Here is a 72,089-nt window from a genome sequence, read left to right on the forward strand (position 1 = left end):
TAGTACAGCTTTTGCTGCATCCCATAGATTTTGGTATGTCGTATTTTCATTTGCATTTGTCTCAGGATATTTTTTTAAATTTCTCCTTTGATTTCTTCATAGACGCATTGGCTTTCAGCAGCATATTATTTAATCTCCACACATTGGTGATTTTCTAGTTTTATTTTTGTGATTGATTTTTAGTTTTATACCAATGTGGTCTGAAAAGATGCTTAAGAAGATCTCAGTCTTTTCAAATTTATTGAGACTTGTTTTGTGGCTGAAAATATGACTGATCCTGCAGAATGTTCATGTGCACTTGAGAAGAATATGTATTCCACTGCTTTTGAATAGATGCTTCTGTTTATATCTGTTAAGTCCTTCTGGTTTAATGTGTTGTTGTTTAAGGCCAATATTTCCTTAATGAATTTTTGTCTGGATGATCCATCCAATGATATAAGTGTGGTATTAAAATCCCCTAATATTTATTGTATCACTGTCAATTTCTTTCTTTAGGTCTGTTAATATTTGCTTTATATATTTAGCTGCTTCTATTTTGAGTGCATAAATATTTATAACTGTTATATATTCTTGGGCTCCTGGGCAACTCAGTTGGTTAAGTGACTGCCTTCAGCTCAGGTCATGATCTTGGAGTCCCAGGATCGAGTCCCACATTGGGCTCCCTGCTTCTCCTGCTGACCTTTCCCCACTCATGTTCTCTCTCTCTCATTCACTCTTTCTCTCTCTTTCTCAAGTAAATAAGTAAATGTTACATATTCTTGTTGGATATCATTACATATTAAAAATCTTTGTCTCATTAAAGTCTTTATTTTAAAATCTATTTTTTCTGATATAAGTATAGTAGTTATATAAAGTAGCTATACTTATATCAGAAAAAAATAGAAACAGAAAAAGATAAAAGTGTCTTTTTCTTTTTTTTTCTTTTATTTCTTTTCAGTGTTCCAAAATTCATTGTTTATGCACATACCCAGTGCTGCATGCAATATGTGCCCTCCGTAATACCCACCACCATGTTCACCAACCCCACACCCCTCCCCACAAACCCTCAGTTTGTCTCTCAGAGTCCACAGTCTCTCATGGTTTGTCTCCCCCTCTGATTTCCCCCATCTCACTTCTCCTCTCCACCTCCCCATGTCCTCCGTGTATAACTTATGCTCCACAAGTAAGTGTTAACCATATGATAATTGACTCTCCCTGCTTGACTTATTTCACTCAGCATAATCTCTTCCAGTCTCATCCATGTTGATATAAAAGTTGGGTATTCATCCTTTCTGATGGAGGCATAATACTTCATTGTATATATGGACCATATCTTCTTTATCCATTCCTCCAATGAAGGACATCTTGGTTCTTTCCACAGTTTGACAACTGTGGCCACGTCTGCTATGAACACTGGGATACAGATGGCCCTTTTTTTCACTACATCTGTATCTTTGGGGTAAATTTGGGGTAAATACCCAGTAGTGCAATTGCAGGGTCATAGGGAAGCTCTACTTTTAATTTTTTGAGGAATCTCCACACTGTTTTCCAAAGTGGTTGCACCAACTTGCATTCCCACCAACAGTGTAAGAGGGATCCCCTTTCTCCACATCCTCTCCAACACATGTGTTTACAGTCTTGTTAATTTTGGCCATTCTAACTGGTATAAGGTGGTATCTCAATGTGGTTTTCATTTGAATCTTCCTGATGGCTAATGTTGATGAACATTTTTTCATGTGTCTGTTGGCCATTTGTATGTCTTATTTGGAGGAGTGTCTGTTCATGTCTTCTGCCCATTTTTTGACGTGATTATCTGTTCTGTGTGTGTTGCGTTTGAGGAGTTCTTTATAGATCTTTTGACATTTTTAATTATAATGTGTCTTGGCGTGGATCTTTTTGGATTAGTCTTCTTTGGAACTTTCTGAGCTTCCTGGATCTGGATGTCTGTTTCCTTCTGCAGGGTAAGGAAGTTTTTAGCCACTATTGCTTCAAATGTGTTTCTTGTCCATTTATCTCTCTTTTCATTCTGATACTTCCATTATGTGAATGTTGCTCCACTTGATGCTGTTCCATAGTTCCCTTGAATTATCTTCACTTACTAAAAAATGGTTTTCTTTTTTGCTGCTCTGTTTGGGTGAGTTCTACTGTTCTGTGTTCCAGGTTACTGATTCTTTTGTCTGTCATCTAGTCTCCTATTGAACCCCTGTATTGTATTTTTCTGTTCAGTTATTATGCTCCTTATCACTGTGATTTCTGTTTGGTACATATGTTTTCTCTTTATTAAAGTTCTTTCTCTGTTTACACTTCTTCTCTTGAGATTAGTGAGCATCTTTATGGCCATTAATTTGAACTTTTTATCAGGTAAATTACTTATCACCATTTAATTAAGGTTTTTTTCTAGGGTTTTATTTTGTGTTTTCATTTGGATATATTCCTGTTTCTTCATTTTGCTTAACTCTCTCTGTTTGTTTCTATGTATTAGGCAAAAACAGCTATCTTCCCCAGACTTAAAGAAGTAGTCATAAGACTGGGGGTGTGTTAATGTCTGTTTTCTGTGCATCAGGGCAATGGGAGCCTGCCAAGAATTGTCTGGCATGGGGAGCCTGCCAGAAATAGTCTTTCCAATTGTTTTAGTCCCATGGTACTCAGAAATGCAAGTCCTCTTGGACCTGCTGGCCACCAGAGCCAGGCATTCAAGGGGTGTATCATGTGTGGACTATGTACACCTGCTAGCTTTGGTAGGACTGCTGGGAAGTGCCAGGCCAGGGGAAGTTTGCCTGCTGAGTTTAGCAGGATGAGGCTGCAGGAGAGTTCAGAGTTGAGGCAAGCAGTGCTGTCAAGGTAGAGAGAGAGTGCAAAAATGGAGCCCAATAGTATTTGTCCCTGGAGAGAGTTCCAACAGATCTCTCTCCCTCTGACAGATGATTTAAGAATAGCTAATGTATCTCCTTCTTGTATGGTCTAGGCATTTTCCAATCTGCTGGTTTTGTGCTGCCTCCAGGGATGAGTGAGTCTGTATGTGAACTTTCTAAGAGTGGAGTCTCAGTTTCCTAGAGCCTTTGGTTCTCCTAGTCATAAGCCCCGTTGGTTTTCAAACCCAGACATTTTGGGGACTCAATTCTCGAGTGCAGGTTCCAAGGGTTGGTGTACCTGATATGGGCCTCAAATCTCTTACTCTTCAGGGATACCCTCCATATTTTTGAGGTTCCTCCTGCTTGTGGGCCATTGTGTAGGGGGCTGAGGAGGGAAATTTTTGACGAGACTGTGCCTCTTGCTTTCCTACCTGTTTTGATGTGGATTCTTTGTTCTTTGTTGTGAATGAATTGTTCAGCTTGTTTTCAGGTCTTTCCAGAGTGAACTGTTCTATATTTAGCTGTAGATTTGGTGTGCCTGTGGAAGAAGATGAATTCAGGGTCTTCCTGAACTACCATCTTGAACTGCTCCCAAAAAAACTTTAAAAAAAAGATTACAAAAGGAATACATGTCCATCAACAGAAATTGTAAAAATACCCCAAATCATAAATTGATAATAAAAATAATTTTTAAGATTTTTATTTAGTATGTTAGCTTATTAAACACTGTTCATATTTAGGAAATACTGTGAATTTACTACTAATTATACTTTGGTATATATTCTTCTGGTACTTTTTGTCAATTTGTCCAGAATATGTCCAATTTGCTCTTCATATATACCTCTGCATATTCTTAGATACACATACAAATTCATATACTCACAGAATTATGATCATAACAGTATATAGTATTTTATCTACTTTTTCTATTTCATTAACATTTTCCCATATTTTTCTTCAAAAACAGGAAATTTAGTAGCTGTGTTTTAAGCTAATTTCTAAAGTGAATCCAAATTATACTCCCTCTGGATCTTAAAGCAAAATTTTCATTTTTTTAGATGCGTAATTATTTAACAACTCAGTACAATAATTCATTAATATATATTTTCACTTCCTGTTAAGCTTTAGGCACCTGCTGTGTTCATTCATAGCTCCAACCTAGTCTTAACCTAGTTGGCCTTATCAAGCCTGGAGGTATATAAAGTGCCCCAACCCTAACCATAGATACAATACTTAATTTATATTGGAGCCATGACATTGTTCATGAGGTGGGTTCTTACATCTTTAGTTCATTGAGCTGCATCCTTTCTTTTCTTTCTGGCCTGCACAGAGCTAGCTCAGCTCATGTCACTGGGCAGCTAATCCTGATTAATACTAAAATTCCCCCTAACGTCCCTGGAGCCAGATTATAAAACTGTACTGAGCTTTTCTGGGGCCTTGACTGAATGCTTTCTTATCACCAGGTATTTATTAATTTATTTTGTTAGTCAGTCAAGTCAATGAAAATATATTGATTGCCTCCCCCATGCCAAGGTACTAGGTGAGGATACTACTGCCTGGGTTTTGATCTGCTGCTAAATGAATGATAAGATATCATTTCAAAACAGATAGACTACAGTTAACCTGATAAGTGCCTGATTCTGAAAATCACCACTGCCTGGACAGTCCTGTTTTGCTCCAAATTGGATCTCTTAGATATTTATCAATATTTATCAATATCTTAGATATTGCCCCAAAGTGAATCTCTTAGATATTTATCAATATCTTAGATATTGATACCATATGGAATTTACTATACTCTTTGGACACTATAACTTGAAAATCTGGTTGCCCATTTTAGGACTCTGTTCTGTAGCTAGGTTAGTCCCCCATAAATTCTGGCTTCTGCTCCTATCCTCGTCTTGCATTTGCAAAGGTCCTGGCAGACGTTTCATGTAAGTTTTCTTGGGGCTGAGCTTCATAACATTTAATTTATATTATGTTTTATAAACATAGTTTATAAAAATATATTCATATACTTTTCTCACTTTTCATATACTTTTTCTCACCCTTCATATACTTTTCTCACTTTTCATATACTTTTTCTCACCCTAGTTTTAAGTCTTCAAGTAACTATTAGAGGTAGGAGGGAAGGTTTGTTACATTCTGTTTCACTGTGAGGAAATTAACTTTAAGAAGTCAAATGACTTATTGATATTTACATAGTTAATAATTGGTCTCCTTAGGTCTTGAATGCTGACCTTTTTTCTCTTATTTCCATGGTTTTTCCATCTGGTGGGGGCCAGAGATGACTAACCTCCCCTTTGAATCAACCTTACAGTTCATCTCAGAAAACAGTCAACTTTTCAGAGTGAAAGATTAATGTATCAAACTTTCCAGGATAGTTTAACCTCCAAATAGTTACACAAAAGCTATCAATATCAGATACTGTATAGTTAGTAGGATAAAAACCAGTGGATATAAATGACATATCAGATAAAGGGCTAGTTTCCAAAACCTATACAGAACTTACCAACTCAACACCCAAAGAACAAATAATCCAATCAAGAAATGGGCAGAAGACATGAACACATATATCTCCAAAGAAGATACCCAAATGGCCAACAGACACATGAAAAAGTATTCAATATCACTCAGCATCAGGGAAATACACATCAAAACCACAATGAGATACCACCTCACACCAGTCAGGATGGCTAAAATTAACATGTCAGGAAACAACAGATGTTGAAGAGAATGTGGAGAAGGGGGAACCCTCCTACACTGTTGATGGGAATGCATGTTGGTGCACCTACTCTGGAAAACAGTATGAAGTTTCCTCAAAAAGTTGAAAATAGAGCTACATTATGACCCAGGAATTGTGCTACTGAGCAAAGATACAAATGTAGTGATCTGAAGGGGCACCAACACCCTAATGTTTATAGCATTGTCAACAATAGCCAACTGTAGAAAGAGCCAGATGACCACTGACAGATGAATGGATAAAGAAGATGTGGTGTATGTATACAATGGAATATTATGCAGCCATGAAAAATGAAATATTGCCATTTGCAACAACATGGGTGGAACTAGAGAGTATTATGCTAAGTGAAATATGTCAGTCAGAGAAAGACAATTATCATATAATTTCACTGATATGTGAAATTTAAGAAACAAGGCAGAAGATCATAGGGGAAGAGAGGAAAAAACAAGATGAAAACTAAAGAGGAACACAAACCATAAGAGACTCTTAATCTTAGGAAACAAACTGAGTGTTGCTGGAGGGGAGGATGTGGGGGGATGGGGTAACTGGGTGATGGACATTGGGGAAGGAATATGTTGTAATGAGCACTGGGTTTTATATAAGACTGATGACTCACAGACCTGTCCCCCTGAAACAAATAATATATTACACGTTAATTAATTGAATTTAAATTTTAAAAAAGATGAGAGAAATTTAAAAAAACAGTGGATATTAAGGACTTTTGATAAACATCCCTTAAATTTCTCCTGGTCTATTGAATACAGAGCTAGCTTCTATGTGAGAATACAGTTTTTATTGGCATAGACCTATTGGGGGAAAGTTCTGTACAGGATTCCTGGAGATCCATGCTGACTTGGCAATCTCCAGAACAGAGAAGTTACCCTCTTACATGTAGTGTATGGGCGGTGTGAGTTGCTAGCATCTTTGCCAGCCTTTCTAGACTCCCCTTTCTGGGCTGGGGCTAAAGGCCTGGAAATGACATTTCCCAGGCTATCTTGCTGGCAAGACTCTTGTATGGAGTGACCCTCTGAGAGGAACTCACTAGAAATTGAAAAACAAAAGAAACAATTATCCTGTGGTAATGAAGGTAGGTAGCAAATATAGGCAGAATGGAAATGCAGTTCTTGCATTTCCCTACTTTTTGAAAATCAACATTTTTTTTTTCTGAGCTTCTCTCTACCAATAATTCTGTTTTATTAGCATCATGTTTCTTATATTAAATCCCTTCCTGCTTAGGGGCGCCCAGGTGGCTCAGTCTGTTAAGTGGCTGCCTTCAGACCGAGTCATGGTCTCAGGGTCCTGAGCCCTGAGGCATGTTCCCTACCTAGCGGGGAGTCTCCTTCTTCCTCTCCTTCTGATCCTCTCCTGGCTCTCTCTCTCTCTCATAAGTAAAATCATAAATAAATAAATAAATAAATAAATCTCTTCCTGCTTAGAACTTCTAGAGTGGAATCTTTTATTTCTTTAACGAATTTTGACCAATTACAGAACTTTCCCTGTGGTATTGTAATTTTGGTATTCATATTTGTTTCTTTCTCTGGATGTTTTTTCCTCTGGTCCCTCAAAGAGGTGGATGTGTCTTTTTCATCTTTGTATCCCAATGTTTGCAATATAAAAGCACTTAATGAATTTCAAAAGAGTATACAAAGAATAAATTTGAATAAGGAGAGGGTGAAGTGTTTTGGAACAAGCCAAAAAATGTATAAATTGAGTAGGGAAACCAAAATCTTCAAAGCATCAATCTTTAAACCCAGAATTGATACCATTGGTCAACTAGTTGATTCAATCAGCACTATCTTGATTAAGAAATTCTATGCAAATAAAGCCTCTTTATAACCAAGTTGGACCTCTTAAGGAATCACAAAAATGATGTATTTGTACATCATGCTAATTAGCATTGATGTTCTTGTTAGGGTTAAATTCAATGGTGACATGTCTCCTCACTGAAGTTCTTTAGTGGATGATGATCACTATAAGAGAAACTACATATATTTTGTCCAGTTTGGGCCCATCGTTGGAAGTGGAGAGGGTTGACCCTGAGCAAAACATGAAATTCTGACCCCTGATAAACATATTATCTCAAATACTGTCTCAGCGTTTGCTTCCAGACAAAGTCTAAACTAAGCTGTATCAGACATTGGGTTAAGCATTTGCGGCACAGAATAAGTAAATTTTCCTATTTTAAGAAAATCACATTGATGATTAACTGGTTCACCAATAATTATAAAATAGTGATAGAAAGTGTACAATTTAATGGGAGTATGTAGGAAAAGCAGTTAACTCAGACTGAGTTTCTTAGATGAGGGGACTCTGCAGTTGAATTCTGGGGGCTATATAGAAGTTGGCTAATGAGTAAGAGTGGTGCTTCTTAGATGAGGGGACTCTGTAGTTGAATTCTGGGGGCTATATAGGGGCTGGGTAACGGATAGAAGTGGTGCGGAATAAAAGTGGGCATAGAAGAGGCAGGCTCTGGACTGTGGGCTCACGGCATGCCTGGATTCTACGTGGGTGTGCATATATGCAGAGAGACCCAGGTCCACATCACAAAGAGCCTTGTGGGCCATGCTTAGGGGCTTGGATTTAGCTGAAAGTCCATGAAGGGCCATTAAATATAGATACTGTATTTCAGTGAAATTCTGCTCAGTTCACAGACCCCCAGCTTTATTCAAGTCCTTGCCCCTAAAATCCTCCAGTTCTAGGGTGTCCCATTGGTCCATAAACCTGATTAGATGGATATTTTAGAAAGATCCCACGGGCTGCCCTACAGAAGACGGTTTGCTGGTATCATAACCGAGAGCCAGAGGACCAGTTAACAAGTTGGTATAGTGGTCCAGGTGAGAGGTAATCTGGTTGATGATATGGAAGCCTAAAAGAGCAGATCAGTAGATTCCAGATTTGACCCTTCTTCTCCTCCCCCCCAAAAAATTTTCTTGGGGTGCCTGGGTGGCTTAGTGGGTTAAGACTCTGCCTTCAGTTCAGGTCATGATCTCAGGGTCTTGGGATTGAGTCCGGCATCGGGCTTTCTGCTCAGCAGGAAGCCTGTTTCCCCTCCTCTCTCTCTGCCTGCCTCTCTGCCTACTTGTGATCTCTCTCTCTCTGTCAAACAAAGAAATAAAATCTTTGAAAAAAATTTTTCTTGTTCATTCTATTTCATTTTCATTTGTATTAAATAATATTTTATAATTACCACATGGTTTGGAACATATCCTTACTATGTTATTATGACATCTGTTAGAAAATACTCTGACAATAAGGTATGATCTTGAATGTGTGTTGGGGATAGGATAGACATGAGGGGATTTACTTGGACCTATAATACCAAGTTGTCCTTTCTTCAAAAATACAAAAGCCTACATAGACAACAAAAGAAGCATAAAGTCAGTTTAAGCAATATATTTCCAAACTCTGTGGTTAAAAATAATTGTGGTACATTTTTCACAGGCCCCAAAACTATTCTGCTGCCCCTAGGGTTCCTGTGTAGCTTGTGTTGGGCCAACAGGGCTGATCCTTCTGTGGATCCAGAAGTTTCTGTGGGAACAATTTCCTTTCCACTCTGTAAAATTATTCTGTTTTTTTTTTCCCCCTGTGAAAAAGACCATGCCTTTTTTAAACATTCATTTATTAGATACATTTTTTTTTTTTACCAGCAGTAATTTTGCATGTTTTGTCTTTAGTCTGTTTCAGCTATTAGAAAGCTGGAGGTCTCAGTTTCAGGTAAGAAAAAGTCAGTTGCCATTTTAGATATTCAAATGTTGAATATTTAAAATATTCTCTACTTTGAATACAGTGTTTTAAACAAAATGTAATTTTGGACATAAGTTAGAAAATATAATAGTGTGAAAACTGAGAAACAGCTAATAACATGACAAATACTTTTATTTTCAAGTGCCTGCTTTAAAACCTGCAAACCTGATGTGTTTAAATCCTGAGGAAAATATAAAACAACTACCAGACTTCTATCTAGTCATTTTACATTTTCTAAAATTTGAATTTAAGTCATTTTCTGTTCAAGTTTTCTAAAGATAAGCATGAAAATTATGAAGTGCTAGCTAGCTACTTCCTATTTTCTGACTCATTATTCTACTGGAAAATCTAACTACAAAACAGGAATTCACAGAGAAGCATTATAGATTTGTGAAACATGTTCAATAGTCAACCAATATGTTAGGAGATTTCACCTTTACAAATCCTATTGATAGAGGACACAGGACACTCCAGACCTGGAGGATCTGGGGAGCAAGGACTTGAATAAAGTCTAGGTCCCTAAGCTCTGAGCAGAATTGCACTGAATCACAGGACCGGAAAATAAATAGTTCAGTATCGTTTCATTTTTTAAATTTTTAAAAAGATTTATTTATTTATTTTTGAGAGAGAGAAAGAGAGGGTACAAGTCAGGAGGAGGGGCAGAGGGAGAAGCAGGCTTCCCATTGAGCAGGGAACCCGACGTGGTACTCAATCCCAGAGATCCCTGGGATCATGACATGGAACTGAGGGTAGATGTTTAACTGACTGAGCCACCCAGGTGCCCATCAGTATTGTTTTAAAGGCAGGGGTAAGTAGCTGAGGGGTGGGGGTGGGTGAGGACAGCAAGAGAGGGATCTATTCCACTTCTCTCCTTAGTCATTGCAGGACTCCCAAGTTTCTTAATATTAACAAATAAATGGGTGTGTTTGCTAGGATTCTTCATGCTGTAAATAATGTCTTCTCTTACTTTGATTCCTGTGTAGACTGACAGCTGGATGTCATTTTAAATATGATAAAATGTTATTATAGTAATATTATATTATATATACCATGTAATACATATTATATATAATATAATAATATATATGATATATAGTAATATAGTAAGTAGCATCTTATTCTAACAATCTCTAAGGATTTCCCAAATTACTACCTGTAACTCAAGATTCTTAGGTCTTAAATGGATGGGGGTATAGCTCGGAAATAAGCATTTCCTCTGTGAGTTAAATAACAAACCAGTTCAGAAGGGTACAAGGTCACTGGAAGAGACAGTGTGGCCGAACTGAAGGTGTTGACGTGATTAAAGGTAAGGGGCCAACCAGAAGTTGGGGTAGTGACACCAAGAACAGGGCAGAGTCTCAAAAGCAGACATGGTCCATCAAAGTACCATGGACAGGAGATGGCATCCGGGACTCCTGCTATGTAAGGAAAGAGGACTTGACCATTGAGACCTAGAGGTGGGCATATCCCAGTGCATAGAAGAGTGCATTTGTCCTGTGAACTCAGATACTAGCTCCCCCAATCTGATTCCAGGCTTGCGAGGAGTCCTAATAAGGATTCTCATAGGGTGAGCCTCTGAGGAGGGAGCATACTGACAAAAGGATGCAAGTGTTTGTACCTCTTTGGTAGTAAATGTTCTCACGTAAATTACCAATACACTAATATATCTCTGATCTTGGTTAATATGGCATTGCCCCTGGAAGATGGAGCTTTTACGGCAAAAAAGGCACATGGTGATCATCAATGCCACCTATGGGATTGCAGATGATAGAAGGCACCACCTGAAGGAAGACACCTTGCCTTCTTCAAATGCCCCACGTGCACCGTGTAATTGTGTTCTCTTTCTCTCTGCTGCATTTGTGAAAATAGTGCTTCTTTGGCTACTATTGATTCCAAATTCTGACTGCATATTAGATTCATCTGAACTTAAAAAAAAAAAAATCCAATTCCCAAGAGTGCCATCTCAGGCCAATTAAAGGTGAAAATCTCTGGACACTGGTTTGGTTTAAAAGCCGTCTGAGTGAGTTTAATAGGTCTTTAGCTCAGTTACTGATAGAGAAGAACATTTTCTGGTAGGATGAGCAAGGAGACATTCCCTAATATATTTTAAAAAAGATTTAAGGAGAATTTTACAGTTGAGGAAGCTGAACAGGTAACTGAGCCATGGTCTGAATCTGGAATTTCTTTTACAAAATATCAAGTTCTTTCTATGATATCTGGCAGAATGCAGAACATATGGAAAGAACTCTGCCAGATTCTAGTGAAGAGAGAAGGGAGACAGGAAAGGAAGGCAGAAAGGGCATCCAGAAAGACAGCCCAAGAAAAAGCAAAGAGGTAGAGAAATTTGCAGGATGATCTGTGGAGCTGTCTTCGAAGTGTGTGCATAGGACTCACTGGGGCATGGCTGGAAGATGGTAGAATTTTGTTTTGTTTTGTTTTTTTATCTCTCTTTTTTCTTTTCCTTTTTTTTTTTTTTGCATGTTTTACAAGGTGCAGGATCCATTGATATGGTAATATATGTATATAATTTATAATGAAATAAATACACATATAATGGAGTACATGCTCAAAAACTGTTTGCTGGTAGGGACAATTCGTCAGAAAAGCCCAGAGTCCATTGTGTAGAGAAGATCTTCTCCACTCCACTAGGGCTGTGTACAGGCCCCTGCCTGGCCACAGGCACCAAATTACTGGCCACAGGCAGGGCACAGGCACAAGACATTCTCAAAACTTTCTGCAGGTGTTACTGGTGTGGTGATGGCAACCTTAGATTAAGAATCATTATTCTAGAGCAGAGGTTCTTAAAGTATTTTCTGGAGATCTCCAGGGGTCCTTACGACTTTGTTAGGGACTCCACAAGGTTAAAAATTATGTTCATAACAATACTTAGGTGTTATTTGTCTTTCTTGTTCTCAGACTCTCCTAAGTGTGCTGTGGAGTTTTCCCTAGGCCCTGTGACATGTAATGATATCATCGGTTTGGAAGCTGATGGAATTTTTGTTTATATATTCTGTGCTTTGACATGTTTTAGTTTTAACTTCTAAATGCTAAGTATAAATAGATATAGCACACTTAAACAAAAGCTCTCTGGAGTCTTTAATAATTTTTAAGAGTGTAAAAGCGTCTCAAGACCAAAATATGTCTTTTCTAGAGGGAACAGAAGAGAGTATAGAAGGTCAGGAGATATCTATAGTAGTGGCAGATGGAAAAAATGAATACTTAAATTGGCTCAAATTGTCAACAGCACCACATAACATGTTGGAAATTCAATTCCAAGGGCTTTTAAAAAATTTTTTTTGAAGATTTTATTTATTTATCTGACACAGAAAGAGAGAGATCGCAAGTAGGCAGAAAGGCAGGCCAGTGGGGGAAGCAGGCCAATGCGGGGCTGGATCCCAGGACCCTGAGATCATGACCTGAGCCAAAGGCAGAGGTTTAACCCACTGAGCCACCCAGTCACCCCAATTCCAAGGGCTTTTGATCTCATCCCATGTGATGATTTAAATCTTTAAAAACATGTCTGAGAGTGCATTCACAATATATGTATTATTTTAAATCAATGAAAATATACTATTAAAGATAAAAAATGTGAGGATTTCAAAGCAGTGAGATAAAGATGAAGTAATACTCTAAAATAATTATTTTTATTAATGGTAAAAAGACCTTTTACTCTCAATAAGAAATAATGAAATCAATAAATATACTTCATTATTAAAAAAATAAAACATTATCTTTCACATTGTGATAAAGCTATTCCTAAGTCTCAGTTCACTTTGCTGTGATCCTTGATGTTAATGACCTCCAGACCTGGAAAGGACACTACAGAGGATAGAAAAGCAATAGAAAGCAGACCAGAGAGAAAAAAAGTTATCGTGCCTCCTTATTACATTTCATTCTAGCTACCAACTATGCAATGGTTTTTGCTGTAACGCAGTTAGCAAATTCCAATCTTGGATGTCAGTTAGGTGTGAAGATGGAGAGCTATGCTGGTATTTCCAATAAATGGGTACAAAACCCCTTGAAACTCTTCTTTAGGTAATTTTTAAACAGACTTTTTTAAAAACCGTTGCTTCCAAGCTTAGGTGTGCAGATAGGTAAGTTTATACGTGGCATGGCTCCATCAGTTTTGGCCATAAAATCACATAACATGGGATAATTCAAATGTGATTTTTTCAACATGCAGGAAGTAAATGAATGCAGGTGTCACTACTACCCCCTCTTAGCTGGGCAACTCATAGTTCCTTCAGGACTGCTCAGGGGACAGTGGCCTCTGATGTTGAGAAAGGCAGAGCAGTCATTCATGTATCAAATACTCACCAAACAAACTCCGAGGTTTCCTCCTTTCTTCCTGCACCCTCTGTTGCATGCAGCCAGCTTTGGGAAAGCCGTCAGGGAGTTTTAATTAGAGGAGACAGCTCACCAGGCCTCTGGTTTACAGGCACAGGTGAGCAGTCAAGTTATGCAAGAGAGCAGGCTAGAAAGGGGAGAGTGGAGGCAAAAAGGCAGAAGGAAGCTAGGGACCAAGCCAGAGGGGCAGAAGTCTAGAGACACTTTGGAAATAACACTTCATAAAGTTTGGAGATGGGAGGAGGGGGGGAAAAGTCTAGAGTGGCTAGGAAGATAATGCCCTTTTCTGAGCATGGGAGGAAGGGGACAGGGATAGAACATTAAGAGTTCAATTTTGGATGACAGGAAATTCCACCCTTGTGGTGTGGGGGTGACATTTGCAGTGCTGGAAGCAAAAATCAGTTCCTTCCAAGTCTTAATTCTCAGCTGTCTTTATGCTGAGGTTCTTGGCTTTTTTGGAAAATCATCCATTTCTTTGAGACTCTGAAGAAAGCCTCTGATTGGCTCCACTTCAGAAGAAAAATGAACACACCCGGACATAAAATTGTGTGTATGCCTTATAGGCATCCCCATCTGCAGAGATCCATCCCCACCGGGATCCCTTGCTGTCCTCCAAACCTGCCCCCTATTACCCTGTCTGTGGGTCATTCTTCTGAGTCAGAGATAATTTGCTAATTTTAAGTCACTTCCTATTTTTAGAAATCCTGATGACTTATGGTCAAATGCTTATGTTCATCATGCTGATTGAAGAATTGTAGCATTTAATGCTGGGTGAGAGGTGGGAGGAAGAATGGACAGAAAGAAAAGAGCTGAATTTGAGGCTTTATGATTCCTCTGGGCTGGCATTCATATAGCTCACACAGGATGGGACTTGATGGGACCCTGAGCGATTCTTGCCTCATTGAACCAGAATTAGATCCAAAGTACGTTATAGAATAAGTTAAGTGGCACCATAAGAAAGCAATCAGCGAAATCCAGAATGTGGGCCCTTCTACAGAAGAAAAGATCGAACTGCCCCAACAAATTAGTAGGATGACAAATTTAAAAAGAATGTTACAGAATAAAAGAGGCTTATGCTAACCCTAAAGCAATAGGACTATGTCTCCACAGTGGACAAGCTGAGAAGTTAGAATACATACTTAGTATTAGATGACACTAAAAATCACTTATCTAGGTGAAAAAATGATGGTTGTACTAAAAAAAACAAAACAAAACAAAAAAATGATCATCAATTAGAGATGCACACTGATGTATTTTTGGGTGTGAGGACACACATGGCTGGGGTTTGCTTTGAAATCATCCAGAAGAAAAAGAGGGAATGAAAGATGAAACAAATCTGGCAAAATGCTGATCATTGTCAAAACCAAGTAATGGACACATGAGGGTTCATTAAACTCTGCTTTCTTGTGTGTTAACATTTCCTGTAATAAGCTAACAAAAGATCATGAATGATTTGTCAAAGCATGGTTCTAAAATCTCGCTGATGATCAGAATCTCCTGGGGAGCTTTAAAAAAAAAAGATTCCGGAATCTGCAGTCCTCCTGAATCAAGCTTCTGGGGGTATGTTTGGATTGGGTGGAAGAATGTGTCATTTTATAATTTCCCAGGCCTTTGGTGCTGTCGATTCTTGCAGCCACCACGGCCATCTGTCACCTCTTTTAAGGTCTGACCCAGGAAATCTTACACCAGGCTTCCCACCTCCCTCCTATTTCTTTATTTCTAAGCCTCTCTCTGCTGCTCTCTCTTGCTTTCCTTTTCTGCACTGCAAGAAGGCCCAAGGCAGCAACCCTTGGAGGGGCTCAGGGACCTAGTGTCTCCTGAGAATGGGACAGGTTGACCCTTCCCACTCCTGCCTGGGCCTCAGTGTCCCTGCAGTTGAACAATGCCTTACCCTCATGCCGTTATAATGTTCGCAGAGTTCTTACTCCATGGGGGTGGGACGCATGTCCACTATTCCAGGTGTACCTCGATACGAGGCTGTTTGAGAAACATAGCCTTAGTATTTGGGTCTCTTTCTCTCACCATTTGTAAGCAGAAAACATCAAAATCTGTTCTTAAATAATTTATTTTTTTAATATTGACTTTTGTGAAAAGTTACACATATTTAGGAAAACTTGAAGGAATCCAACAGAATAAACAGCTCTCTATCAGGGACAACTAAATGTGCAAATTTCAAATGCTTTCTAAAATAAGTATAAATAATTCCATTTTTCACATTAAGAATGAAAATATTGATACACACAAAATATTAAAATATTGACTTTAGAAGAACTACATGAACACTGATGTTTATTTGAGATCTTTAGAAAAAATGATTAAAATTTATGTTGAGGAAATAGCACTCGAGGTGGCAAACATGTCAGGTAATACAAGTAAAGGCTGTGTAGAGTTATAGATTACTAAGATTTTCAGGTCATAAGTTCCAGACCACCCCCAAAAAATAAAATAAATGGCAGCCTTTACCTCTGGGGACAATGTGTCTCCCCCTTTTTTTTCTTATAACAAGTATGACAGCAACACAGAGCAAACAGAGAAACTGCAGGCCAAGGACAGAAAGAAATTTCCTTATGCTCATGTTCACAGGGTTTTGCTGTCCCAGCGCGAAGGTGCCACTGGTTGTGCGGTTGCTACCAGGACAGAGAGTTCAAACACAGCAAATAAAACTATCATTAAAGGTCACATCGTCCCAGTGACCTTCTCCAATCTCATCCCATTCCTTCCCAATTTTATCTCTAAAGAGGTAGGATATTCAAGGCATCTGTTTACTGCGGAAAGCAGTTACTTTTTTTATTTTTTTATTTTTTCATTTGGCTAGCAAGAGCCTCTAACCCAAGTTTCATCAAGAAAAGCACGAGCTTTTAATGAATATACCTTTGGTGCAATTCCTTCTTTCTTAGGGAAGACAACCACAGTACATCAAAGAGACCAAATCCCCAAGGCACTCAGGTACTCGCCCAAAAGAGGACTGACTATGAATACACTATTTCAAGAAGACACTACAGCAGACACTTTACCCAGAGCAGAAGAAACATCTTCATTTAAATAAACCTGAAGTTTGAAATAAAATAAATAAAGTGAATTATATAGACAATATACTTCACCACAATAAAAAAAATTCCCTCATACATAATATAAGGATACATTATATATGTACACATTTTCATGCACACCTCAAGCTAACTTCTTTAGAAGTGAAGACAGTGATAACCAAGAGAGGCACACATCTTCCCACTAGAATGTTCTGATTTCTTCCAAGGTGCATACTGTAAAGAGCAGCTGGTTTGCTCTTCAGCGTGAACTGATTCCGTCTCAGCAGCCTCAGAGCCACAGTCTGTGGACAGCTCGGTGTCTGCCGTGTCCGTGTCCGTGGGAAATGGACGAGGCGGGGAGGGAAAGACCACTCACCACGGACACTGAATTTGTCCGTTCTCCCTGAGCTTCCTGAACTTGAGGGCCTGTGGGCACGGCGGGTCAGCTCCGTGGCTCCAAGCCCGGCCCACGTGGGGCTGTGCTGGGGGGAACGGCTCCGGGATCCCCAACCCACCCGACTGAGCTTCTTCTCCCTTTTCTCCCGAGAAGATGATGTAGTCCCACCACACATTCCGAGTCCACGCAGTCCCTGCCCTTCCGCGTGGCCGGTGATGTGGCGGGGGAAGAGCAGCAGCCCATCTGCCGCCCGTCACTGGCCTTGCCCTCGTTCCAAGGCCACTTGCGCAGGCTGGCCGCGACCGCGACCCGACCTTCTCCCTGCTCCCCGGCTCGAAGCCGCCCGCAGCTCGCTGCGGCTAGCACCATTGCCTGCTGAGGCTCGAGGTCCCCGGGGCCCTCCGCACCCCTCAGCCATACAGCTGCTTGAACTGGAAGCACTCGTTGCAGTAGCCGCTACATTTGGCGTTGCCGAAGTGATCGCAGGCGGGCGCCCGGCAGCGCTGTTTGGGGGCCTCCTCCGGAACCGGCTCGCCCCGGCGGGCCCCCGCGCCCACGCGCTGGCCGAGGTGCTGGCACTCCATGCACAGCTCCTCGCTGCGGCACGCCAGGATGTTCTTGCAGGAGGCCCGGGCACACTTGGGCCTGGAGGCGCTCGCCGTGCTTCGAGTCGTGTCTCTGCGCTGGCTCGTTCTCTGAATGGGAAGAGCAGAGAGAACTGTTGGCCAGTTGCTCAGGGAGAGCACCATCTCGTCTGCCTGCGCGGGTGTTCCCAATAACTCGATGGGGTGGAGAGCCACCGCCTGACCCAGGGAGCCGGAGCTGCACGTGCTGTCTGCGACTGGGAGCTGCCAAAGACGCCTCCTCCCAGTCCCGTGAGAGCACGCTGAGTGCAACCAAGGAGCACCTGACCTGGAGGCCTGCGAAGGCTGGCCCAACTAGCCTCCGCTTGTATTAGTGAGAAGCTGGCCTTCCCCAGACAGATTCCCTACCATGCTGTAAACAACAGGAGAGGCAACCATCAGCCTAAGGTGGCTTTTTTCCTATGTCACTGTGTGCAGGCACGTGGGCTACTCTGCCTGCTCCTCCTGTCCCCTGATAAAGGACTACTTGCAAAAGTCTGCTGGCCACTCAGATCCCCGTGCTGCTACAAATCAAAAAGTCTCTGTTTGGCATCAGGCTTTTCAGAGACTTTAAGAGGTTTTATTCTATGGCTGATTTGATTTACTTTTTTGTTTTTTTTTCAATTTATTTATTTTCAGAAAAACAGTATTCATTATTTTTTCACCACACCCAGTGCTCCATGCAAGCCGTGCCCTCTATAATACCCACCACCTGGTACCCCAACCTCCCACCGCCCCCCGCCACTTCAAACCCCTCAGACTGTTTTTCAGAGTCCATAGTCTCTCATGGTTCACCTCCCCTTCCAATTTACCCAAATTCCCTACTCCTCTCTAACGCCCCTTGTCCTCCATGCCATGGATTTACTTTTTAAATGAATTCTAAAGTACAGTTAGGCCACGAAAATCAAGTGCAGTACCTACTGCACTTCCAACCCTGGGGGCTACAGGAACTTCTCCCCCCACCAAAACCCCCCTAAGGTTCTTCCCCGGAACTTGGCAGGGAGGAAAGTCCGCTGTCTCAGTGGGAAGAAGCAGCTCCAGTGAAGAGAGCTGGCCCAATGGGGGAGGGGAAGTACCTCAAAATGTCTCACCAGTTGCTCTTCGGTCCTTTTGGCTTCGTGAAATCTCTGACTCTGAGCTTCGATGAAACACTTTTGACAGTATCCTTCAAACACGGTGCTTCCCAGGGTGCCACATTCCCTTCCCAGGCAGGGGACAGCATTCTGGAACCTGGGGCCCGTGGGACTGGCTTTCGTGGAGGCAGGGACAAAATCTGAAAGAGAGTTGGAGCTCATCAGTGCTACAGGTGGTCTCCAAGCAGAGAGAGAGAGAGACTGCCAGGTTCTGGATATAGGTTAGGGCACCCTGGGCTGTGCATACATGAGCACGGCCTTTTCTAAATTCAGTCAAAGAAAAAAAAGGATAATAATGCCATAATTATGGAAACATCTTTGACTTTACAGACCACTCATTTTTGAACGTGCTGCACAGGTCAGGCATGGTAACAGAATAGAGACACTAACTGCCCATCAGTCCTTCTTCAAACGAGAGGTTTCTAAAACCAACCGCATTTTCTCAGGGTCAGCGGAGACTTCCCTCTCTTCAGCTACTGCCCATCAACTCTGGACTTCTATTACATCTACATGTCCAAAAAAGTCTTGTTTAAACTCTGCCTCACAAATGCCAGATGCTAAATGACCACGTGAAATAAAATTCTATGAACTCTATCTAGGAGGGGCTGTAGGACTTTGGAAAGTGGTTTTCTGTGTCTTTTGCCTCCAAGTGACCATCCCTCTGGGCCAGCTGCACTCTCCCCCGCTGCCCAGAGGGGCTGCTTTCTGGCAGCTCTGGAGCAAAACTGCTTCTAGCGCAGGGGTTTAGAAACGGGGCTTAGGAAATCCGTCAGTTGACTCACGTTTGTTTTCTCTGTACTCGATGAAACACAGCGTGCAGAAGCCTTTGTTTTCTGGAGTCCCGAAATACATGCAGCCGGCTTTTCTGCACTTGCTGGTCCCCATCCTGTCCCCTGGAGTCCGTGTGGCCTGAGAGAGGCAGCCGGAGGGAGCCTCGGTCCCGGCTCTATGGCAAGAATGTGTGGAGAGACTCTGGACGAGCTGTGAGGGGTCTGACTTGGACCTCTGGTGACAGGAAGGAGGGACGCTGGAGCTGAGGCCCGAGGAGGGCTCTGTCGTAGTCCTTTTGAAGCAAGTACTGCAGATCCCATTAAAAGTCCTGGTGACGTCCTGCAGGCAGGCTCGGCACTTACCGGGGTCCAAGTGCCTCGTGCTGTCTGAGGGGTGGCCCGCGCCCAGCTGCCGAGCGTTGTGGCAGCGCTCACAAAATCCATTGTGCTGCACGTTCAGCGTGAAAGGGCAGCCAGGGCTCCTGCACTTCATAGCGGTAGTCTCGCTGAACAGGAAGAGACTGGGCGCCGTCGGAGGGGCCGAATGAGGCCCCCCGGCTGGCTCCTCGGGGCTCCAGCCCATGGGCTCATAGGCCTCGCCCCGGGAGGGCCCGAGAGCCATGCCAGGGAGCACCTCGGGGCCTGGCTTGGAGTGCAGCTTTGAGGGTTTGCTTTGGGTCTTTTGCCGCCTCTCTGAGCACTCGTGGCACAGAGGCTGGGTGTTCACGGACATGAAGAAAGGACAGTTGGGTGTTTCACATTTTACGTCCATGAGCGAAAGCTGGGGAACGGAAGGTTCCAAAGGATTCTGAGCATGTATCTCTCTCCGCTCCTGCTCATTGTTCTCCTGCCATTTCTTGTACTCGTGCTGGACAAGTTCAAAGTAATCATCTACCAGATTTATTTCTTTGGGTAAGTTGGCTTCATCTAGTCTAAAGACCAAAAAAGAAAAATATGACACTACACACCAACATGGATACACACGCACACACACAATTCCATATCATGAGCTCAGAGGCCAAACTCCTACAATGTGGATTATGGCAATAACTTGATAACCACTCACTGAAATGTAGGCCAATGATCATGAGTCTATACTTCCAGCAGAGCGCAGTCCAATACTGCTAAGGAGATTTCATTTTTTTTCAAGAACCACAGTCTTATTTAATCAATCTTGGTCCACTCCAAATTACTGATAATTCTAAAGAAAGGGCTATTCTGGGGACGCTGCTACACTTGACTCTTTTAAAAACTCACTTTTACTTTTTAACTTCTCTGATGTCAAACATCTACTAAAACATCATATAGCATGTTCCTTTGGGACTAGTCTACGTTATAACTCAAACTACTTTGGGGCTTTGTTGCCTGTATTTTGGTGTTATTAATCTTAAACTGGCAGCTGGTGTCTATCAGCACGGACTGCCCCACACAGTGACCAAGCAGTGGACATACCCCCAGGTGCTGTCCACTCACTTCCAAGCCTCTATCATGTGTCTGCCTCCCCCTATGGTGTATTTCAAGTCCTAACAAATAGGCATCTCTCCAACATAAAGCCAGTGTTTAAGATCTGGACACCCGCACTGCACGTCATCTGGGTCTTGCCTCCACTTCGTATGGGGCAAAAATCATATGATGCCCACATAAAGATGATCCACAACCCCGACTGTGTCTGAGGAGTCTGTCCTTACCAAGAAGCCAAGAGAAAAAGGCGTCTGTTTCCAAGAATTTTCACTTGCTAGCCTAGTACTAGGGCAATTAAACAAAACACAACAAAACTATCCTTGGTTCAAGAGACTTTAAAGCCACCATCCGGACTGTCAGCATCCAGCTATGCAGGAAAGTGACCATGGAGAAATTACTCCTTCCCATGTGAAACCCAAGTTGGTATGGCCTCCCGTCATCCTCTCTGACTATGTACACCACACTTGGATCTCTTGCACATTGGAGGAAACCGGCTTCAAATAACTTTACGGTTGAGCTCTGGGATGGCCTCAGCTTCTGTGGCGGAAGTAAAAGCAGCTGAAAATGACAAAGGACAGAGCTAAGGATAAACTCTTACTTTGCGGCATTGATCAAATGGGTGGTGCCGTGGTCCCAACCTTGGACGGGGATTTCGATCACCATCAAATACTCTTTCAAGAGCTTCTCCTTCATCTCGTTTTCAGGATCTGTCAAAAAGTGAACTTTTAAGTCTTCAAATCTTCCTCGCTCTCTGTTAACAAGTGGAACAGCTCGGATTTCTGAGGGAAAGAAGCAACACATAGCGACACATGATTCTACTAAATGAGATTATGTGTAAGGCTGCATATATAATGGTCACATTTCACAAACACAGAAAAGATATAAAAAAGGGTAGAAAAGTATCATCTAGTCACAATCAAATGCAGATGGGGAAACAAACTACACTAAACTCTAACATAAAATGCTTTGTATGTTCTGGAAGCTCAGAGAATATTAGGCAGCCTGGAGGCAGTGGATCTCATTGGGTAAATCATCACACTTTAGAACCACGCTGATCTGAGTCTGAATCCTGGCTTTGCCACTGTCAAGCTCTGTGATATCAGGGAAGTTACTGAACTTCTCTGAGCTTCAGACATCTCTGTAAAACAAGGCTTCCAGTGCTTACGGTCCATACTGACGCTGTGAAGATGAAATAAATGTCTACATTTATCCCCTAAAGCACTTCGCATACTGCCTCTTCCACGGGAAGCTATCCTAGTAATGGCTAACCTGATAGACACTGACCCGCTCTGGGCCAGGGCTCTGTGGGCCTCACTCTGTCATATGTCAAAGGGCGGCGGTCACGTCACAGATCTCCTCCTTGCAGCTAAGCTGTGGGAAGTGCTTTCCAAGCCATACACAAAGATGGCGGGATTACTGCCATGGCATTACTGTTGCTAACCAGGCACGTGACGGAACACTGTATTCACATACAAATAATAAACATAAATGAGGCTCTTGCCAGAGGGCCCCAAAGAGCCCAGCGGTCAGTGGGAACAGGGCATCTCAGTATCTAGCAGCAGTTACAAATGTGAATCCATGCTGTGTTCTCACCAGGTCCGCTGTCCTTCAGGGTCACCAGGGGTACAAAGTGCTGACTGTCGTAGCCGAGAATGATGGGGTATCGGTAGCACTCCTGGGCTGGCCAGTGGAGAGGCAGGTAAATCCCACCCACCTTCAAGGGAGCGAAATTGGAACCCGATTCCAAACTTCTCAGCATTTTGTCTGTTTAGGGAAAGAGCAAGAGAAATAAGGCCCTCAGGTGATTTTCATTAAATTCCCTTCAGCTACTATTGCTGGTGACCCTGGTAGCCTGAGGTAGACTCAGTTTTTCTGAAGAGCTAACATATTAAAGCCGACGGGCTCTCGAATACAAATAAGCAACCTGCGGCTCTCACCTGAGATGACAATGATTGGTCTTCTGAGGATGTTGCAAAGGACAAATATGTGTATTTCTTCCAGTGAGTTATACTGAAGTCCACCTCGGGCCACGGGTGTGTCTGTGGATGCCATTTTGATTAGGCTATCCCATTCATCAGTCCAATTCTAGGAAGTGGGTAAAGGGGAAATCAGGAGTGAATGAACTATGCATTAAACAGTCAGTCGGACTTTGCTCTACAATTATTCACTTATATAACCTGGCTTGCTTTTCCCCTTTCTGGAAATCATCATTTGAGTGATCACCCTTTTTTCCCCAGTTTGGTTTTCTTCCTTTACTTTTTTCCACTATAAGGCCAACTTAGAAGTGGGGGAGGATGGGGACAGCACCTGATTTCAAAAAAATCCCTGATGAGGCCTAACACCAAAGCCCCTTATCCAAATGTTCACAAAAATTCCAAGCCTGTGACTGAGAATGGTGAGCCCCACGTCTGAATTTGATTGGCAGGCTCGGTAAAGCACGCAAAGGGCAATCAGATGGGAAAGCAACCAAAACACCACAGGAAAGGCCAAGTAGCCCTTCTGCTAAAAAGAGATCCACAGCTGGGAATCTGCTGCCTGGAACTCTCCCAGCAGTGACAAAAGCCTCAGGTTCATCCCACAGGAGGTTTCAGGTGTTTTCCATGGACTGTGCTCTGCTTAGCCAAGTTCACGTGACCTAGGAAGTCATATGGTCCTCGAGAGCCGGTGCTGGCCCGAGAGGCCCTTCACCCACCATGGAGCTCTATCGATAGATATTTATGGGGGAACAAAACATACCCGAGTGTCGTAGCAAAGCCCCGTTTCCACAAATTCCTGGGATTTAAGAGACTCCAGCTGCCAGCGGAATTTAAAGTTGCGTGTATCCGTCTCCTTGAGAGTGCTGAAGAGAGCCTTCCTCAGGACCAGGTCTGTGTCCTGAACACCCCACATATACTGAGAAGCAGCGTGCATGAGGCAGTTTCCATCACCTAGGGAAGAAGCCATACACATCAAAGGCCTAGCAAAAGTTTTTAGAATGCACTAGCCCTGCTTCTAGTACAGGGGACCCAGTAGGGGCATATGAGAAATGCAAATGGTTTAATTTCTTAGTCCAACAGCCAACTGAGAACATTTCACAAGGGGATGACAGCTTTAGGGAAAAAAACCACTCTTTCCACTCTTAATTTTAACGTTGGACCCAACAGAACAAAGGGGCCAGGAACTGATTATCAGGGGACCTTGGTTCTAGCCTGGCTTGCCCTAACTGGTTTAGGTGTGACCTTGGGGGAAATTCCTCAGCTTTTGAGTGTTGCTCTTTTTTCTTCTTTGTGAAATGAGGGTATTGGGTTATGATCTCTAAAGTCTGTCCCGTTCTAGCATTCCTTAATGTTTTGGCTAAGACACTGGCACTATTACTCCGTGGCTCTAGAGAGAACATATGGGGTATGGTGCACAAACCAGGAAGCTGGCTTGGCTCCGCTTACTAGACAGGGACGGTCTGGCTATGACTCAGTGGTAAATGACTTGACCATTCCACTGAGGCCTCAGGGGCCTGGGAGTTTCCTCTCCTGGTTTTATCAAGTGGGATCGAGAACACCGCATTACCTCCTCAGCCTGCCTTTGAGCATTGCGAGAAACAGGTCTAATTTTACTCCATGAATTTGTTATTTTCACAGGTCAAAACCCACAATTCAAGAGGCTGCCTTTTGTCTAACCTCCAAACAATAAACATTTGGGAGGAATGTTTAATATCAAAAAAGTCAACTCCTTAGTAACTCGTGGCCAAGTGCACCGCTGCTTTTACAAACAGGAGTTCGACTGTTTTCTTACATTACTCTACAAGTAGGGTTATCATTTTCTGAAGCTTTTAGCAAATCTTAAGTACACTCAAACTGTAAAAAGCAAAAACAAAACAACAAAGAAAGCCCCTCAAGCATATATACCCATCTACAACTCGTATCCCTGCAATTCATACATAGGAAAAAACAAGCTAAGTAAGTATTCACAAGAATGAACAAAACAGATCGCTGAGCCTTTTGTCTTGGCAGAAGTGTGGCAACGATTGCATTCTGTTGAAATTTCCCCTTTGCAAAATCTAGAGCAAAGATAAGGCTTTTTTTCTTCTTCTTGTGCTTACTTTCAGTTCTTTATTGAGATGCACCAGTACAAAATTCCCTAAGCAACATCTGGAATTCCCCAGTGCTAAGTTATTTGACTAGCAATTGAGCAACAGCTATTGTACTTTTTGTTCTGGTGTGTAGACATTTAAACTGCGAAGGGCGCCCTGGACTTTCCAAGTGGGTGTGGTCAGGGTGAGCTGGAATAGGGCTACTCATTATACAAGTGAAATCGCGGCAGCCAATAGACGCTGGAATTTTTCACTTGAAGTTTCAATTTTATGCCACCTACTCCCTTCCTCATTCACCGCAGTCTCATATCCTCAAATGCAAACCTGTGAATCACCCCCTCCCCAAAGAGACCACTGACTTTGTACAACCCTCCTGAGGGACTGGGGGTTTAAAAAAAAAAAAAGGTGCTTAATAAAAGCCAGAGAGTAAAAGTCGCTTTGTCTATCCCCCCAATATCTTTTCTTCCTTTTCCAGAATTTTAAGGAATTTTCTTGAAAGTGGGTTAATAAGAAGATCTGAGTCCCCACATTCCTATTTCCCAGAAAATGTTATCAAAATGCATTTGCTTTTGTAGCTTTATTTGTAGCATGAATCCTTATAGACTTTAATGACATACCTTTGCAAAACAAGAGTTTACTCTTTGTATTCATTATTTTCTTAAGGAGTAAGTTCAACCTAAAATGTCAGTTAATTCTGTTAATGATAAGAAGGTTTTCCTCTTCCTACCACATTTTTAGTTTGGCAGAATCTCTCTGTTTCCAGCTCTCCCAGAGTTCACTCTATTCCTTTTTTGTAACAAAATGGGAAAGAGCTAAAACCACAAACTGTCAGGAATATAAACCCCTTGATGATGACTTAACATAATTACCCACTTCTACGCATCACTTGATTTAAGGCCAAGAAAAATGTAAACATTAGCTCTCCCCAGTTTTCATTCTACCTTTGTTTCTAAGAATCTGTGCTTCAGAAGTAGAGGCAAGATGTTCAAGTAATGCACCAGAACCAACCGCCCTCACTGAACACCACAAAATACCTATCTCCAGGCACTCCACGCTGCCCAACTCAAAAATGGCCAAAGTGAATGTACCAACTAAGTTAATTAATATTCTCATCCTCTCATTGTCAACAAGGATTTCTGTGCTTGCATGTATTAATTTGATCAAGGTGGTCTTAAAGAAGGATGGTTACTTATATAAGAACCTGATTCCTGCCCTCATCTAGACTATAAGCATGTAATTGATCATGGACAGTCTACTTGCTTCTTGTAATAATCAGCGACATTATAATGCAGGATTTTGTATCTACCTGAAACAGTGTGCTTGGATGTGGCCATGATGCACCACTCTTGCTCGAAGGAAACAATCAAAAGGCAAAACAGTAAAGTTTAGAACAAGAAACAGCTATTAGTGGTAAAGGGCCATTGAGCAGATACACACAGATAGCAAGAAATTCAGAACTAAGAATCCCTAAACATAATGAAGTAAAGCTGTCAAGTTTGTGCTAAAAATCTCAAGTATCTTTTCCACTTCATGTCATGGGACCAAAACCAACAGAACCTAGGTAAGGGAGAGAGAGGCAGGCAAGAGCCATTCACTGGTTAACCCACAAAATGCCATCAGTTCAAGCCGTGTAAGGTCATCATTACGAGCATCTTCTAATGACAGTGGGAAACAATAGTAATACTAGTTTTCACACCATGCTTTCCTTTTGAACTTAAAGCCTTTTAATGTTTTCATTACTGGCCAGGAAAGGGTATTTTACAAATGATTATACAAACAGCCACAAAAATTAGACACCCAAGTCCCTCAATGGGAGGCATGGTATTTTGGCATGCATTCTTCAAAGCTCAGTGCCTCTGCTCTCTAACACACACAATTACAAAATATCCTTCGTAAAAATATTGGCAAAACCAGTTTGCTTTTATCACATGTCTTTCAGAGAGTATTCTATACTAAGGGGTCTGTGCTCTCCAGAGACTTGAATTTGGGCCAGCGCTATCAGAATTGAATGAATGGGGACCCAGCACGGTGGGAGCCAAGCCTTAGACAAATCTTCTTACCATTTGTTTTCAGTGCCACCAGCTTCCTGACTTCTCGACACCAGTTGAGCTTCTTCTGGCTTTCGAGGGAGGCCTGGATGTTTCTGTCAATGAGAGCTTTGTGGATGATCTCCCGAAACTGTGGACAAAACTGGCAAGTTCTGAACATTTCTAGTGTGTATCGGTGCATGGATTTAAAATGGTGAATGATCCCATTGGTAGGCTTAAATATATCTTCTGGAGTTCTCTCTCGTATCTTCACAGCTTTCCGCATGTTGCTCAAATACAAAGCCTGGGGAAGGAGCTGTTCAGCCATTGTGCTCTGCGATACCTGAAGAGGAGGGGGAGAAAAACCCATTCCGTTAGTCCGCCTTTGATACCACTCTTATATACCTGCCTGCAGGAAACCCCAGTGTTTGATCTTGTCATTACCCTAATCTGTAGGCAAAAGATCTTAGTCACCTCTACTCCCAGGATACTAGCTGGCCCCCAAGATTAACTCACACTGGACTGTTTTAAGTTACATCACTTTTAAAGATTAGTCTAAACAAGAGAAGGAAGGCGGGGAGTGGGTCCTGAGGAGGAGGGGAATAACCCACGTTTTCAGTAACGTTTGTCAGGGAGCCAAGCCTATCTGTCAGCAACAGGTACTGCACCTCATAACCGGCAAGGTCCCCTCGCATTCTCATGGCACCCTGACGCCACAGCCACTGGGTCTTTGGAGCCCTGAGTGCCAGTGAAGGACACAAGGCAGCCTGGGCAAGTCTGCAACTCCTCCCCTAAGACCATGGTTCAGCAGTCCTTGCTCTCTGGCAGTTCCTTGATTTTTCCTGATTTTTCCTTCAAGCCCTCCCTCCCTATACTACAAAAAAAAAAAAAAAAAAATGCTTTGTGAAAAACCTTGCAATTTTACGTTGTTACCTAGGCTTCTGATTAGAGTTTCCTCTTCAGTCCCAAGGAGAAGTATTTATAAAGAGCTCATTTGCAAAATATATTATAATATTTATAAAGGTGAAAAAAGCCTATTTCCAGTAAGATGTTTTGCAATTTTAAGAGCAAACAGTAAGTCTTTTGGAACCCTCTCTGTTAACTTTACAACATCAGAATAAGAAATAGAATTGTAAGAATAAGAGAAGGATAAATTTTACACTTCCAAGAACAGGCATTAGAGTTCTACTATTCCAACACAACTGCCAACCACATTTATTATTATCCTCCAGGGACCAACACTCAGATGCATTTCCCACCCTGTCTTCATGCTGAAATCTTCAAGCATAATCCGCTGGTGGAAAGAAATCAACGTCTGGAAGCAGGCAAGGAAAGATGGCCAGGAACACTCAGGACAAATGAAGGAAGCTGGGGGCAAAACCCAGCATCTACAACCCATGCCAACAGCCTGGGTTGTTGTGAATTGACACAACATGGTATTCTCGCAGTGTGGGGTTGTGTGGAAAGACAGCTGTCATTCACAAGCCTCAGCAGGGTGCCTCAGCATACATCTTGGGTTTCCAAGATGAAGACAGAGATGGTTGCAGAGCATGAAGATATTCCCTAGGGAGTTTCATGATGATTGTTAATCTCGCTCCTGCATCATACTATTTACCAGGGCAAGCTTTTAGTTGAGGAAGACCTGAAACCTATGTAGAAGTGAGAAGAAACCTAGATTTTTAGGGAAGTCTTTCCTACTTGGGTCTAGGCTCTCTTAAAGCCATTGATGAAGCAGTTTAAATTCTTGCGGTCCACTCAAAGCAGAGAGGCTGAACTAGATGACCCCAAGGTTGCTTTCTGGTGATAGCTCTGGATCAGGATTCCTAATCTGATTGCCAGTGAGGCCTGGGAGACGTAATTCTCTGGGTCAGTTGATAATCTTTCCTTTGACGTCAGACATTCCCTGGAGGTGGAACTGGGCAAAATTAGAGCAGGACCATAAGCACAATGAGGGGATAAAAACATTACACCCACCTCCACTTCATGGCAGGGCCAGAGTCTCGCAATGTCATTCATTTACCTGTCCATCACTCAAAAAGCACTACCTGACCACCTACTAAAGGTAGAGTGCCATGTTTGATGCTGGGGCTAAAAAACCCAAGATGACCTTATTCCCTGTCTGCAGGCAAAGCAACAGAAGTACACGTTCCGCTCAGGTTCCACACCAGCCAAGGCAGACAGCTTTGCCAAGGCGCCAGATCTTCTGACACCTGCCCCTCGCTATTTCCACAGCACCACCTCTGCGGCTGCAATGCCTGCTGCTCTCGGATGGGACGAGGCGGGAAGTAAAAAGATCTGAAACAAGCTAGGTGTTGCCTTTTTGTTTTCCTGAGTCTTCTAATATTCTCTTCTCACTCTAAGACCTTCTAGTCAAGACCTCAAATAGTGAGAGCCGTAAGCCATAATCAAGACATGCAAATGTCCCTACCAGATAGCCCACGGTCCTCTCATTCATAGGTTTGGCCTTGCACAGACTGCAGAATTCCTTCAAAGAATCAAAACCCACCATCCAAATTCCCATTTCTCCGATTTCTCCACATTTAAGATTAGGGAATAAATATTCCCGACCTATGATGGTAATGTCTTTACGGTTAAAGACAGACACTATCACCCTTAACATTTCTTTTACATTTGTTACCTCACTGATTTTTTTTTAAGATTTTATCTATTTATTTGACAGAGAGATCACAAACAGGCAGAGAGGCAGGCAGAGAGAGAGGAGGAAGCAGATTCCCTGCTGAGCAGAGAGCCCGATGCGGGGCTCGATCCCAGGACCCTGAGATCATGACCTGAGCCGAAGGCAGCGGCTTAACCCACTGAGCCACCCAGACGCCCCCCTCACTGACTTTTTCTGCACAAATGCCTCATCGAATTTTTGCAAAGGATTCCTCCGAAACTTCGAAAATTGTACAAAGAATCATAGAAATCAAAGCAGCTCCTTAGACAATGAGAACGCAGCAGTAAGCGGCTGCTCAACAATTAGGGACACAGGGGTTTTGGTTTAATCAACAATGGTTCTTCCCAGATGCTGCCCTGAATCCCTTGACCAGAGATCAGCTTTCTAAGGAAAGAAGATCAGAGGCAGGGAGAACTGAAAACAAAGCGATCTCAGAAGAGCTGAGCTCCTTCCTTACTTAATACCACTGCTTTCCTGAGAGGCCAGGTGGCAGGATGTGGGACAACCCGGGCTGACAAAGACTGTCTGACTGTGGGGCAGGGGCTGGGGCAGGGGCCTGCAGATCACTGTGAAATGGAGCAGCCGGAAAGCAGGCCGACGGCCCACTTTAACATGCACACTTCTCTTGCACGGCTGCCACTGAGGATCGGCACTGTCCCTGGACCCCACCCACCTCCCCGCACTTCACTCCCAGTGTCTGCAAGCTGTCCCCGGACAGGCGGGCTGGCGGAGTCCTCCACCCCCGCCCGGTTTCGTGGCCTCCCAGACATCCCGCGGGCGGTGGGGTGCTTCTGCACAATCTGGGAAGAAGCCATAGCGGTTCTGCAAGGTCTACGTGTCCAACAGCATCCAGAGCTCGATTTAAAAATACGAAAGGCACGAAAAACAACCAAACACCAAGGACCCCCCGACCTGGGAGTCCGGAGGCTACTCGCCAGGAGTCTGCTACAGCTTAAGTTCTTTGCAGTATTTAAAAGGAACAGTTGGCTGGAGAGGATTCCAGAGCTGTCACCCCAACATCTGGCGCGGCGACCTCGACTCCTAGCATTTCAAAACCCACAGTGGGCACAAGCGGCCAACAAACTCCCCTCCAGGACCGCTGATGCCAAACCCATGCCAGGTAGACGGGGCCGGCCTGCGAGTCGCTGCCGATGACACACCCGCAGCCCCCGACCCCGCCGAGCCGTGGCAGACGGCAACGGGACGCGGCGGTTACCTGTCCTGGCCGCGCGTTCCTCTTCCGAAGTCCCAAGTCCAGGTCAGGGCAGGCGCGCGCCGCAGGCGGGGTTCGGGGCCGCGCGGAGGAGGCGCCCCATGGACGCCGGGGCTCGGCGCTCGCTCGCTGGCCCGGCCGGGGGTGGGGATGGCGCCGGCTGCCTCCCTCCGCCACCGCCGCCGCACTTCTCCCGGCGGCTGCTGTCACCGCTCCGCCCCCACGGGCTCCGAGCTCGCTGCACTTGGCCCGCTGCGAAGACTGCAGACTGCCAGTTCTCTTTTTCCCTTTCTGTTTTACCGCCGGCGGAGAGCGGGGATTTCCACCCGGGGACTTTCCAGTCACGTGATGCCCGGCCCGGCGCCGAGAGCCGCGCGTCGCCGGCCGCCAGGGGGCGCAGAGGGCTCGGGAGGCTCCAGGGGTGCTGGAGGCGAGCGGCGCCCCGCCCCGTCCCGCGCGAGAAACTCCTGAGCCCCGCCCCCGGGTGTCCCCGCGTGAGTCACCTGGGCATTTCGGAAGCTGGCCCAACGTCACATCCATGTGGAAATCGCGATGATGGGAGCTGGAAATGAAATAGGTTCTTTTTTTCTCAGCCGTTTTTCTGCAGAAAATCACCAACTGTGAAGAACAAGAAGGGAAATAATAAAGAAAGAAAACCCTAAAAACCACCCGGGCGTCCGGGACCGCAGGGACCGCAGGCCTCGGATCGGGTTTGAAAAGCTGGGGCTGTGCACGTGATGAGCTCCTAGGGGAGAGCCCTACTCTGGGCCCGGGTGGGGATTTCGAGAAAAGAAAGAGGTCACGGGCCTTGGTCCCCACCCCAGTGGTCCTGCCACCCAGACCCCAGGCTGGTGAGGGTGACATCCTGAGGTCCCGCAGCCTTAAAATTTGCAGGGACAAAACCAATCTTAGGTCAAGTTAAGAATCAGAGCAACTATCAACCCTGTCCTGCACTTAACTGATTTCCCATTCTCCATTTCTGCATACCAGGTGCCCAGGCGACGCCATGTTCGGGTAGCTTTTCAGTTTAAAAAAGATTTCTAATCCATTACTATCCTTGCCATGTCCCCCTAAGATCCTATTAGGAGTTCTTTTATTCTTTTTATTTATTTATTTATTTTTTTGCTTATTTATTTATTTGTTAGAGAGGCAGGTGAAAGGAGAAGCAAGCTCTCCACTGAGCAGAGAGACCCATGCAGGGCTGGATCCCAGGACCTTGGGATCGTGACCTCAGTGGAAGCAGACGCTTAACCGCTTAACTGATTGCCACCCAGGTGCCCTTAGGAGTTCTTTTAGACGACCTGACAATTAGTTCATTCCCAGGTGCTAAGGGCTGATAATACTTTTTATGCACTGGCCGCTCCACCCCTTATTAAATAGTGTGGTAACCAACCCACTGTCTTTATCCAGGGGACATCCTGTGGAAATAGGTGTCAGCCACCTGGGCAGTGGAGGTACCTGAACTGCAGAGGGAGAGGCAGGCACGTATGCTACCTAGCAGTGCCCCAGGCCCATGGGAGAGCTAAACTAGAACCAGACTGAAATACTCTGTGCATTGTCTCCTTCTAGACTTAACTATACTTGCCAGACCATGTCTCTAGTTTGGGAATTAGAAAAATATGCTTCCCTCTCCAGTAAGGACCTGCAGAGACAGATGGGGGCTGGGAGGAGGGTGACACTTTTTTGGCAAAGGGAGACTTAGAGAAGAGAGTCAGAGGTGGCCAAGTTTCCAAGGCTCCTGTTGGCCATTTGAAACGGATAGCTCGGATTTCGGACAACTCCAAGACCTCCTTGTATTTCTTCTTGTACCTGCTGGTATAAGCTTCCCATTCACAAATGTTTTTAGCTGCCAGCTCTACACAATGGATAGTGAATATGATAACTGTAATGTTTATTAAGTCCTTACTATATGCTACTCTCCAGGCTAGGTGTTTGAAATGCACTCTGCCATTTGAATCTCCAAACAGCTCCACTTTGAAGCTGAAGAAATTGAAGTGTAAGAAGTTTAAACCATTTGCCCAAAGTCTACTTGATGACTCAGTGGCAGAGCTGTGATTGGAACTGGGCCTGTTTACCCTGAGCAAGGTAAACACTTTTAGGTCTTAACTATTACTCTCAGAAAAGATCCTCCAAGATTTAAAATCTCAAGGCTCCTGTTTCTGTCCTGGCCCCCAGCCTCACAAATGCATGGCGCTCATTTAGGCAAAGGGGGATGCTGGGCGGTGGTAGAATGTGGGCTTGGGAGCCAGATAGGCCTCGGTTCCATCCTCGGGAAACTTTCTGGGCTAGTCGAGACGATAAAAGATGGTGTTTGTGAACCAGCAGCCTCAGACCACTCTCCCCTTGTGCTTTTAGAAACAGAATTTGCCTTCTCTGTCTCCTGGCTGTAGCTCTGGCCCCCTAACAACCCCTGTAGCTTCCATTGCCCCACTGGGTCTACAGTGGGTTTGATGAGCTGGGAGTGCATCACAGGAGTAACAAGCCTGAAAGACCATGACCACCTCCGCCACTTCTGAGTATCCCAGGGTAACTGTTCTACCATCCTGCGAGCCAGGATTTGTGAGGAGTTAATAGCAGTCAGATGCAAAACCCTCGGTTTTGCTCTCTCTGCATTTTCCCCACAGTTCTTCTGCTAAAGTGATTGTCTCTGTTGGAAGAATCCTCAGTCCTGTCCTCTGCTAGTGTTTACTGTCCTTTTCTGTCTTCTAAGACAGGGCTCTGGCCATACTCATTTTCCCTTTCTAAAACTTAACACGAAGGCAAAACCAATAAGGATTTTCTGGTAAATCAGAACTAAGAGTGGAGGAGGAACAGGAAGGTTCCCTATGGGTGTATGAGATAAACTTTGGAGAGACTGGTGGAATGAATCGAAATCAAAGAGATACAGAGTGCCCCAAAGACTTGTACGGCACTTGAATCTCTGCGATAGTCTTTAGCAAGCTGAAGAGAACTCTGCAAAGAGGAATGCATGCTTATTAACATCTAGTGGACACATAGGAGGAAAAAGCCTGCTTCTTTATTAGAGGAGAATTGAATTCTGACTATGTGGAGTGTTTGGAAGAATTCCTGAATGATGTCCCAGTCTCACTGTGATGCCAGTGTTCTCGTGTCACAAACCACATAGAGTGAGCACACGTGACCTCTTGGAGTTCGTCCTTAGGACTAGGTCTGCAGTCTGTACGCGTATACCACATAATGAAAAACATATGCATCCCAAGCTATGGGTTGGGGGAGGGAGCAGGGGCAGGAGAAACCAGGTAACAGAGAGGCAGATACGACAACTGGGAAGGGGACCTGAATCTGTCTCAGCACTCACTGTAGTTCATGAGTCTTTCTTGGAAAATCAAGTTACATCCATGTAAGAATCCCAGGGCACAGCAGACTTGGGTCAAACAAAAATTGGACATTTCATGTCTGTCGTACCATTCTTCCTTCTTCCCCTTCCTCCCAGCATTGTGCTCTGTTGCGAAGGAAGGTCCCAATTAAACACATTTTGAAACAGCCTTTTTAAGTTATGGCAGTTTAGTTATTGCAGGATAGTTTTGAAGCCTGCTTTAAATTTTAGTAAGCCTTGGCGGGGCTTTGAGATTACTAACCGTGTTTGCACTCTCCAAGGCTAGTGCTGAGAGGACAATGCAAGCTCTCTGTGGGCTTTACCTACGAGGAGAATTCCGATAAATGATCTCATAGATTTCATTACGTACCATACAAATGCCAACTTATCCTGGAATACTACTTCTTATCTAGGAACCTCAGATCCTTTGTAGGTATTATCTGGGGGTGCAGAGAAACAAAAGACCCACCGTGGTAAAGGGACGTAACTGAGGTAATCCAGTGAGTCACTAGTAACAGGAAAAAAGACCTTCCAGTGGAAGGGAGGAAATTGGTTTCCTGCCAAGAACAACTCCTCTTACTCCATTTTGCCTGAAAAATGGGATGCTAAAATCATAAAACCTGTCAGAAAATTCATTTCTCCATGAATTCTGGTTAATTTCTTGTCAATACCTGACTGAAGCACTTGATAAAATAATTTTATTTGCCTTATAAATAAATATTCAATTCTCAGTTTCAATTCTGTTTCTGTGGAGGCTGCTGTTGATGACCAAATATGACCAATGACAGATCTGAAGTGAGAGCTATTAGCAACCAAGTAGTATGCAGTGTTGGGGTTAGTGGTAAGCAGGGTGTTAACTGAAATAAATTTGTTTTTATTTGGAAGAGTGTGACCATTGTGAAAATTGCCCTTTTCTCTTCATTTGTGCCCGAACTCCCTCAGTCCAGTTTGGGATGTCCATAATTTTTGACTCCTTGCCAATCTTGCCTCCTCTCCACTCCTGCCCCTCTACTACCACCACCCTCTTCTCCGTATAAAAGGATTTTGGCTTTCACTTTTTCAGGGGTCTGTTTTCTGCGGCCGGCTAATCTAGTTAAGGCAAACGGTGTTCATTTGCAAAAAAAGATTGCAATGTGTTATTGTGCTGTATTTCTTAGGGAACCTTCCCAGTGAAACCGGAACTTCCTAGAGCTTTAATAGTGGAAATTCTAGTCACCTTAGCAGGCTGGAGAAGAAGCGGTTATATTTCCATATGAGAGTCCAAGTTATAAGACACTCAATAGACTTAATAATGTGGGAGAATCGATCTCATTATATTAAATGTACACATGTCCCTTCATTTACTCACTAACAATGGGCTGCATTCATTGATGTCATCACGTTCTTCTTTCTTTCCTGTGTGGAGAAGGAAAGACTTCTCCTTTTCCCTCCTAGATTCGAGGGCTGGGTCTATGAAATAAACTTCCAGTAGGCAGGTTAACAGAAGAAAATGTATACAAATTTTTAAATTGTTAATATTATGTTTGTGGGGGCATCATAGAAAACAAACAAACAGTGTGTATCCCAAACAGTGATGAGATTTGACAGCTTATAGAGGGGAAGGGAGGGAGAGATGGAGGCATGTGAGGGGAAAGTAAGTGGTTTTTGGAGAGGATGAATGGGTCCTTAGAAGAACAGATAAGAGATGTGGCAGTTTGTGACAAAGTTTGGGTGTGGCGTCAACGTCTAGTCACTTCTCCTGGGATGAGTCAATCTCTGGTTAATGAAGCTCCTGAGTAGGGGTACATGGGAATTGAGTTCAATTTGGAGGACTGTCCTTTAGGCAAGTAAAGGAAGTTCAGAGAAGGACTGTTCCTGCATTTTCTATTTTTCAAGTGCCTTTAGCTCAAGAAATTCAGCATGCCAAAGTGCAAATTTTGGGGTGGCCTGTTTTGATCTTCAACAACAACCAGCAAAATTCACCCCTATGGTGTGGTGTTTCCAGCTCTGCAAGAAACTCAACTTAAATTTGGATTCCTATTAGTGAAATAAAATATCTTCAAAAGATACGTTATGATATTGTATTAAAGCTAAAAGAGAAAAACACAAAACAAAAGCACGTGAAAATATTTTTTCTAAGAGAAACAAGAGCTCATCATTAGAGAAATGATTGCTCTTTGGTTGTCTCTGCTAAAGCAGAAACCAGTGGCCTTTTAGGACAAGGTCCCCACATAGACATAAAGCTGTTTAAATGTGTGATGAAGATACAGACCATCTCTTGACACTGAAGGCTTAGACAATGCCAAATTCCTCCCCAAGGTTAGAATAGGTACCTGTCACTGAACACAATGTCTTTAAGGACTAACTCTCCGTTTCTAGCTGACCTTCCACAGAAGTTTAAAGGAATATGATTTCATGGTCAGTGCTAAAGTTCTAAAGAGGCCAGCAGAGGAACCAGGTTATCAGAAGCAGCCTGTCTTAGCAGTTCAATGCACAACTGTCAAGGACCCAAGTCAGCTCAGAAGAATCATAAAATTCCAAGAAGCCTGAGATCCAAACATGGATGGTGACGGCTAAAGGATTTCAAGGCATGTCAATCCCAAAATACGCACTTTGTAACATCGATTATTTTGGGCTGAAGCACTTGGAAAAACGAGTGCCTGGGGTTGCCTGAGTTTTCCACACTTTAAATAGATCTGCTGACCCTGTCTTGAGACATGTTCAGCTCTCTAGAGAAAACAGTCACACAGGCATCCTACTTCATCTCCAGAATGAAATGTAATTTTCTGTCGAAACAAGTAACATTCATGGTACCTTAAAGAAGTACTTCCCAAAACTCAACTCATTACATCTTAGCTCTGAAATAAATGCTTAAGAAGAAATGCCTTCATTCTTCAGGCTCTTATGGTTGGATCTTGGGCTGAATGGAACATTTATCCTTTGGTTGGTTCTCAATGATGTCAGATACCCAAACTCGAACAAATGAGATTAAATTTAATTTTTTTTTAATGAAAGAACTTAATTCATATGTACATTCCTAGCTTTGAACTTCAGGAAAATTACTGTACTGCTTGGGTGGTTGAAAATTTCTTGGCCCTGGGCATTTCAACAATAATCGCTCAGAAACATACAACCTGTTATGTCTTATTCCCTAACTATGGGAGGGTTTTTTGGGTTTTTTTGTGTGTGTGTGTCAGATTTTTTTTTTTTTTTTTGGTGGGCTTTTGTTTTGTTTTTGTTTTTTTTGATAATAGTTCATGCAGAACTCTTGTTTTCAAAATGCTTTTCTAGAGCAAAATCAGATGATATGAATGGAAACCTTACCATCACAAAATGTAAACAGTCTCTTAAGTTTATTCTAAGTTTTGAAGGTTCTATTTTTGTGATGTTTTCTGAGTTAATACTTGTTTCACTCTTCTAAAAGCAATGTTAATTCTTTAAGTTGAAAATTCTGATAGAAATCATTTTGAAAAACTATAAGGAAATGGGTAGAACTTTCATCTGAGCCAAGATGTTACTTTTTCGTCTTTAAATTGGTTTTACTTATCAGATGAAAGATTTGGAATACACTGGTCCCTCAGAGTCATTCCAACTCTAACATGTTATGCTTCTATGCTTCTATCAAGAAAATTATGTTTGGATTAATACCCCATTGGGCTATATTTAATACAGAAATCTGAGGACAGGCTCTAAATCACATTGCTAAGTTCAAAGCTCAGCTTTGCCACTTTAAGCTAACCGACCTCGGGCAAGTTACTTCAGTTCTCTGGTTTTAATTCTGTGTTTGAAAAATGGAGATGATATTAGGACCTAGGGTTATAAGAAGGATTAAATAAATTGATACATGTGATGTGCTTTGAGCAGTGATTGACACATGGTAATGTGAATTATTATTATTTGTTCATTTTAGTGATGGGGCAAAACCTTTTTTTCCAAGGTTTGCTTGGCATTAATCATACAAGGCATACCATGATTGTTTTCCATATTATTGGGTATTACCTTTATTTTGCAAGGGAGTTCAGGAATTCCTTTATGCATTTACTTCTTTTTTTAATAAATATAAAATTATAGAACTATGAATGTTAGCATATGATGGAGGTTTAGAAACTGTCAAGACCGATGATTCTCTTTTCTTCTTTCTTTATGACGGTATTTTAGTTCTTTAAATAAACATTTTCCCCAGCTTTATTGAAGTATAATTGACAAATAAAAATTGTATACATTTAAGGTATACAATGTGATGATTTGATATAATACACATTGCGAAATGATTAACATACCAATCTAATTAACACACCCATCATCTCACATAGTTACCATATTGTATGCATGCAGGAAGAACACTTGAGATCTATTCTTAGCAAATTTCAAGTATCCAATGAGGTGTTTTCATTAAGCATTTGAATTTTTTGGTCCATTTAAAAAATAGCACAGCAAACCAATTTCAGTTCATATACACTTATTTTTAATTCACTGAGTGTATTGTTATCAGAAACAATTATTTTTACGTAAGTGACTTAATTTCTTGTCCACATCATAATTTGCTTTTTAAAAAGATAAAAATTACACACAGTTAAGGTGTACAACATGTTGTTTTGGTATACATCTACATAGTTAAATATTTACTACAGTCAAGCTAATTGACATGCCCATCTCCTCACAGAGTTACTATTTGTGTGTGTGTGTGTGTGTGTGTGCGTGTGTGTGTGTGGTGAGAACACCTAAAATCGACTCTCTTAGCAAACTTCCAGTATGCGATATAGAATTATAAACTGTAGTCATTGTGTTGTACAGCTTGTTGTATGTTAGATCTCTAGACTTATTCATCCTTTATAATTGCAATTTTGAACTTTTTGACCGTAATCTTGTGTTTCTTACCTCCTGGCCCCAGAGGTCACCATGCTAATCATTAGATCCACAGAACTTATTAACCTTATAACTGCAAGTTTGTATATTTGACCAAGATCTCCCTCTACCCAGGGATCTCTGAGTTCCTTGGAAATGATGTGAAGGTCATCCTCAAAGCTATGTAGAATGGGTGTGGAAGGATGGGCCTCCATGGTCTCTCTTCAGATTCTACCAGAATGGCTTGGCTTCCAACTACTTTATGTAGTTGTAATTCCTGGTAAGAATTTTCTGATTTAACACAAATTTCTGATTTAACACATTTTATAGATGAAGAAACTGAGCCTCAGTGAAGTGAATTGATATGCCTGGGGACACATAGAAGGTGAATAGCAGAACAGAAATAAAAACCAGACTTCCAACTGCCCAAATGACCACATTCTACACAATGTTACCATGGAAACTTCTAAGCAGATTAAAATAAAAACAAACAGACTCACAAACAACAACAACCAAAAAACCCCAGAGCATCTCTAGGAAACACCAACGCATTTTTGCCAAGTGGGGCTTATTCTACTTGATGAAAGCAGTGAAGACTAAACCTAGGGAATGAGAATTTAGAAGTTAAATAAGATGCCAGAGATTGGGCCTTTAGATTATTTTATGAGATTTTCAGCACTTAAATTTGATTTTCTATATAGAAATGAATAATTTCTTTTTAAATGAAGCAACCCAAAGAACAAATAACTCATATGTGTCAAGCACCATGGGATTTAGGGATGAAAAATTCCCTACAGCTGGAAGGCAAGCATTATAATTTGAAATTTCCTGACAATTTTTGCAAGAAAAGAAGTACTAACCTTTCTTTTCCAGGCCAAATGCCAAATTAGGTAATTACCCTTTGCCCACTTTCTTTCCCTAAGGTGTTTTAATTAGATAAGAACTCTGCCTTCACTTCCTCTTGTGGACTGAATTGTGGTGTTGGCACATGTCTTTTTCAATAACTGTTAATGCCCTAGTTTGCTGAAAGCTTTTCCCTGCAGAACCAAAGAAAGTTTTGTCATAAATACCTGGCTTTGGGGTATAAAATCTTCCCAAGGAGCAGAGGGATTAGGGAGCAAATTTTTATGTTTTTCAGAACCAGATGTCCCAGCTTCAAGTCTGCTCCAGACACTCAGGGAAGAATCAATAAGTCATGCTTTCTCTGCTAGTCCTGGATATGTGTGACAGATAGTAAGGTGAAACCAGGTCGAAGTCTTACAGTTCACCCTCCACCGCACTCGCTGTGCCCCACTCCTTGAAAAACTGCCTAAAGAAACAATGGATCCATAGAGTAAAAACACATACCGTCCATTGACCCTCCGTATCTTATCAGCTCCATGACTTTCCCACGGGAGCAGAACAACGGTACCCAATACCCATTCGAGCAGGCTTTGTACTCAGAGCGGACTTCTACCACAAACTACCCTACTTAACAGCAAACGTATTTTAGGTAAGTTATTCAGCTTCTTGAAGCCTCTTTCCTCAGGCTTGTATACTTTTTCACTGAAAATATCTTGGAGCTGTCCCGTATCAGCACATGTGATCTACTCTATTAAATTTTTAATGGCTGCGCAACATTCCATTATATAGCTGCACTATTATTCCACTATTGATGGACATTAGGCTGGTTCCAGTCTTTTGCTCTAAGAGGCAATGCTTCTATGTGGGTAGGTCATTGCACACATGGAAAGATGTCTGTGAGATAGACCTTTGAGAGTAGAATTACTGGGTTAAAGAAAATTTTTTATTTTTGAAAGCTGGAGGCACCTGGGTGGCTCAGTCAGTTAAACATCTGCCATCAGCTCAGGTCATGATCCGAGCTAGGTTCCTGGGAACCCTAGAATCATGTCCTGCATCGGGCTATCTGCTCAGCGAGACGTCTACTTCTCCCTCTCCCTCCCCTTCTGACCCTCCCCTCCACTTGTGCTCTCTCTCATGTGCTCTCTCTCTCTCTCAAATAAATAAATAAGATCTTTTTAAAAAAGTTGGTAGACAGTGTGAAATGACCCAGCTTTGTGCTTATCTCTTCATATTCTCGCCAGCCTTGTGGGAATGTTCACTGGAAAAGGCATCTCCTTGGAGTTTACTGAGCACTGCTGTTGTCCTAAGGAAGGGTGGGCATCCTTTCATATTGTAAAGAAGTATTCTTATTTTCCTTTCTGTGACTGCTCACTTCTTGTGTGCATTTTTCCCTTGAGTGGTAGATGTTTTCTCACTTAAGCATAAGAACTGTTTATGTGCATGGAAATTAGCTTTTTTTGTTATATGAATTGCAAACACACACACACGAACACAAACACATATTTTTGTCTCTTCACTTTGTTTAGTTTTTCAAGCTGAATTTTTAGGAACTCTTTCATGGCTTCATGGTTTTTATCATCTTTGGAAAGTTTTTTCTCAGTCTAAAATAAAAAAAGTTAAAATCTCCCATTTTTTTTTCTTTTTCTCTCCTCTCTTTTCCTCTCCTGTCTTCTTTTTCTCCTCTCCTTCCCTTCTCTTCTTCCTGATGGCCACCTAGTTGTTCCAATGCCATTTGTTGAATAATACATCCATCACCCACTGAATTTATGATACTCTGAATTTCTGTGTATATTTTAATATATTGTTAGGCTTTCTGCACTATTCTACTGATTTTTTTAATATGTTCTTAGGTGAAGAAAACATTGTTTTAATAATTTAAGTGTTAAAACATACTTTCAAATCTGATAGAGTATCTATCATTTAATTTTTTCAAGACTTTTCCTGGCTTATCTTGCTTGTTTACTTTTTCATACAAAGAATTCCCTTATCTAGTCCCCCCCAACAAAATTTACTAGTATTTTGGGGGGAAGTGTATTAAATTTATAATATTTAAGGAAGACTATATATTTATGATGATAAACCTTTTTATTCAAGGATCTATGTCTCAGCGTGCCTGGGTGGCTCAGTTGATTAAGTGTCCAAATCTTGATTTCAGCTCAAGTCATGATCTCAGGGTTGTGAGATTGAGCCCCCTGTTGGGCTTGACACTGGGCATGGAACCTGCTTAAAATTCTCTCTCCCCTTCTCCTTCTGCTCCTCTCCCTTCATGCCCAATCTCTCTCTCTCCATCAAATACATACATTAAAAAATCTTTGTAAAAAGAGAATATGTTATGCCTCATTTTCATTTAACTATCTTTATGTTCCTTGGTAGAAGTTTGCATATACAGGTATTATAAAATGGAGATAAGGGCACCTGAATGGCTCAGTTGGTTGAGCGACCAACTCCTGGTTTTGACTCACTCATGATCTCATGGGATGTGAGATCAAACTCCAGATGCAGCTCTGTGCTCAGTGTGGCGACTGCTTGAAGATTCTCTCCTTCTCCCTCTACCTTTCCTTCCACTCATGTGTGCGTGTGTTCTCTCTGTCTCTGAAACAAATAACTCTTGTTCAAATAAATCTTAAGTGGAGATAATGAAGAGGAAAAAAAACAGTACTTATCTCAAATGAAGCTCACGTATAGAACCTGGTCTTTAGCCATGCTCAAATAATAGAATGTGTATAATGTGTGACAAATGCACACCTTATTGCTGTATCTAATTTATTGCTGTGACTAATCCAAGAAGAAAAATCAGTCTCTCAATAATCTGCATTTCCAAGACTGTGACTCATACGTGACTCTACCCTGAAATAGAAACTATTTTCCTATCTTTGCCACGCTTCCCTATGCCCTACTCACCTTTGTCACAGGTGTAGCAAGGAGACCAAAAGTTCCACCAGGGCCATCTATGTCATCCTTGTTGGACCTGAGAGTTTAACAGGCTCTGGCTGCCCTGTCTGTCCGAGGAGGATATCAGCAACAACCAGGAAGAGGTAACTGAATGGGCCTCACACTTCAAATCTCTTGAAAACTATGGACAGAATGAAGGAAATATTGCCAGATACTTTATACATTTTTAAAGCTATTTTATTTCTGTTTTGAAGGTAGAGAATCTCCCTCTATAGGATAGTGGGATGTTTGATTAAGATTGGTTAATTTTGGGGGTGCCTGGGTGGCTCAGTGGGTTAAAGCCTCTGCCTTCGGCTCAGGTCATGATCTCAGGGTCGCTCCTGGGAGCAAGCCCCACATCGGGCTCTCTACTCATCAGGGAGCCTGCTTTCCCCACCTCTCTCTGCCAGCCTCTCTGCCTACTTGTGATCTCTCTCTGTGTGTCAAGTAAATAAACAAAATCTTAAAAAAAAAAAAAATTGGTTAATTGTTGGGGAGCCTGGCTGGATCAGTGGGTTAAGCCTCTGCCTTTGGCTCAGGTTATGATCTCAGGGTCCTAGGATCAAGCCCCGAATCCTCCGGGCTCTCTGCTCAGCGGGGAGCCTGCTTCCCCGCCACCACCCCCCACCCCCGCCTGCCTTCCTGCCTACATGTGATCTCTCTCTCACTCTCTCTCTCTCTCTCTCTCTCTCTGTCAAATAAGTAAATAAATAAATCTTTAAAAAGAAAGATTGGTTAATTGTCAAGTATAGAGAGTCTGGATTATCATCTTCTGACACTTAGGGCCCCATATCCATACATTTTATATACTCTAAGAGCACACTCACTGTATTCTCAATATTGAGCTAAATGTGTGATTTGCTTTTTCACACTTAATCTTCACAAAGAGGTATCATTATCCCATTTTGCAGATAAAATAACTGAAGGTTAGGTCTCAGATCTAGAAGCTGACAAATTCTCTGCTAGAGATTGGCTTGTCTCTAAACCTGTGTTACTAACCACAATGCTTAAGTCAGCAGATGTTAAACAAGTTAAATAATGTCAACTGTGAAAAAGTTAAAATACTATTTGACTGCGTGTGGGAGTATGCTCCTTCATCTGGAATGGTAGCATTATCATGCTAGGTATTCTTAGAGAAGTATTCTTTTTGTTACTAAAATCATACCTCCTCTGAGGGCTACAGTTCCTGGTCCTTTTTGAAAATCAACCTGAAAAAATCCTGGGGAAATTAACTATTTTTTCAGCTGTGTTTGCTTATAGGGAACAGGATTTACACTTTCCTGTGATCTGTGCTTAACCACAATACCAGAGGGATGCTCTGTCTCAATTTTTTTAATGTTTTCATTAGATAGAAAACTTACTTGTCTCACACCTCCATCTGGCCTTTCCCAAGCCACTTATCCAGACTCAGAAATATTTCAGCAAATATGGAAGGTGATCCAGTGAATTACTTACTTCCCAGAGGAAAGAGCATGTGGCCAGTGAATCAGGGGAAACCGCCTAGGGAAGAGCACACTCAAGGCATTTCAGTGTGAGTCACAAAACATGAGGACTATCCCATGATCAAAAAAGATGAATGAACAAAGCCAGGGTTCCTTTTATAGTTTCCATTCATGCATTTAGCTTGTGCTTTTTTCCACACAAGCTTGTGAGGCTTGTCATGGTGAGGAATAAGGAATTGTCATTAAAGCACCCAAAGGGATGTTCTATCACAGAGAAGGCTCCGATCAGGTGTGAAGGAACCTGGGCACCACCAATGAGAGAGTGGGTCAGGCATGTGGAAGGTCAGCATCGATAAGATACAGCAAGGCGAGCCTGGCAGCAGAGGAATGGGGAGACCCATGTAGTCAGAACATCGGCAGGAGATGCTGGCAGGACTAGGTATAAGAGGACCTCACTCCTAGAAGAACCAGGGAGAGCAAGTCTAGGACTCAGCCTAGAGGAGGTGAAGTATTTGGTATTTTAGCAAGGCGGGTACTCAGGGAAAGGACCGATTCAGTGGGGTGTAAGGGGAAGTCTGTATATAGGAACTGTATGTCTATCTGTATGTCTATCTTGCTCAGTGCTCTGTCGTCTTCAGGAAGTCTGCTCAGCACATAGGAGACATTTGAAAAAGTATTTGATGAGTGACTATATGAGGCGTAAGGCAGGCACCCAGTTTCTGAATGTAGGACATGTGGTGCGAGTGAGTTCCTGAGTGGGGCTGCCTTGATGTTGAGTCACCTGAACACTGACTAAGGTCATGGTTATTCCAGAGCCTAGGGTGGGGCTGAACCTGCAGGTGGCGGTCAAGGGCCCAGGTGGAGGAAATTAGGAGGATGAGCAGTAGCAGGTAGTTCCTTATTCATTCTTGGACAGTTTTACATATGATTGGGTCTTCACTTTTGGTCACACACACTGTCTTAGACCATTTAGGCTGCTACAATGAAGATACCAAAGACTGGGTGGCCTATAAACAACAGAAATTTATTTCTTACAGTTCCGGAGGCCGGAAAATCCTAGATAAAGTTGCCGACAGATTGGGTGTTTGGTGAGAGGGCACTTCTGGTTCACAGATGGCCATCTTTTTACTGTGTTCTCAAATGGGGGTTGAAGGTGAGGGAGCTTTCTGGGATCTCCTTTGGAAAGGCACAAATCCCGTTTGTGGGAGATCCACCTTTACAACCTAATCACACCCCAAAGGCCCCACCTCCAAATGCCACCACTTGGGAGATTAGGTTCAAACATGTGACTTTGGTGGGGACACATTCAATCTATAGCACCCACGGAAATGGTCTTCATTTTTGATCAAACACACTGAAAAGTTTTGCCAGTTTCCTCAGTTTCTATGGAACCTAAATGGTAGACTCTTTTTTCCCCCACAAGATTTATTTATTTATTTGAGAATGAGAAAGCAAGAGAGCGAGAGAGAGAACATTAGCACGGGGGAGGGGCAGAGGGTGAGGAGGAGTCCTCAGTTGGACTCCCCACTGAGCATGGAGTCCACGGTGGGGCTAACCCAGGACTCCGAGATCATGGCCTTAGTGGAAATCAAGAGTTGGATGCTTAACTGACTGAGCCACCCAGGTGCCCCCCAAAATGGCAGACTCTTAATTAGTAAGATCACATGCCCCAAATGCCCATCTTTGGCACTACCATTCAGTTTCAGTGTTTTAAATGCTTGCTATGTGGCTGTCACTGTGATAGGTCCACTGTATATAGTATCCCTATGCTTCCAAGTAATCCTTAAAGGTAGATGTTTTTGATTGCTCTTTCTAGATTAGAAACCTGAGGATCAAGTTCAATGTTGTATGGGAGTCTACACAGACAGGAAATGCTGGACACTCACGGCACTTGCCATGTGCTTGGGAATGTTCTAGTGTTTTATAAGCAGTTGCCTATTTCATCCTCACAAACACTTTATAAAGTAGGCATTGTTATTATTCCTATCAGACAGGTAAGGAAACTGAGGGTATCTTGCCCAAGGCCACCCTTTCCTTAAGGAGCAGCACAGTTTGGCTCCAGCATTCTTGTTCTTAACCACCACACTGGAATTTTCCATCTTAGGCTCTCTAAACTCGCTGGATAAATTAGTCTGGCTGGCCATGGGAACTGCAGGGTGGGGGATCTTCTCTCTGGGAGCAAATGGGGCCCTGGGGACTTGCAATGCTTTTATGCCACTCAGTTATGACAGATAGCAAATCTGATTCAAATGGAAATGGAAATAGCTGTCTTTGTCTTTGTCTTTCACATTTACTAACCACTCAAACCAGAGTTCTGCCCTAATTCATACAGCACACGGTGCAAGTTCAGACTATAGTCTGTGTCTTGAGGTAGATTCATTTTCAGAAGAAGGTGGGGGTGGCATGCGTATTTCTGTCTCTTTTCTGTGTGGGTGATGACCTTGGCCTCATATGTGGACTGTGTGCATAGGCAATATGAAACAAAAAAATGCCTGTTGTGGATCAGAAGGAAATGTCACTTGAACCAGGTCTCCTGAAATTAGTGCCTCTGATTACTTGGATCCTATGAGTCTATAGAAAACTTCGGGTGATTCCCCACATCGTGACTATTGTTTTTCCCATCAGCCATATTTTAACAATTGAGCAGATCATTTTAAATTATATTTGGAAAGGAATTTTTAATAACATTATTCCCAACTCAATACACCTCAGAGAATTTGCACTGGAAAAATCTCTCACTGAGTGTGCCCACATAAGGGTAGTTTCCGTATTAGTGAGATCAGATTTCTTGGATATTCCAGAATTTCCTCTACCACTTTTTTTTCTTTTAAATTTGTGAGAGGAACTCTGAACCTAGAAATGGATCTCAAAAGGTAAATAAAGATACATGAACTGTGTATTTTTCTGGTTATTAAACCTGTATTATAAGCTTTGAGCATTATCTAGTGCCAGCTTTTCCAGTTAAGCAAAACAGTCTCAAATTTTCTAAATTCTTTAAGGAATCCTTCCAATCAATTAGTCATTGTGTGCCTTTGCACTGTTTCCAATAGAGAAACAGATATGTTATGGATTCTAACCCTGAATATAATTAATATTTTATTTCAGAACATAATAGGTAATGATAATAGTACTTTTATTAATATAATGATAGGCATTAATATAAGACTTCACACAAACACATAATGGCATTTGTAATATAAAATTATTTTCAGTTTTCTTTTTTATTGATTTAGTACTTAAATTTTTGAGTGGAACATATTTGAGTTTTTTAAGAAATATGCCTTCTGTGGCTAAAGGGCAGAGTTTGCCTAATTTCTATGAGATATACAGCCAAGAAAATGATTGCAAAGAGTTGTTTAGTTAAATGAGAGTCATAGAGAAAGTCCTGAATTGCTGTAAACATGTTTTGTAGCGATTTCTTAATATGTTATGAGAGCCAGTGGAATCAATTAGAAAACTACATGGAATACCAGGAATTCCTATCCCTATCCCAGTTTCACTCATAAATACGGTATGACCTTTAGTAAGTGACTGGAGACAGATCCTTACAGCAGTGAAGTGTGGATTTTGTGTTCTAGAAGAGATTGTTCGTAATTCAACCCCCAAATGTCCCATTGACTATTATTTGCTTACATGAAACTAGGGAGAAAAACAGGAAAAGCGTTGCTAAAATACATTTTCTAAGACTTTTTAAATTAGAAAAAAAAATTTTGAGGCAATAAATAGATAGCCTGACTAACATCATAGTCTGGGGGAATACAAAGGCAATTTAGGTTATTTTAAGCTTTGGTTCCCTTTGCTTAGATGAAGAATTTATTATCTCTTAGGAGCTGTTGAGATATGTGCAACTATAAAGAACCTGTACTGAACAATCCAGGACAGTACGATTCAGTTCTATTTTATGGTTCCAATGGTCAAATGCTGTTGGAATTTATGTATCAACAGGTGAGACATGGCCAGGGCTGGAAGGTCCACGGAGGAACAGAGAGTGGAGACTGGTCTTAAGTGACAGGGACAATGTCGGATGGGTTCTGGAGAAAAGCGGGGGCCTTGCAGGAGAGGGAAGTTATGTGGGCTGAGTCACTGAGGTGGGAAATGAGCCCAGCAAGTTAGTGGGAGAGTGAAAAAACTTGCCTGCTTTGAGTGAAAAAAGTCTGGGCTTGGAAACATTGGAGGGGCCCCTACAACTTATCAAAGGACCTTAGCTTTGCCAAAGGAAAAGGGAGACCCCGGAAACTTTCATCAGGAAAATGCTGGGATAAAAATGCTGCTTAAGCAAGATTGATGTGGCAGGAGGGTACTCTGGAAGAGACTGAGAGGTAATGAGTCCTTTGGGTGGAAGTTTGTTGTATGTTGTTAGACAATAGAGTCTCAATTCAGGAGATTAGTTATTTTGCCAACCAATGACCGGTCTACCTTTGCATCCATTTAAACATTTTATCTAACATTTTAATCTTACGAAATGTAATATGTTTCAATATTTTGTATAGAAATAGTCCTTACAATCGCCCTGTCCCACCTCCAGTACTTTGGAGCAAGGGTAAGTAAAAATATGCAAATGGGTACTCTGTTAGGGAATGGCAGATAAGGCTTGTCCTCAGAAAACTCATCCCTTGAGAGAGATGGGCTGTAAACAAATCGTTCCAAAAAGACTTAGTTATAATTGTGGCACATGCTAAGAAATTGTAGGTAATATGGGGAAGTCTAACAGAAGGTTCTAATGCAAACTTAAAGCCTGAGGATTTGGGGAAAGTCTCTCTGGGGAAGTGACATTCACACTGAAATCTGGTTGGAGTAGAGGAAGGGAGAGTTGAAGCTGAAGGGTTAGAAATTCTAAGAAGAGGAAATTATATTTGCCAGGGCCTTGAGGTGAAACAGAGTCCAGAGCGTTCAAGGAACTGAAAGAAGGCCAGCTGGGCTGGAGTGGCAGGGCACAGTCGGAGGTATGGGAGGAGCTAGAGGAGACAGATGGCCTTGGGCCTTGTGAGCTACTTCTTCATCTTCTGGAATGTGCCCCGCGCCCCCCGCCCCGCCCCTTCCCTGCTAAGAGCCACCGTGACTTTGAGACCCACACTTAGTATCAATCCTTATATGAACTGTGTCACATCAGCGCAGGTAAGCCGCAGCTGAGCTAGGCCACACCTCAGGCTTTAGAGTCAATCAAAGGCACTCCATCTACATGATCCAAATGCTGGAATTCTCCTTGTGACCACAGCCACTTAACCCCTTCATCACCGCTTGAACTACTCTTTGACCTCAGAGCCCCTTCTGCTCCCCTCCCTGTTCCTGACTGAGCTCCTAGCTCACTCACTGGGCTCCTCTCTGATATTGTGCATCAGACAGCCCAGTGAAGAACTCAACTCAGCCACCTTCAACCCAGCCCTCGTGGAAGCCCCTGAGAGCTCTCCTTTCCGCCTGGCCTTCTGCCTTCCCCAGATCCCCACGCTTCCCTCCAGAGTACCTCCTCTTGAGTTTGCTGGAAAACTCTACTTTACTTTGCTACAGATTTTGCTACTGCTTCATGCTGCTTCTCCTTGACCCTCATGCCACTTGATAACTATTTTTAGTTGATTGCTTATTTCATTCCTCCTAACCACTTTCAAACTTTCAAATTCCGATGATCATTTTTTTTGCCTCTCATCTGGAATTCTTCCAATGTTCTACCACAGGGCCTCAGACCTAAAATCTCTGAGATTGGCGGAGACTGTCACTGCTTTTTAGAAAACTCCCCAGTAACTACCATTATCTGTAAGAGGAAAGTCCAACCTACTTATATACAAAACAGGGCCCTCTATGGCCTGGCCTCTGCCTACCTCTCCCACCGTTCTGCTCAGGTATGCCGCCTCCTTCTCCTGCTCCATCCCACTTTGTGAACCTTATATTCTATCCATTCAAAATTGCCTTTCTTCCTGTAAGCCACCATGTTATTGCACATGCCTCTGAACATGGAGGACATGGTGGTCCTCTGCCCGGATAGCTTTCCGCACCCAGGTTACATGCCACATATTTGATATCTTTTGAAATTAAGCTCACCACTTGCAGGAGCTTCTTCTGAACCCCTCCTTCCACCGTGCCCCTACTCCACCTAGTGCATCCATCTGTCAGAGCACTTACTATATAAGAACCTGTTTTCAAACCTCTATCTGTCTCGATGCTTCAAAGCTCTGTGGAGATGGGAATGGAGAAGGGAAGGCTCCACTCTGCATGCTAGGAGCCTAGTACAATGCCTGTCTTACAGTGATAACCCAGAGAAGGTCACCACACCAGAGGGGCAACCTCTCTGTCTTGGCAAACAATCTTATAGTCTCTCTTACTCAGATGATCTTCTCCCAAGGGACCCTTCAGTCTCCTTCTTCTTCCTTCTTTCCAGAAAAAATTCTAAAAGAATTTTCCAAACACTTGGAAAAGAAGTGTTTCCAATCCTTTCAAGGTTTACCTCCAGCTTGGTGCCTTGTTTAGAACACAATCCCATTTCTGCTTTACTTTGCTCCATAAATTATTTCTCTTCCATCTTCTATGTTTGTTTCTTTTGTACTTCACCTTTTCCTACTAGCCTACAAATGGGCGGTCTCTCCTACTCATACAAAACAAACACTCTTCCATCAACCCCTGTCCCAATTATCCTGTGTATGGGCATTTTTTTCCTCTAAACCCACCCCAACCTCACTCTCTCATGCTTAATACTTTTCTTCACTTTTCTTTACTTTTCTTTTGTTTAATTGTTTTCTTTTTTTAAAATTTATTTTCAGCATAACAGTATTCATTATTTTTGCACCACACCCGGTGCTCCATGCAATCCGTGCCCATTGCACTTAATATAATCATATTATTTTATTTTTCTAACTCATTTTGTTTTGTTTTCACTAGAATGCAGGCTGGGTTCTATTCCAAATGTCTAGCACAGTGCCTTATGCATAGGCCAAGTTTATTTATCTGTTGGGTACATTAATACATGAGTGAATAAGTGAACGAACAAAGTAAGTCAATGAAATGGATGTCTTCACTGCCAAGCCACTTTGACTTCTGCACTTCGTAAGGTCTTTCCAATCCATTCTGGTTTCCAGTCCACTGCTCTACTGAAATTGCTCTTCCAAAGTTTGCCAATTACCCCTTCACTACCAAACCCCATGACCTTGGCATTTCTGTGGCATTTGATAAACTTTCCTTGAAATTATCTTCATTACAGGTTTCTGGGAGAATATACTAACCCGATTTTTCTACTAGACCTCTAGTCATTTTTTCTTTGTCGCTTTCTCTGGCCCTTCTTCCTTTACTCAATTTCTTATTTGTTTACTGGCAAGTAAATTAGTCTATCACTGAGGAACAGTAATATTGCAATAGAATGGTATGTATTAAATAGACTATCCTGGGAAAACTAAAAACCTTTAATAACATTTTTTAAGGAAAACACATTTCAAGCTCAGACACCAAATGTATGCAAATTCTTGGAACACACAACTGTGGATGTTATGATTTTGACTTTCTAATTACATATTCTAATAAATGCACATTATATATAAAAATAAAAATATAATTTTACTTATACATGTTATTATTCATATATATGTATATATTACATACTATTATGCCTACATGAGTATATATAATCATGCATATATATTTACATATGGATAAAGACGGGATGCGACCTTAGCAAAAGAAAAATTGTTAATATGCAAAGTGGTGGGGAAAAAGTTCTCCTTAAAATTATTTTATTATTTACACAATTTTAAAATAGTCTTAGCAATAGATAACTGTAAAAGAAAACAATCATCATAGGGTGCCTGGGTGGTTCATTTGGTTAAGCACCCAATTCTTGATTTCAGCTTATGTCATAATCTCAGGGTGGTGGATTTTAGCCCTGCCTCAGGCTCTGCGCTGGCCATAGAGGTCGCTTTAGTTAAGGATGAGGATTATCTTTTAGCAGTCAAAGAATAGCACACAGCACAGAGTAGTAGGTATTTGAATTTTGTCAGTTATTGAATGTATAACTGAATCTATAACTGAATGTATACACAAGTTTTTCCCTATGATCCCACACTAATGGGAGCGATACATTCACATAGCTACCAGTTATTATCTGAATACAGGTATATCATCTCCAATATCTGACAACTTTGGTCAAAGCAGAAAGTTACCTCCTTTGAAGTAAGAATATGTAAATAAATTATAAGTGAGTCTGGAGGAAGTGTGAGCAAGAGATTTGGGGCTTTGTTCCTTTGGTATATTTCCTGACTTCAGGCCTCCCACATTTTCAGTTCCTCAAGCTCTTGGCTTTTTTTTTCCCTCTCTCTCCAATTTTTCCTGAATTCCATTAAATGATAAAAATTGTTTTGTATCTCAAGTGTTCTAAAAGTCATTGAAATGCACATGTATTACTTGACCGTTAGGATTCTAATGAAGTATTATCAGTGAAGACTGTTTTGGTGGGAGTTGACTAGATTTCCAGCCTGGAGATACAGAATAGGGCTGTGTGGTCACCATTTAAGGGAGTAGATGAAATTCTAGGGGAGGAAAATTCAGAGAAGCAGGAGTGAGGACTAACAGAAGGAACATTGAAACGCCTGTGAATAAAAAAAAAAGAAAAAGGAAGTGATCAAAAACCCTCAAACAAATAAAATATTATTAACAGAGAAGTGAATCAATTAGTACAATATTTCCTACACATACCTGATAACAAGAATCACCAGGAGCTGGTGGTTAACAATGGAGGGTTTTGTCCTCTCACATCAGTCTCCAGGACAGAGGACTGGAAATCAGCATCTTCAGTTCATGGGTCCTGATCATTCTTATAAACAGGCAAGTTTAGAAAACATTGAATTGAGTTCATTTTAATTTTCAGATGTGGAATTTAGAAGGCCAAATCCACAAATCCTCACACCCATACACCCGCAGGAACATCTAATTTTAGTATATGTGCTGCCGAAGCGAGCACTACCCGCAGGAACATCTATGCCTATAGAAGCACTCAGTCATTGACTGATTCATTTGTTTAGTCTTTCATTCAAAAACCCTCCTACACTGTTGGTGCGAATGCAAGCCAGTGCAACCACTCTGGAAAACAGCATGGAGGTTCCTCAGAAAGCTGAAAATAGAGCTACCCTATGACCCAGCAATTGCACTACTGAGCATTTAACCTAAAGATACAAAGGTAGTGATCCGAAGGGGCACGTGCTCCTGAATGTTTATAGCAGCAATGTACACAAAAGCCAAACTATGAAAGAACCTAGATCCTAGATGTCCATCAACAGATGAATGGATAAAGAAGATGTGGTACGTATGTGTGTGTGTATATATATATACACACACATATCACATCTCCTTTATCCATTCATATACATATATCTATGTATGTGTGTATATATATACACACAATGGAATATATTGTGTGTATATATATATACACACACACAATGGATATATATACACAAAATGGAATGGATATATATATACACAATGGATATACTATGGATATATATATATATATATACACAATGTATATATATATATATGTATGCATATATATACACACACACAATGGATATATATATATATACACACAATGGAATACTATGCAGCCATCAAAAGAAATGAAATCTTGCCATTTCCAACGATGTGGATGGAACTAGAGGGTATTATGCTTAGTGAAATAAGTCAATCAGAGAAAGATAATATCATATGATCTCCCTGATATGAGGAAGTTGAGAGGCAACATGGAGGGTTTGGGTTGTAGGAAAAGAATAAATGAAACAAGATGGAATTGGGAGGGAGATAAACCATGAGACTCTTAATCTCACAAAACAAACTGAGGGTTGCCAGGGGGAGGGGGGTAGGAAAAGGGGGGTGGGGTTATGGACATTGGGGAGGGTATGTGCTATGGTGAGTGCTGTGAAGTGTGTATACCTGGCAATTCACAGACCTGTATCCCTGGGGCCAATAGTACATTATACGTTAATAAAAAATAAACAATTATAAAAATAATTTTAAAAAAGAAAAAAAGATTATAAAAAAAAGAAATATCCACTTGATATGAATGTATGATGGCAATGAGGCTCTGCTCAACACAAACTCTACATGCCACTACTTGATATAATTTATAAATTTCAAACTTTCGTGGGTGTTTTGAGTATATTACCCAACTACATAATTGGGCTGGTTGTGTGTGTTTGTGTTTTGTTTGTTTGCTTTTTAAACACTCACTGAATGAAGTTGGATCATCAAGCTGAGTCATTTACTCCCTTTAGAAAGTCCCTAATTCCTCTTCCACTTGGGAATTTTGGATCTGGAAAGCTGAAGTATTCTGTGTGTGATATATTCTTTTTAGAAAACTATTTGCACCTATCCCTACACCCTTTCAGTCTGTGCAAACAGTATATTGACACCAGGGCACATTAACTATAACTTTGGCCCTCTGGTGATTTTTCTACCACACCCTTCTAATTTACAGGTAGGCTCCTCTTTGATCCAATCCATCTCTTACTTGTTGAGAGTTAAGTTTCTGGGTTCTGAACATAAGGATGTCCTATTTTTTGAGATGCACACAATGTACTTACAGTATTGTTGATGAATGAATATGTCTCTACCTGAAATGGATTAGGGGAAAAAAAGTATAAAACCACAAATGGAAGTCTATAGTCAGGAAGCACATTGAACTTAGATTGTGGGAGGCCTTCACATGTCCCTGGGGCCTCTCCTTTATTCACACCGAGAACAGAGCAAAGGGCTTAGCAGGTAGCCATCCCTAGTAATTCCACAGTATTAAAAAGTGTGTGGATACAGTCTTAACTCCCCTGGATAGCAAGGTCCTGGAAGCAAAGACCTTGCATTACTAACTCCTAGTGCTGGTTAACACAGGGTGGTTGATCAGACTTGCAGACGTTGGTCAGACTTGAATTGGATTAAAGAGGACCTAGGAATGATTGTTCTCTCTATCTGCTCTGAGAAAGTGGGTTATCAGCCCTTATGTAGGTTATGACTTATCCTCTTTCTTCCTTTCTAATGATTTAACCAGTGAGAAGCAATAGCAACAATAAGCTTTTTGTAAAATTAATCCAGTCTACTTCTTTTTTTTTTTTTTAAGATTTTATTTATTTATTTGACAGAGAGAGAGATCACAAGTAGGCATAGAGGCAGGCAGAGAGTCAGGAGAAAGCAGGCTCCCTGCTGAGCAGAGAGCCCGATGCAGGGCTCAATCCCAGGACCCTGAGATCATGACCTGAGCTGAAGGCAGAAGCTTAACCCACTGAGCCACCCAGGTGCCCCAACCCAGTCTACTTCTTAAGAAGCTTTTGTCTCTCTCCCATGCATCTTTTCCTAATATGGTAAATAGTGGCTTTCAGAGAGAGTTTTCTTGACTTGATTTCACTATTAGTTAATACTCCTAAATGTCCCATTTTCACTATCAGAAGTTGCTCATTTCTTGTTGGGAGCTGTGGTTTTTGAGGAAGGGGAGTTCCTTGAAGGCTAGCAGCACTTTGGAATCCCCAGGGATGGTCCATGACAAAAGAGATTAGAATTCTGAAGTGATCCCCTTCAAACCACAACTAGTGAGTCTATCATCTGAGTCATAGTCGTCAACCAGGTCAGACTGAACACCCAAAGGAAAAGAAAAAAGGGCAAAATCCTAATAAAAGTACAGTATACCTAGTAGAAAATTACTCACTCAAGCTTTAGAATTTTGAGAACTAACTCACTGAAATATTTCCAAGTTGAAAATTCCAAAAAAAACCTTTCTTACATTGTGTTAAGTATGGTTATCTTTATATATTTTGTTGAACAGATATTCCTTGTATTTATTCATAATATATTCCTTGGTGTTTTTCTTTGAAGGAGATTTTTGCTAACATCCTAAACTTCAAATTAATTAAGGTATGCCTACATGTCCAACATAACAGAAAGAATTGAATTTACTTGAGAAACATAAGCCATCATCTGTTAAAGACTATCTAGGTAAGTGATAGGTCCGAATTGACTTACAGATCAACACCATGCACTTTAGTCACTGAACAGTTTCCAGCAGAGGTTCTCATGTTGTCATTGGGAGCAAAGAAAATCAAGGGATAATCAAATTAAGTCATTTTCCTTAGGAATTAGTGCTTATGAACAGAGCTGAGTATTTCTGGCCATTACCTACAAGAGTCTTCTCCTCTCCCATCCGCACTATGGCCCACTCTTGGCATGGACAAGTCACCTAACCATGGTTGTGTCCAATTTTAGCTGCTGTCAATTTCACCTGTTCTAAAGCTAACTTCTGCTTTTTTGCTATTATTTTTTCCTCTCACAAGCAAAAGACCTAAACATGTAAGGAATATAGACTAATATCTGGAACTCAGATTTTGTTAACCTGGATTTCTATGCCAACTCTGTAGCTTCCTGGCACTGGGATTTGGGCAAGTTACTTAACAGTCTCCCTCTCTTTCCTATGAGGTCATCCTCATCTGTAAAACTTCAGAGCTTAAAAGTATAGGTAGGAAAACATACTGTAAGGTTCTCACCATAATGTTGGCACAGAGTAAACTTAAAAATGTTAATGTTGTAAGAGAAAAAGCAAGGGAGGGAGCTCCCAAGATCCATTCTGAAATCCTGACTCCATTGTCTGCTAGCTGCCACCTTGGGAATTCTCCTAACCCCCTCCCCTTAGCCTCAGTTTCCTTAATGGTGAAATGGGCAGGATATTCTTTAACATTCCCTACTGAGTTAACTAGATTAAAGGAAACAATTTTTGTGAAATTACCTTATAAAAACGATAACATATTAAAGTATTATTCATCTTATTATTAATAGTAATAGTAATAGTAATATGATTACAAAATTTTGGGGAATTAACCTTATTCCTATTTGGGAAATAACTGGAGCTCAATGGTTCTTTCCTGATGAAGGTTATGGCTTTTTTTTTTTTTTTTTTTTTCTTGAATGACTCATGGCACTTGTTACGAGCTATCTTGTAGGTTTTCATTTTTCTTCTTCCTCCTTTTCTTCCTCTCCTTCTACTCCTTCTTCTTTTCCCTTTGCTGCTGCTTCTCCTTCCTCTCTGTCCTTTCCTTCTTCTCCTTTTTCATCTTCATCTTCTTTCCTGTCACCACAACTCTGTTCTAATCTCTTCAAGAGCAAAGACTCAGTTTTAAAACTGTGGGTTGCAGTGCTCAGAGCTTATAGCAGAGACCAAGAGGGATTCCTTTCCAGGATACCAGAGGATGGTGTGAAGTACTGGGGCCCAGGAGTGGAGCAGACATGGTCTTCTCTGACAAAAAGACAGAAAAACAAGAGCCTTGATGACATGGAGAAATTCTGAGTTAAAAAAGGAACACTGAAGGGCTTCCATTAATTTTCCTTGATCTTAGTAAGGAAGGTAGGGTCATGAGATGAGGGAAAACGAGAGAGAGGGAGGGAGCTGGGATCTTAAGAGGGTATGTTTCAAAGTGCTGGGTCAGCTTGAAAGCATTCCATCTCTTTCTCCCTGTATGATGAACAAAGACTATGTCTTACTAATTTTTAAAAATCCCAGTTCCTGTCACAATAATGCATATAATTTCACTTAAAAATGTTTTGTGACTCTGAGATGGATAGAAAATAACACAATTATTATTTTGTTATTGTTATTTGTTACATAATAACAACAGCATATATAATATATAACATCCACATAGCATAATAATAGTAAATAATAACAGCATTTATTAGGAGTAAATAATTAGGAGCATTTATTAGGAGTAAATAATTTATTATAAATATAATATTATATATATTATATAATATATTTATATATTATAAATTTATTATTGTAAATAATAACAGCATTTATTAATAGTAAATAATAACAGCATTTATTAGCACATTAGCATCATGTGTTTATAACCTTATGTCCATTGTTTTATTTAATACTCAGAACAACCTGTTCAGGTACATCCTATGATAATCCTCATTTTAGAGGTGAGATAACAGATGCTCTGGAGGACATTTCTGAGACACTGTTGTAAAGTTTTAGGGTACGAAGTTAAGTAAGAAAACATAAAATATTTATAGGTGGGTAATAGAGGCTCCAACTGAAGATGGGCTACGTGAGTTCGTGATAAATGTCAACAGGATTATTGTTTTTGCCTTAGCACATTCTCTATACCCCAAAGTAGCTGGTGGAGTTGATCTCATTTTAGAATCCATGTGGACATTACTCCTTTTATGTTTCCTTGGACCTCACGGGTATGAGCCATCTGATAAAGGGGGACAAGTTAATGAAAGGTGATAGAAACAACTCAAATGTGTTCTGCCTTTTGGAGACAAATAATTATCATTGGCTCTTGGGTCTTTGAGATACTTCTAATCTTCATTTAGGTGTGTTTCACCCCACCCTCTTCAGCAAAACTACTTGGTTCCTGGCCTATAGGATTGTAACTTCATTCAGGAAATACTGGTTAAGAAGATTCAGGAGGAGCCACTGGAAGGCTGGTGAACTTGACAACCTAGGCAGCCTGTGTTTTTGTGCAGCTCAATTGTTTGCTGACTAATAGGTGTAGGGGGAAGAGGAGGAGAGAGAGATCCACACCTAACAAAGAACTGGGCCATTTGGGTGGAATTGCTTGGGTCATTCATCAAAAACCATCACACATATGGTCCATCTCTTGTTGAAGCAGGACAGGGCAAAGATCCTAGCTGTGAAGGTAAAGCCTGCTCCCTTTGACCAAAGCCAAGTCTGTTTAGAAAAAGATTGGAGGGTTTGGATGATCTTTCCTATAGAGGTGAAGGGGAAGCAGGTGGGTAGGTACTTCAATGGTTGAAGCACAAAATAACAGACACCTTTTATTTTAATTGCCTGAAACAAGGAAGAATGTGGTTTTATACCAACTAAGCACTTAAGTTTTTGCATCCAGTCTGCAAAAACACTTGTTCAAATTGTGCTATTAGGATTTGTGTTGGAATCTGGACAATGGAACATTCTGAAAAGAAAGCAGGACGGGTGGTAAGAAGGTTCAATATGGTGTTACCTAGAGAGGAGGTAGAAGAGGTCCTGCATTTGCCTGGGGAAGGGAGGCTTGGGCTCGCTCTCAGCTTGCTCTCTGCACACTGACTCTGCCTGTGATACTTTAAAAAGTCTCCCTCCCTGTCACACCCAAAGAAATACCAAATTATTAGTTTGGAGGACAATTTGGATATCAGAAGTTTCAAAAGTCCTGCAGATGATACTCATTCACAGTCAAGCTGAGACCCCTTGTTTAGGGGGCAGCAGGTCTAAGGGTGAAATGAGAAGAAGTCTCATTTTGTGTCCTCACAAGTGCTAAACAGAGACCTAGTACCACTGGTAGGAAGGGAGTCAGTTGGGCTCGAAGGAAAGAAGAATGAAGGCTTTCAGCTGACCTGAAGATGCAGGTGGCTTGGAGGTAAAGGAACTTTGATGACTGGGCACAATAAAGGAGAAGTCCCCCCAGTCCTGGGAATGGTGAACAAGGCCAGCAATGAACCAGCTGTACCTGGGCACCCAGCAGCCCATCAAGCCTCTCACCCCTCACCCCTCAGAGCAGCTCTGCTCTCTCTCTCTTTTCCTATATTGGGCTTCCCCATAAGAATTCCTTTGAAGGAGATCTTCTCAAAACAACAACAACAAAGTTTTTAAACCACTTAGCTGGTTGACCTTTCTAGCTATTACAATTCTGAAATTCTATAGTATGAAATCCTGTTTGATGTTTTCTAAGAAATCAGTCTACTGATTGATGCATTCTTCCGAAGTCTGGGGAGGAAGCAAGAAGAGCTTGAGAAGCACGGAAAGTGTGAGTAGAAGAGGGGGGGCTTCTCTTAACTGGAGGCCAAATGCAGGAGCCCTCACCTGTCCAGGCTGAGAATTACCTGGGAGCTTTTTAATAAAACCCCCTCCCAAACCAATTACATCAGAGTCTCTGTAGATGTTGTCTGGTGATGGGTATTTCTACAATGGAGCCAGCTTGACAGCCACTGCTTCATGGGTAACCATGTTTTGTATACATGTGTACATGTTAGATAAACTCCCACACGTCAGGTGCATCAGAATCACCTGGAAGACTTCTTCAAACACAGACTGCTGAGCCCCACCCCCAGAGTTTCTGATTCAGTGGGTCTGTGACCCTCAGGCTCCAAATTTGCTACTAAATGTAATGTGGTATCTTGGATGGGATACTGGGACAGAAAAGAAGACATTGGGGAGCAACTGAGAAAGGAATGTATCCATGTGGATTCATTAGTTGTGGCAAATGTACCTTACTTATGTAATATGATAACAAGTGAGGAAACGGTGTGGTGTAGATGGTATTCTCTATAATATTACCATGCCAACTACAATAATTCTGTAAATCTGACTGCTCTAAGATAAACAGAGTTGATTAAAGCAGGGCAGGGAGGGGAGGGGCTTCCTGGCTGTTATGATGCAAACCATTCCTGATGGCAGGTGTAGAGTTGTCTTTGAAGAGTACCAAGGAAAAAATAATCAAATAATTGTATTTTCAGTTTGAATTAATCCTTGTTCTGAATAAACTATATAAAATATCTTTAATTCCTTTTATTTATAGTTGAGTGATTTTAAAATGATTCTTAGAGCTATACTTTAAATATGTATGTATGTATATATATACACGAATATAATACACACACACATCTCAACCCATTTATAGCTAAAAGAGAAGGTAGCTGGTTCCTCTTTATTATACTGAAGCCATGCAGTGGGAATACAACCGTAGATAAGAAAGGCACCTGTTCACTGGGTATGGTGCATAAACAATGAATCTTGGAACACTGAAAAAAAATTAAATTAAATTTTAAAAAGGCACCTGTTGCAATGATTTAAAATTCTTAGTAGGGGCGCCTGGGTGGCTCAGTGGTTAAAGCCTCTGCCTTCAGCTCAGGTCATGATCCCAGGGTCCTGGGATCAAGCCTCACATGGGCTCTCTGCTCAGCAGGGAGCCTACCTCCTCCTCCTCCTCTCTCTCTCTCTCTCTGCCTGCCTCTCTGCCTACTTGTGATCTGTCAAATAAATAAAAATCTTAAATAAAATAAAATACAATAAAATTCTTAGTAGAAATTTTCAACCTTTTGGATATGATTTTCTGGAAACCATTTCAAAGGCTCTCTCTCCCTCTTCTTTTTGGCTGTTCTAAGAGAATCTGCTCAAGGTGGTCTGGATCAAGCAGAATCCTCCAGACAATATTTTGCTGCTGGTTTGCAGTTACAGATTACCTTATATTGCTGGCTTCGAGAGTGAACCTTATGGAAATTCCCATCTATTCATTTAAGTTTTAATGTGTCCTTGGAACACTGTGGGCTCACAGTGTGTGTGTGTGTGTGTGTGTGTTCCCCTGAGGAATAACCCAACAACTTTCTGGTTATGTGTGTATGGTAACTATCCAATATTGATGTTATTTCCCAAATATGGCTTTAGGTCCTCTCAGTCTTTGTTATTGGCTGTTCATAGTCCCTGCCATAGTATCTGGTACAGTTCAAAATAGTAATTAGCAATTGCAACTGGAAAGGAGATAATAATTCAAGGCCAGACTAAATGCCCCATGGGCAATTACAGTGGATTGGACCTAGCAGACACCATTTACCTTTTGGTGCCAACTTTAAACCATTTATCTTTCCTTTCTTCTTCTTATTCTTTTCCCCCTTCCTCCTCCTCCTCCTTTTCCTCTTCTTCTTCTTCTTCCTCTTCATCTTCTCCCCCTCCTCCTCCTTCTTCCTCTTCTTCTTCTTCTTCTTGTACTTCTTCTCCTCCTCCTCCTCCTCCTAAAATTTACTTATTTATTTTAGAGATAAAGCATGTGTATATAAGTGGGGGGGGTGTGGCAGAGGGAGAGGGAAAGAGAGAATCTCATGCAGACTCCTTGCAATCTCACAATCCTGAGAATATGACCGGAGCCAAAATCGAGAGCCAGATGCTCAACCAACTGAGCCAGCCAGGCACCCCCCCTCCATTTATCTTTTCTTATCAAGTGGCTTAACTCTACATTTGTAGATGTTAAATGAGGAAATCAGAAGCACTCTAAGACATTGGCAGTGGTCTAAATACCAGCTTTAAGTTGAGAGCTCAGATACCTGATTCATCTTCCAACCAGGGAAGGGGCTCTTGAGGGATAAGACTGAAAGGTTAAGTGTGAAACTCAAAATTTGGAGTAAAAGATTCTCATATCCTGGGCTTTCCTCTTCCTAAACTGAGCAACAGTACTGGAAACAGTGATAGCTAAACTTTGGAGAGATTTTCTGGGGGTATGAGGCACCATTCTAATGAGCTCATTTCATCCTCACAAAGGCACAGAGAAGGTAAGCAAGTTGCGAACACTCACACAGCTTGGAATAAAGCCAGGATCCCAATTTTGGTTGTTTGGCTTCAAAGCCCATGCTCTAAAATCAATTGGCTCTCCTACCTTTCTTGGAGAGGACACCAGAAGTCTCACTCTTGATTAGCCTAACTAGAGGGTCTCCTCCAGGATCTGGACTGGAACTTCCCAGGGACCTCCACAGCTGCCTAAGACCTAGAAAGAAAAGGTCCCATCCTTAGCTTACTTCTATCCATCCTGCTTCTTACATGACCGCCACCTCCATCACCACCAGCAACTGGTAAAAAGTGATGGAGTTTCTGTTCTGTGCCAGGTACTATGGATACAAAAAGGAAAAAGAGACCATCATTCTGCCCTCGGGAACTATGGAGGAGATGGACACCTGAGCAAACAAGCTGACAAGTCCCAAACAGCCTCTGGAAAAAACCAGAAGGAAGAGCAGTGGGAGCCCAGATGGGCAGGGACCCACTTTGCCTTGATTCATAGCATCATGCCTCTCTTCCTCTCTCATTAATTTTCCCTCTGTTACTTCCTTGATTTCTTCTACTTACAACTCACAAGCCTAAATGGTAGGGATTTGAAATTCTCTCTAAAAGGTGTTGGGTTGTTTAGAAGGAAGATGTTCTGTTCATCTAATAAGTAACTTATAGATGAATAGAGGCTTCAACTTGGCATATGCTTATCTGCTTTCTTCCCCTAGGAAACAGAGAACATTTATATCTAAGTTCCTCTCTCCAAGGTTTGCTTTCCAGGGTTTCCATTTCCCAGTCAACTGTGGACTGGAAGCCGATGATCCTCCCTCTGATGTTTGTTATAATTCCTACATCATTCACGTCATTTCATTCCGTCATGTAGGCATTTTATCATATCACATCATCATGGGAAGAAGAAAGGTGAGGACAATACAATATGTTGAGAGACAGAAAAACAACATTCCCATAACTTATAATACATTGTTATAATTCCCTATTTTATTGTTGGCTTTTGTTGTTAATCTCTTCCTGTTCCTAATTTATAAATTAAACTCTATTTTAGGTATGTGGTTAGAGGGGAAAACATAGATGATGGAGGACTCAGTACTGTCTATAGTTTCTGGCATCTGGTGGAGGTCTTGGCACATATCCCCCATGGACAAGAGGGATGGATATACTCTGTTCCTTCTTCCAGGGCAGAATCTTCTGTTCCACAAGCAAGTCATACTGGCAGCCTTGCCCTCTCTTTGTATCCCTGTCTACCACAATAACAAACAGTGCTGCTGAGGCGTTGTTGTTGACGTGCTACCTTTAAAAAAAACACCCTCTTGTCATGGGATAAGCCTCTTCCTGATGATGGATCACAGTTATCTGGCCTGACAGAGGCCCTGTTGCCATGGAGAGCAGATGGGATAAGGTATGTTTTTTGCCTGGGACACTCCCACCCGGGTGAGACAAGGGCTCTTCTGTACGTCACGCGTGGCTGGCCTGTGGCAACCTGCGGCCAAGCTTTTCCTGCGGGTAAAACCTAATCAATTCATCAGCTGCAGATAATATCAAGACCTCTGTTTGATACGTTAATAGTGACAGACAGTCTTTCACAATTAATAGCATAGAACTCTTTGACAACAAAGCTGTTGTGGGTGCAGAAAACACTCTAGTCACCAGATATGGGATGAGAGGGCTTGTGTTCACATAAACACAACCTCACGTCACTACTTGTTACCCCAAACTGTTTTGTTCTTGAAGATAGTCTGTGCTCATCCTCTCATCTTGGTGATTTCCTACATAACAACATTCTCGGTTTATATGCCCTTTGGCAAGTGCAGCAAGCACAGTTTCCTGTTTCTAAACTTGTACACAACTATTCATTTATCTTACAGTTGTCAATTTTAACCAGATAACAGTGGCTCCCTCCTGCTGCTCTTTTATCTTTAGCTTGGGTGTAAGAGGACTCTAGAAGTAAAGCTGTTGATTTATTTGATAGAATAGTCTTCATTAATTTAACTCAATTTCTATAGGACTTGTAAGTTTCAAGAAGCAGTGAGGGGAAATACATGCCCCTATTTGTAAGTGATAAGTGATAACAAGTGATCACTTGTTCACTAACAAGTAAGTGACAAGTGATAACAAGGCTAATGATTGGAAAGTGTTAAAGCCATACATGCTTTGGTTTCTTCTCTGTCCAGAAGGAGGCAAGAGGGAATCATCAGTGAAATCTGAACTAGCAGACAGCCACTCAAACAAGAATACTCTCAAGTTTAGCAAATAGGTCACCGGTCAGAATTGACAGGGCCTGTGCACACATTTTAGGTCAAAACATTTTAACACTTCTCACAGTCTGCATATACTCTTGCAATAAAGCTGATTGACAAAGTTGATTGACTTCATTCACTGAGGAATGTTATTGACACAATGCTACTATGTGTTAGATGCCACACTAGAATTTTTCTCTTAAGATGCTAACATTCTGAAACCATTACAATGTATAAGAATCATTGATAAAAGTAAAATATGCTTAATCAACAATTTGAAAAATGCACTAAAGCAGAGGAAAACCTGTCCCTCGGGGGTAACCACCATTAACAAGGTGAAGTGTGTTCCTGCTTTTTGTTGACACTGCTCATGTGCATGTTTTAAGCAAAGCTGCCAGTGTACCATTTATATAATTTATTATTTAATTTTTCATTGCTTAGTTTTTTGTTTTTACAAACTCTTCATAAATAAACACATTACTGGTTATACAATGTTTAGCATCTTTGAAACAAATATTCTCCTTTTTTCCCACAAACATGCTGGATAGACTCCCAGTTTCTCCATTTCCAAGTCAAAAGTTCGTCTTTACCACACTAATTAAGGTTCTTTGGAAAAGTTAACCTCACTTTGTGTTTTGGGGTGGCTCTACCATTCTCTTGGAGATATAAATACATACACACACATGTACACACACACACACACACACACACACACACACACATCCTGGAGCCCAACACTGACTAAAATTGGAGACCGGGACTCTTCTGGTCTTTGGTCCAACTTGACCGCCATGCCCTGTGCTCTTCTCCATGCCCTGTGGTGCATTCAGAAGTGTGGGGGGATATCCTCCTGAAGAGAGAGGCTTCCATGCCTTTGCTGGTGAATTCAAGACACAATACCTAAAATTTAACTTCCGTTAGCACCTTCACAGCCATTCTCCCATTCTGGGAAGACTGGTTTTCTCCCCAGGACAGGGCTGGAGGAGGAGTGGAGATGGGGGTTGACGGGGGCATTGGACACTTCCTAACATCTCCCCTCTCCCAGGAAGGCAACTCCAATTTGGTGCTTCCTAGTTCCTTATCTTCCGAATAGAGGCTTGAATTTCCTTTAGTGTCACTCAGAAATACAAAGACACTGTTACCTGATTTGGGAAGGGTGGGACTTGCTTAAGCAGGTTTAGAAAGCAAAGCTTGGTTCTGTTGGTATCTATGTCCTTGAGTAAGTAAAGAAAGCAAAATGACCTCTTTTACTCTTTTGAATCTCCTCAGATGATAGAACAAAATAGAAACTGTTTTGTTTGTATTTTCATGTAATAGATACGGCCTAATTTATCAAACCATTGCCTTCAGGACAGAATCTGATCTTCTGACATGATATACAGCCCTGTCCCCATTTGGCTCTGCCCTATTTCATCTTGCACCCCTGCTCCATCCTGCTGACCTCACAGGTTCTCCAGCCAATATTTATCTTCAGGTCTTTGCATGTACTGCTCCCTTTTGCTGGAATGCTCTTCCCTTCTGATTAACTTTTTCACATTTTAGTTTAAATGTCACTTCCTTTGATGAGGTTCTCTCTGCCATGATCTGCAAATGTCATAATTACTCCATTATGCGCTTATCACCTCCCAAACTGTAGGTTTTGCAAGGGTAAGAACCATGTCTGTGTTGTATTTGGCTTCTGTTCTAGCTCAGTATTTGGCACAAGTTAGATACTCAATGAAATATTGAAATGATTAGTGGACATTTAGCATGTATCCGTTTTTTCTTTTATAAGCAATGCTGAAATGAGCAACTTTTACACATGATTATTTGTCCACAATTTGGAATTTTTAAATTACTTTCTGACGATAAATTCTTGGAAGTAGGATTAGTAGGTCAAAGGATATAAATGTCTTTGAAGGCCCTTGAGAAACAACAGATTGCTTTCCAGAAAGTTTTACGCTCCTATCAGCAGTGAATGAGATTTCCTGTTTCATTGTACTCTTATCAGCACTATTAGGAAAAGAAATTATTTTTGCTAACTTGATAGCAAGAAAGCTTCCTTTCTACTTGTTTTAATTTTGTTGTGTTTAAGTAATAAGATGGATGGTTTTCATTTATTTTAAAATTCATTCAGAATTGCTCTATTACAAATGATCAGGTGTCTCTCGCCCATTTTCATTCTGAAATTTTTATGTTTTTCTAATCAATTTTCATAAACTCTTATGTTTTAAAGATGCTGGATTATTATCATCATATTCATTGTAGAACTACCTCTCTATTTAAATGTTTATATTTCTATCCCATGTCCTTAAGTTCAATGTCTTTAGGCAGTCAGGTCATTTCATCATTTCATATGTGACTTATTCTTAGGGTGCCTGTCACCATCAGTGACCAAATAAATATTCAGCTTTTTTTTTTTTTTTTTGCCTGTATACAGTGAGATGCTTCTGCCTGTGTGTGTGTGTGTGTGTGTGTGTACTTGTGTGTGTGCATTTCTGTGCATATGTTTTGAGGTCTCAATCATTAAGAATTTAATGGGAAGGTAGAAGGATCTCCTTTTCCTAAAAGGACTGACCAAGTGTCTCGGTAATCTTTTCTTCCCTAGTGGTTTAAGGTGTCTCTTTTCACTCATTTAAAAACAATTCTATTTACCTTTATTATATCTTCGCAGAGTGGGCTAGGTCTGTTTTCATCATTCTAGGTTTCAGGGAGAGACTTAGTGCGGGTAAGGTAGTCTTCCTCTGCATTTGTTCTCTCCTGGCTCTGCTGTTCTCTTTGATTTGCCTACTGGGTGCAGACTCACTGAGGCTAAACTCTGAGACATTAGGGAAAGTTGGAACTCAAGATCTGAAACTGGTCAAGGCACAGTGCATTTGCATGAAAACCTACCAGGCTAATCTAGTCATATTAATAAATGCCTTTCTGGCATCATCAGAGCGTAGTTTTAGTTTGTCTGCTACTAGATCTAAAACCATATAGCTAATGAAGAGATGCACACTAAGAAATAAGTGATATGACAAGGACAGAGTATCTGCCACCATTCCTTGTATTCAAGAAACCCAGGTCTCTATAGTGATGGTTTCTTCTTTTATAGAACATTGCACAGTTGTACAAAAGGGGGGAATGCCAGTCTTAACTAACTGAGACAAGAGTTGACAAAATGTTTCCTTTACAGGAAGCCACTAGCCACACACTCAGAAAGGTGGGTGGGAGTAGACATCTCTATATTAAGTCAATTTACTCTTTCTCGCTCTTCTCTTTCATTCTTTCTTCCACACTTTTTTGCTCCTTACCTTCCTTGCTTGTTAGCCTTTGATTCAGTTATAGAATATCATAGTTCCTACAATTGGTCCCTGAAAAATGAGTCACAGAATTTAATATTGCAAGTTATGAAGTATTGTCAATATCACTTTTCTGCATTTTCCATAAATGGAACATTGGAAATAGAGACAAGTAATTATTTTTAAATTTCAAGAAGCAATGGGAGGGAAAGAATCTTACAGCTTCAGGAAAGTACTGTAATTTATATCAAAATGCTAAGGATTTAAATGGAAGCATTTTAAGAGCCTCCCCACAACACTGCCCCAAATGTGGATCTGTGTTTTAAAATAAATTAGTTCAATCTTTATTTCAAATTCAAATACAACATTTTTTCTCCTCCCAAATCCTAGACAAATGTAATTAACATTCCTTTTCTTTGTTATTTATTACTTATATATAATATATATATTAATAGACATATATTATATCTATTATAATTTCTGCTTCTGGATGTGTGTTTGGGTGGGGTTGGGAGTGTTACAAATACTGAACATGTTTTAAAGTGTTATAGTTTTATTTGCAAGTGATAGATAGCAAGTAACAGAGAGACCAACTCACACCAGCTTAAACCTATTCCCCAACTCCTACTCTCCTATCCTTTACCTTCTTTACCTTGTAACATTTATCACCCTCTAATATACTATCATTTTACTTGTCATACTTATTGTCTGTTGTTTGTCTCCTTCTCCATAAGGACAGGGATTTTTGTCTGTTTCATGCATTAATGCATTCTAAGTGCTTGACACCATATCTGGCACATAAGTAGACACTCAATAAATATTCACTGAATTCAATTTCATCAGCTGACATCCCTGAAAAATCCAGATTTCTGCTGAGGTGGGGTCTTGACGTCATCCAGAACCTAGTTTTTCTTTGTTTTCATTGTCTTCCTTGTTTTTCTTAGTGTTGGTTCTTTTCTAAGCCAGGCTCCTCTTATGGTCTGCAGTTGGCTCTAACCCTAAGACTTCTCATTCAAATAGAGCAGGGGGTACATAAAGGGTTTATCTCGCACTCTCAATGAAAGTCCAGAGAGTCACTCTGAAGTGACTAGTTTGGGTCACTATCACTGTGACCTGGAGAATGGATGTGCTGATGGTGGAGCCTAGGCTATGTGTCCCCTCTTTATCAGCAAGACAGAATTAGCCTTTCAGGAATCACATGGGTTCCCAAACAGAAACTGAGGGGCTGCTGGAAAGGGGAAAGTGGAGAATGGAGGTCCACACTATACAGCAAGAAGTGCACTAACCAGTAAGGATCTACCATTACAAGCAATCAGAATTTGGGAAATCCCCTCTCTGTTCTTCCTAGTTTATGTGATCAGAGCTGAGATTAGACTCAGTTTATGTGGTTAGATTGAGTTTGTCTTCTCATTTTTTGGCAAGTTTGGGATTTTCTAAAAGTTGAAGGAATCCTCTAATGGGCTTCAGGAAAGCAAACAGACAAAAAGCTGACTTCAAGGACTTAAAACAATTGTTTCTTCTTCATTCTTCCCATTGATAGAACTTGCCAGAGTTGTAAGAAAAGCAGTCACTTCAGCCCTTTTCATTCTTATTCTGCACTGGCTTACCAGATGCTGGTACTTCTTTGTCTCCATCTTGGACTCATTGTCCAAGTCGTGTAGCATAGACAGAGGCTCCACACTTGTAGCCAGTGGTCCTCAAGGGTGTTACCTAGAGCTGCTCCTGGAAAGGCAGAACTCCTTGCTGCTCGGAGAGGATGAACTCACAGTGATAATGGCTCCTTCCTTTCCCTTCCCTATCCTTCTATTAATTTATTTTTTAAAAATTTTTAAAGATTTATTTATTTATTTTTAGAGAGAAAGACAGTGCATGTGGGTGGGGGGAGGGTCAGCGGGAACAAATCTTCAAGCAGACTCCCCACTGAGCATAGAATCGAAGGTAGGACTTGATACCACGTGAGATCACGATCTGAGCAGAAACCAAGAGTCCTTCTCAACTAACTGAGCCGCCCAGGTCTTCTGTTCCTATATTTATTAACTCAGTATTCATACCCATGTACAATGGTGTTTAATTTAGCTATGTATGATTTTATCATACAGGGACACATTTCTATAAGTACTGGAGATGGTGCAGTTTCCTAAGTTATATAGCAGTTTCCTAAGTTATATATGCCAGAAGGTGTAATTCAGACTCCAAGATCTTGGTCTCCTGTCTTACTCATAAGGGAAGCACTCTCATTTTCTCATACCTCCGCTTATAGACATCATATAAGTGATCATTATTTTCATTACTCCAGCTGGCTCCTCAGCACAATATTGTTCCTTTAGAGTAGTGTTAATCAAGCATGAATTACTCTGAGAAGGAAATGTGACCACACACTGGTGCACGGTCCAGTTTCCGCCTGCCTCCACAACTCCATCTCATGCTGATTTCCCCTGTTGTCTTTCTCTTTCATACAGCTTTAAGGTACTGAAAGAATCTAAAATCCTTCCTTCCTTAGGGTCTTAAACTTCCTGGATTCAAGTTCCACCTTCACCACTTGTTCACTGTGTAACAGTGTGTTATCCTGTCTGTGTTTCATTTGACTCATCTGCAAAGGGGCCTAGCAAGACTTCTACTTCACAGACTCTGTGTTAGCATTAAAGGATATGTGTGAAGTTCTTAGAATGTTCTTAGTTCATAGTAATTAAAAATGTTAGCTGCTGGGATGCCTGGATGACTCAGTGGGTTAAGTGTCTGTCTTTGGCTCAGGTCATGTACCCAGGGTCCTGGGATTCAGCCACACATCAGACTCCCTGCACAACAGAGAGTCTGCTACTCCGTCTGTCCCTCTCCCCTGCTCATGCTCTCTCTCTCACTTGCTCTCTCAAGTAAATAAATAAAATCTAAAAACTAAATAAATAAAAAAAATTAAGTTAGCTCCTCCTCCTCTATCTCTTCTTCCCCTACTTCCTCCCCCATTTCCTCCATCTTTGAAGAAACTCCTTCCCTTCCTTTTTCCAAGTCTGGATTTTTTTTTTTAATTGAAGTATGGTTGACATCCAATTTCAGGTGTATAATGTAGCAATTCAACAAGCTCATAGCTCACAGGAAGTACAGCTACCATCTGTTATCATATGACACTATCCTAAAAGCATTGACTGCATTGCCCAAACCTGGATTTTCAATGTCTTAATTCGTATAGAAACTATCACTACTTCAGAGGCCTTTTTTGAGCACCCTACCTGAAGTAGCTCCTTTTCTATTTTCTCTCACACCGCTTGCTTTCCTGTACTGTACCTATTTCAACGTGCAGTTATATATCTATTTGCTTTAATTTAGTTGTCCTTTATCTTTCTCCATGAATGGACTGAAAATTCCATGATAGCAGTTTCCTTGGCTGTTTCATTCATGGCCATATATATTACATGTGTCTGCACACCACAGGGAGTCAATTAATATTTAGGAGTGAAAGCCTCAGTCCTCTGAACAGTAGGGAAACTGCAAGGGGAAACTGAAATTCTGAATCATTAGTAATTCTGTAACCTACTGGGCCAGAAGCCACAACGCTGGATACCTACACTGGGGTTGGACATGGGGATGAGGGAAGGGAGCATCTCTCCTATCTAAAAGAGAATGTTGTGCAACTTGAACATCTTTAATTTCTAGGGCCTCAACTGCAGAAGTGGAGGAAAGTGCCAAGAAGGAGATGTTGGTTGCTATTGAATGGCTGGGAGAGACCTCAGACTGGCTTCACACAAGTATCTGATTCAGTAACTCATGGAAGTTACCTACTAGAGACCTTCAGAAGTATTTGGAAAACACCTTTCACCAAGCGTTGAAGGTCTGCTGTTCCCAGGCTATGAAAGAACCAGGGAAACCTGAGTTGGTGTTC

General features: G+C 41.5%; 1 protein-coding gene across 2 annotated transcripts; it reads right to left on the bottom strand.

The window, feature by feature from the left end:
- Window positions 1–15,712: 15,712 nt before the first annotated feature.
- Window positions 15,713–31,317, bottom strand: TNFAIP3 (TNF alpha induced protein 3). Of its 2 annotated transcripts, XM_044247962.1 has the most exons (9): window positions 31,065–31,317; window positions 27,205–27,514; window positions 23,815–24,005; window positions 23,016–23,163; window positions 22,672–22,842; window positions 21,677–21,857; window positions 19,630–20,549; window positions 18,791–18,987; window positions 15,713–17,786 (listed from the first exon to the last, which is right to left on the bottom strand). In XM_044247962.1, the coding sequence occupies exons 2-9, from the start codon at window positions 27,497–27,499 to the stop codon at window positions 17,502–17,504; spliced, it is 2,388 nt and encodes a 795-aa protein (XP_044103897.1). In that variant the 5' UTR covers window positions 27,500–27,514; window positions 31,065–31,317; the 3' UTR covers window positions 15,713–17,501. The 2 variants fall into 2 exon arrangements, with proteins under 2 accessions (XP_044103897.1, XP_044103890.1); XM_044247955.1 differs by lacking the exon at window positions 31,065–31,317 and having other exon boundaries at window positions 18,806–18,987; window positions 27,205–27,530.
- Window positions 31,318–72,089: the final 40,772 nt, after the last annotated feature.

Source organism: Neovison vison, chromosome 1 (assembly GCF_020171115.1).
Source record: "Neovison vison isolate M4711 chromosome 1, ASM_NN_V1, whole genome shotgun sequence".
NCBI lineage: Eukaryota > Metazoa > Chordata > Mammalia > Carnivora > Mustelidae > Neogale > Neogale vison.

Bases quoted from the DNA above. Each gene is read 5' to 3' on its own strand.
- TNFAIP3 (XM_044247962.1), bottom strand. From the start codon at position 27,499: ATGGCTGAACAGCTCCTTCCCCAGGCTTTGTATTTGAGCAACATGCGG. The intron at 24,006-27,204 runs GTAAGAAGATTT...CTTCTTCCCTAG, and splicing joins GGTGGCACTGAAAACAAATG to GTGATGGAAACTGCCTCATG. The intron at 22,843-23,015 runs GTGAGAGCCGCA...TTCCCTAAACAG, and splicing joins ACCAATCATTGTCATCTCAG to ACAAAATGCTGAGAAGTTTG.